Source organism: Mytilus edulis, chromosome 14 (assembly GCF_963676685.1).
Source record: "Mytilus edulis chromosome 14, xbMytEdul2.2, whole genome shotgun sequence".
NCBI lineage: Eukaryota > Metazoa > Mollusca > Bivalvia > Mytilida > Mytilidae > Mytilus > Mytilus edulis.
Window position 1 is genome coordinate 19,076,197 of NC_092357.1, and position 72,089 is coordinate 19,148,285.

The 72,089-nt window shown below is 31.5% G+C and overlaps 1 protein-coding gene across 1 annotated transcript; it reads left to right on the forward strand.

The window, feature by feature from the left end:
* Nucleotides 1-28,220: 28,220 nt before the first annotated feature.
* On the forward strand, nucleotides 28,221-58,036 carry LOC139503665 (neural cell adhesion molecule 1-like). The gene is made up of 13 exons (XM_071293485.1): nucleotides 28,221-28,364; nucleotides 33,496-33,525; nucleotides 35,420-35,734; nucleotides 37,631-37,936; nucleotides 39,115-39,432; nucleotides 45,317-45,616; nucleotides 48,649-48,945; nucleotides 49,609-49,917; nucleotides 52,377-52,475; nucleotides 53,360-53,402; nucleotides 54,404-54,456; nucleotides 56,187-56,214; nucleotides 57,369-58,036. Exons 1-13 carry the CDS (start codon nucleotides 28,319-28,321, stop codon nucleotides 57,511-57,513), a joined length of 2,289 nt encoding a protein of 762 aa, XP_071149586.1. The 5' UTR covers nucleotides 28,221-28,318; the 3' UTR covers nucleotides 57,514-58,036.
* Nucleotides 58,037-72,089: the final 14,053 nt, after the last annotated feature.

Genomic DNA, 72,089 nt, shown 5'->3' on the forward strand with positions numbered 1-72,089 from the left:
AGAAATTGCAATATCATTTCTAAACCAAATTACTGATGGTGGGGGGTTTCCTCCTGTAGAACTGCATGACAGAAATTCAATTGTTGTTATCGAAATTATTGGTGGCCTACTTATTTCAGGTTCACCTGGAGCTGTCCTGATAGATGCTAAAAGAAATCAATAATTTCGGTTAGAACTTTACATCAACGTTGTAGATCTTCCTCCTCCATCATCTTCATCAACATCGTAATTATCATCATTTGAGATTGATAATTGTTGTCATTTTGTTCTTTGTAATTTCAACATTATTTTTATAAATTTTATTAAATGATCAAACAAAAATCTCCTTAATATTAAAAACAAATGTAAATTAAAATATTCACAAAGCAAAGACAATTTGGGATAAGAACACCCCTCCCCTTTTTTATAGGCCTGTTTTCAGGACGTCTTATTGTATATCTTTGTCCTTTTTTCAAAATTACAAATGATGACCATATCGATGAAAATCATAGCTACTATTTCTACTATTAACTAAAAAAAATCATAGCTACATTTCTATTATTGACTAAAAAGATACATATATAGCCTTCGATTATTTGCTAAGTAATAACAATATCATGAACGAAAGCAAAAAACAACTATCATAAAAAATAGAAAAAAGAGGCTAATGGTCGCGTAATAAAGACCCCCCTCATAAAAGGAAAAACGAAAGGTAAGCAGTTATTCATTGAATAATTGCACTCATCTTCAAACAATGTTACATACTAATATCGAAATTCAGAGAAATCTAACTGATTGTTAATGTTACCACTAACAATCGAAGTACTTAGCAAGACTTTAACCCCCTGTCAATCTACCAATTGCTTAACTTTCCGAAACAAATGACTAAACCTTGGAGATGCTCAGGTTTTAGTTTTCTATGAAGTGTTTCGTGTACTTGAGCGGAATATAAAAGTTTAAATGTTTGAATGTCGTCATGGTATCCTACGCCCTTTTTTCACTGCTTTTTAACAAAAGATATTTTCTGTTTAGAAATAGTAGTATAAGGTATTCGTATATAACTCATGTATCAGTATACGATTTTCCAAAGTGCCGTTTTACACGGTGATGTTTTTGTTCCAAAAATGATTTCAGTAAATTTATGAAATGTATATTTTGAAATAAAGGGTCTTAAGAAACATAGAGCGCAATGGTTTGATAAGTAAATAAGCAAGTGAGTATCTGCCATAGCAAGCATACTGTTCAATTGTCATTTTGTCTTTGCATCTACTTTGTTTCTGGTTATAAAAAACAATTCAAGGGAATATCTATTTTATTTGGTCGTTAATTAAAAGGTATTTTCATTAATAAATACACATAAATAAAAATAAACTAGGTATTTCTAATAAATTAATATATTATCTATTTCGTCATAGAATTTAATTTGAAGCATTGTGATAATGCCCTGGGAATTCAAAATAAAATGTGGGAAAAGGAGGCCTATCCTTTAAAACGATATTTCGGAACCTTTAGATATCACTAAAGACCGGATGTGAAATCTGAAATGGATGTACTAACGGCTTTTCCTTCTAGAACTTCAAGTATGACAGGCCCACTCATAAACTGCCGCTCCCCGTTGTTTGCCCGGCATGTATAAATACCCTCATCGTTTTCTGTAATGCTAAATATATTCAAATTGGGGTTTGTAGCAGAAGTCATAATTTGTCTCTTAGCATTGTTTGTCCCCTGAGCTATAATTTCCACACTGCCTCCACCAACTTTCGCTTTTGTCCAGTCCCATATAATAGCTGGTAGTGTGCCGTTTATCGAACACGATAGGGTAACTTTGGAATCGCCTACTATAGCTGAATGCTTTGGCAATGATGCAGTTATATCAAGGAAACATGTAACGAAAGTTGTGTCAAATCTTGCAAACACTTTATTTGCTTGAGGAATCAGACAAAACTTCTAATGATGAGTATCACATTTGCAGACCAAGACAACATCATTTATATTAAATGAAACCACACGAGTGCTGCACGAATAATACTAAGGAGAAATATTTTCATGAGCATTAGTTTCGACCCAACAGTTGTACAAAATTATCAAATTATTCCAAACTTTAATTGTAGTTAGCCAGTCAAACTTTCAGACAATAAAGGCATCATCATTTGCGATCGAATCCAAAATGTTTCGTGAACTATTGTGTTTCGGTTGAACGTTATTATACATATGTGTTACTGATGACAATTGATATGTTTCATTCAATGTAGCAGCTATCCTGTCATTGTCTATACGTTTGTGACTTAACACTGACATAGAAAAATGAATTTGCTAGTAGAAACACGACGGATACCACAAGGGTGGCAGGAACTGTTTATTATTCAGACAAAATCAAGTTCTGTGAAGTGTTTTGTAAACTGTTGGTTTAATGAGTGTGTCTGTGGGGTAAATGTGTTATTGGTCTATCATAAGACATTGAGATTATTGTCCCTTTTGACATTTTACGTTACGATAAACTAAGATAGTGGATGTCACTTCGCAGACAGAATTGTAATTAAAAGAACATCCAATAGTAACCTTGTCTTGTTGATCCGTTTTTCTGGAATTATTTATGTCTCTTCATTTCAGTGTCGGGACATTAAGCAAAAACAAATTAGTGTTTCGATTGGTCTTTTAATGGCAACATCTTCTATAAGAAGTGGTGGATTGATAATTTTCTTCATATCAATGTATTTGTCAATCGTTTGTTGCTGATCATTTTTGCATTTCATAGTTTTTTTGGGTTTTTTTTACATACAAGGTACAAATGCTATAAACTGTTAACACAGAGTTATGTTATATGGATCTTGTCTATATACCAGTTTTGATTATTTGGAATTACTATACATTTTCACTTCTTCGTACTATGATCATCAATATAATTTCATTTCTCCTAAAATACTGTTCTGGCACCTGTACAGGAAGTTTTATCTAGCACTAATTGTATAGTTTTATTGTTGATATTCACCCTATATATACCAAGTGATAGATTAGTTTTATTGATATTAAAGAAATTTCTTGGTATTGATGAACAGAAGATTTTATACATACAGACGAAGACGTATACTGAATGACAAAATTTAATATTTCACAGTGGTTTCTTACTTCAATTTTGTTTAAACCTGTTTATTTACTTTTGACCTTAATTATTTATCCCATATAATTTTAATTAACTATGTATTTGCATTCAGGTATCACAGATCAAATTTATTCGTTCACTGTGTGTTAATTTGCGTTTTTTGAATGAGTTAAGCCTTACAATTGATATTTTATTGTTTGTTTTTCTATGTTGTGATGTTGTTCAATTGTTTCAGAAAAGGGAGAAGGTTTAGTACCATTAAAACGTTTAATCCCGCTGCAAATGTTTGCACCTGTCCTTAGTCAGGAATCTGATGTGCAGTAGTTGTCGTCTGTTTATGTATTTCATACGTGTTTCTCGTTTCTCGTTTTTATATAGATTAGACCGTTAGTTTTCCAGTTTGAATGGTTTTAGTAATTTTTGGGCCCTTTATAGCTTGCTATTCGATGTGAGCCAAGACTCCGTGTTGAAGGCCGTTCCTTGACCTATAATGATTTACTTTTATACATTGATATTTGAATGAAGAGTTGTCTCATTAGCAATCATACCACATCTTCCTATATCTAATAAATCACATTGATATAAAAAGGGTAAGGGGTAAGAGGGTGAGGAATATTATTCCAAACCAACCTTCTCCTTACTATCTTGTAACGAGCGTCGCATTGGCCAAACACACCTCAAATCTTTCTTATATACTGACTGCCAACATCGTCTGTGCAGAAAGGAATATAATGGGTATTACCCCATCTCAATTAAATATAGAAAGACCGTTGTATATAAAACATAGGGCCGTAAAGAAATGTAAATAGCAACACTTTAACATGCTCACTATGCACTACTTGTAAGGTCAAAAACTATGATATTTACAATTTGACCAAACAATTACCATGGAAATGACATGTTTTAACGCTTATTCAACTGTGTAAAAAATATAGATTCACTTTAAGTTGTTCCCATACATGACCTCATCATATACTTTAAAAGATTGTTGACGATGCCGTTTTGAACAGCAAGCCGATACATTTTCGAAGCTAAACAAAATCTAATAAAAAGCAATCATTCAAGGACAATTATTCCTGTTTGGTTTAAATGACGATTTTCATTAATTTTACATATTTAGAGATCTGTCATTTTTTCATTATATTCTTTGTATCTAATTTTTCCTCTCTACCATAGTTTCCAACAAAACAAGAACAAAATATAGGTCAACATGTTCATTCAGGAGAATTATCTCCTACAAGGAGTCAGTTGTCGAATGTCGCCATGTTGATTTAATTGTAAAACTTAGTTTGATGATCTCTCTGACTACAAAAATTTCGACGAAAATACAAAAATGGGTTAACATTGTAATGTAAAGACTGTACAGCCCGGAGGCAAATGTCATTTTGATATCTTCAGATTATCCGTATCTATTAAAATTTAAAAAAAAGCTATAAGTTATATTAAGTTTAACTAAATATGTAAGCCTCATTGATCTAACAATCAAACAGATATACAATTTACAATGATTAAGAAATTAAACAATCGTCTTGGGTTGTAATAGAGGAAATTTTTTATACAAATGGTGTTGCTTTTGTCGACTATCGTCTCGACATCAAATGTCTAGGATCATTGAGTGGGGATTGGGCCCTATATTGTTTTTACCCTCATTTATATATTGGCTCTGTCTAAACATCCGTCTTATTCGTAAGACTGACATGAATATATGTCTTCATTCATATTTACTGCTGATGATAAAATGCTTTTGTGAAAAAAAGGAGATTTACACTTTCACCGCAGGAATAAAATGTAATTGTGATGGTCCTTTTGATTCTGTTGACAGTTTTGACTTTTTAACTCTTAACACTACACTTCTACATAATCGTATCAAACACAAGTTGTCCTATTTAATTAAATGGTATATTGGTAAATCTAAATGCAAATGTATTTGCTGCAATTCATTTAAAGCCTTCTTCTCTAATGAGAAACGGAAACATGCTAGATATACTTACTGAAGGTGTGATGAGATGATTGAAGCTGTTAACTTTCTCCTTGATGATATTAATGTACGTTTCGGCAACAAAGTTTATCGACAGGTTGTATGTATTCAAATGGGCACTTATTGCTCCCCTTTAATAGCAGACTTGTTTTTGTACTTTTACGAATCACAGTTTATGATCATACCCAGTAAAGACCCGTCAAAATTGCATTTGTTTAAGAAATTCAAAAATACTAACCGTTTAATCAAATTTAAACGGTAATAATTGTCCATTCCTTGATTTAGATATTACAGTTTTACACAGGAAACTTCACTCAAAAATTTACGACAAAAGGGACGATTTTGATTTTCCCTTTTTTGATGGTGATGTTCCTTTGGAACCATCTTACGGTGTTTATATTCCCAAACTAGTTCGCTAGGCCCGTGTCTGTTGTGGTGTTTTTTGTTTTTTTTATCTAAACGAACGTAATCTATGTATTCCTAGTAAATTATTAAGCCAGCTTGGATTTCGTTACCACAAACTACTTAAACTTTTACTAAAATCTTCCATTAATATAATGATTTGGTTTTGAAGTTTGGTTGTATCTGTAGAAAACTTATTTTAAACGGGATAGTACATCCTCATTTTTACGGAAATTGTTTACCGTGCCCGGAAATTTATGAACGATCCTGGTAAACTTATCTTCCTGTAAATAAACTTATTCTAAAAGGTTACCTATTCAACACAGTGATTGTAATTAGATCATTGAATATTGTTTCTATTGGTATTAATATTGATTTTGTTATCAGTAAATTAAAAGCAAGCTAAATATTATTGTTATCTTCATATACTCATTCATGGATCCACAATCTGTCTATATCTGAATATTGGCATTGTAATGCCATGTTGTTCTCTAACTGTTTATGACGTCTTTACACTAAATCAATTGGATTTTGGATGTGTACTGATTGATAATTTTGTCTTATATGCATGTTTTTTTATTAGGTGTTATTGGCCTTGAACTAGCTGTCAGTAACTGCGAGTTCTCTCAGATCTGTACTTATTGTCTTTTTGTTGTTGGGTTATACAAGTAACTGACCACGTCAACTCTGTGTATTATTTCTATTTGTATACATCGGATGAGTTAAGCCTTTTTTAACTGATTTTATAGTTCGTTCTTATGTTGAAATTTTACATCACTGTCTCAGGTAAGGGGGAGGGTTGAGATCCCGCTGACATAATTAATCCCGCCACATTCTGTATGCATGTACCTGTTTCAAGTCAGGAGCCCGTAATTCAGTGGTTGTCGCTTGTTGATGTGTAAAATATTTGAATTTCGTTCTTTGTCTATAACTTAGGCCGTTAGTTTTCTCGTTTGAATTGTTTTACATTTGTCATTTCGGGGCCTTATATAGCTGACTATGCGGTATGAGCTTTGCTCACTGTTGAAGGTCGTACGGTGATGTATAGTTGTTAATTTCTTTGTCATTTGGTCCGTTGTGGAGAGTTGTCTAATTGGCAATTATACCATATTTTCTTTTTTTATATTTTTATTTTTATATTCATAATGATATTTTGACCCATTGATATATAATGTAATAAAATTGGGAACCGTTTAGCATATGAATGCTGAAAACTGTATCCATTCATATATTTAATATCCCAAAATAAACGGATATCGGTATATAACTTTTTTATAGGAAGTGATCCCGTTTTTGCAAAAAAAAAAATCATTACGCAGGTTACACATCGTAGATGACGAATATTTAGTTACAGAGCATGTCAAAGAGAATCCTACTTGTAGATAACATTTTAATTTGATTTTCTAAAAAAATAGGTAATTTTACATTAATATTTCAAATTCGTGCGGGGCAAAGGTGAACTGGAACGGAAATGTGGTCATGATACGACGACAGCACAAAATAACCAAATTCAACACGCATACAAGACCTTAATTGATTATATTATATCCAATGCGATGACACCCTTCTATAAAAAATGTCATCTCCGGGTTGTCCCAATTAATATATAAAAAAATTCTGTGCCCACATCATATGTTTCATATCGGTCGTTGCCACTGATGGTGAACGTTTCGCCGAGTAGCCCAGCCCAGTAGTCAGCAATTCAGTGTTGACACAAATATCAATTATATGGTCATTTTTATAAGTTTCCTGTTACAAAACTATAATTCCTTGAAAAACTAGGCTTTTCTTATCCCAGGAATAGATTACCATAGCCGTATTTGGCACAACGTTTTGGAATTTTCGGTTCTCAAAGCTCTTCAACTTTGTAATTAATTGGCTTTATAACAATTTTGATCGGAGCGTCACTAATGAGATTTGTGTAGACGAAACGCGCGTCTGGCGTATTAAATTATAATCCTGGTACATTTAATAACTACTTTCAAACAATCCTGTAACAACTGTTACCATCCGACCAAATTACATCTTTATGCGGGCTTTAACAGAACATGAGTTTGCTCATAGGCCAGGGACTTACGTCCTACTACAGAAAGTCATGTAACACATACATCAATGTACCAAGTATGACGCGGAATCAGGGTCATAAATTTTGAATTAAGCATATGCTAAAATCATTTCAGCATTAGCTTAAATGGATTGAGCATATGCTAAAAGAGATGAATATGACCCTGATTGTGTGCCATAACCAAGGATTTACAGAGGATAATGGTTACTATCCTTTGATGGATAATCCCTTTCCAACTGACGTCGCCGACGATCCTACAATAGGGTGAAAATGAGCTTCTCCTGCTACAAGAGTGGAAAATATACCTGATCCTCGCTTTCCACCATTACGCTGAGGTGAAAAACTAGGAAACATGCCAATTTTTCCATGGAGTCCCTAAAAATATGGCATGGAGGAAAAATATATACAGGACACCGGGACTATTTTGCTTTTATACATCAATAGTTGAAAAACTGTATAACGTTATCATGTATGCAATACACCTGAAATATTCATGTAGAGATAATACAAAAGCTTGCGTAGCTCAAATATACAAAAACGGTGTGTATTTAAAAGCAAAGCATTATGACAATATTTCAATATCAGCATGGTAGGTATAAGAGAGGCTGGAAACAAAAATACCATCAATTAAGTTAAGAAGCTTTACAATTCGTATTAAAAATTTCTATTTACCTTCGTTTTCTGTTCGAACCCTGGATATAGCTAAAATGATATATTATAATTTACCTTATTTTAGTTAATATCAAATGATGTAAACATAGAGTTGACACTCAATTGAAAACCTTAAACATTTACAAGGATTCATCTTATACATGACAGTCCCGAAGGTATCATAAACTTAGTGGCCAGAACCTGCATAAAGATACTGATATATTATGAAATTTTGAAACTCATTATCGAGTACCTCACGAATTCTGAATACCTCTGATTTCTTCTCTGTGTTTTAATTAACATTTTGTCCTTTCTGGTTATCATCTCTTTTATAACATGTATAAGGTTTTAAACTTAAAAAAATGTCCCCGGGCATCACTGAATTATGTACAGTTAATATTATCACGCATTATCGATTATCTTAAGTTTACTTTAATCTGACAAAAAAGAGTTAAGTTGCTTAAAAAACAAAACAAAAACTTTAAAGTTTAAAAATTTCTTCCTTACCGTATGGTTTTGATGCATGAGAGAAGATAAAATTCTAAAACGTTTCAAAGTCACTAATGCGATTAAAGCATATTCAATTTGGCTTTTGACATAATTGAGTTTAGCAGTTTGTGGAAATTTTAACTATAAAAATAGTAGCACAAACAAATATAGGTATCATGTTTCAGTCTTAATTAATACGCTGTATTTAATAGTAAGTTTTTATTTCTTCAAAATAGAATGAAATTTGTTCAAATGATCTTAATTATCATCGTAGTACAAAGTAAAATAACAAATAACAAATATTCCGAACGCCACGGAAGATTCCAGAAGGAAAGTCCGCTATCAAATGGCAAAATTAAAAGTAAAAACCCATCAAACAAATTGTATACAACTTTCATATTCCTGACATGGAATATGCATTTTTTTATGTAGAAAAATAATATATATAACAGTTACCATGGTTACTATTCACTGTGTGGTTAAATCAAAATTTTACCGTTCGTGTATTTATCAAGAAAAAATTAGCCTTGTATAAAAAATATGCAAGAGGTCGCAGAGAGCGTGTTTCGCTCACTTAGTTATAAGTTATAAGTTATATTTTCAACAATGAACACTCTCCGACATTGTAGAAGATGTTATAACTCAAGAGTAATTCCACTTTATTGTTGAGCTTGTTTTTTTATGTTTACGTTTTCTTTCTATCTTCCAGAATTTGACAAAAAAAAACAAGAATGGTAAAAATTATCATTTAAGGACAAACACCACTATCAAAATAAAAGTGACAATTTCATTTATGCATGAGAGCATATTTTATTGAAACTTGGTATCGTCTGGGTTAGTTAAAAGAGTGACCTATCATTCTGAAAGGAAATAACTCCACATACTATTTACATTTTTCCTTATGCCTTTTCAACATTTTGAGGTTGATAACAATCTCTGTATCCATACACTTTAAATTATATGCACAAATATCAACTAACATTTCAGATGTTAAAAATGTGTGGAGATAAAATTTCTTTAAAAAATGTCAAATAACAAAAATCGTCAAAATTACAAATTTATCAATCGTATCAATGTTTTTTTGTCGTTGTGAAAATTGTCACATTCGAATTCCTTAATAACGTCACAGTACATTAGAAGAATTTTGTGAAATTACGTAAACCATATACAGCACCTAATCGGCTAAACGGTACATTGTCAAAATATGGAACATATTGAAGATTTATACCGAGAAGTGAACAAAAGTATTGAGGATGGTGGGAACGCTTTATCGAAATTAAAAAGAAAAAGGTATAGGTACTTGTAGATCTTACGTTACCATAGATAAACTGCAAAGAATTCTGATAGAAGTATAAGCCACCATTACTGATAGAACATTTAACTACATGTCACCGGATAAAGAGGAAAAGGAGCCGTAAACTCCGTCTGTACGAAAGAAGGATAACTTTAGCACCACAACCAGGCCAGAATATTTGTTAAATTGCCGTAAATAGTAGAGGACAAAATCTGTATAAACATTTGAATAAACAGTTGACTTTAAAAGAACACTTTTGGAACCGGTGAAAATCTGAGTTAACAACGACACTCCGAGAATTTTATCACCAATCAGGGAACAAGTTACAAATATTTTCGAATCGGGGATGTGAAGATCATAAATAACCGAAAAACCGGTAAAACATTACTGTTGTTGATGAGTTAATCACTGGAAAGATGTTCTTACACGACCCGCTATAAAACGAACTTATGCCGGACGTAAATCACGTCCTACAGTAAAACTGTACCCGCTCGAAATCCGAACAAACATTAACAACGTAAAGGTCAAACAGTATGATACATCGACAGAGGGATCGACAAGAATGGAGATGAACAAACAATTTTTTTTAGATAACATTCGTTAATCTTTATCTTTTGAAACTCGTGCATTACAGACGGATAGCATACGTAAAATATCTTTATCGATATCATTATAGTAATACTCTTTGATATCAACAAAATTAATGTTTGAAATAAAGAGTTTTGTAAATTCGGAGATGTATGCGTGCATGTTTTCTTGCAATTGTTGAATAATTGACAAACGAGAGATCAATTATTTGGGTTTCGGGAAGTGCTGTATTCAAATAATGCTATCAAAATTCAAAATTTGAGTTTTTAAATTTGTAAAACATATCCCGTCGCAATTTTGATAAACATACATCGCAAACATTTCTGAATTAAAAGTAACCGGTCTTGGTAGTGTGAACGTGTAATGGTTTGCTTTATGCGATGTTCGAATATCGTAAGTAAAAAGTTGGTGACATGGTGTACAAGTCAATGTTAAGAATGCTTCATAAATAAAATTGTATAATTATATTTTTTACTTTTTGTATGCCTCCAACAGGTAAATCTTTTAAAAATGTTTAACAAGATCAAGATTTTTAAAGTGATCAAATATGAAACATTTGGTACATACCATGTATCAATATTATATGAAATACTTCCATCAAAAACAAGAATTCCATTTCTACTCAACAAAACACTAATATTCAAATGGAAGATGTATATTTTGTTAACAAATTCAATGTCAATGTAGATACTGTTTAAACAAAAACTTTAAATAGAGGTCAGAAACGTATACAGTCGCATCAGTAACGTTGACGTAGAAGTATTTGAGAATACAGTAAATTGATATGATCGGGTCGGATTCAGATAAAGATAAACAAAACAAAAAGGAAATACCAGATTTTGTAGCATGCAATCAAACTTTAAATGATGATGAAAGTTCGTGTAGTTTATAGGTATGAAAGGGATGAATATGAAAAAAAAATGTTCTGTCATTTATTTACTATCGTTGGCGCCTGAGATCTAAATTTCTATCTGACGTTGATTTATTTTGTATTTATATTAACTCATTTAAGACAAATATTGCATTTTATTTATTGGACGAAAGCTACAAAAGACACCAGTCAAACATTACTGTAACAAAAACAGAACGGAGTTTGTTATTAAGCAAAGAAATAAATCAAATAAATTTAAAAATAAAAGTTTGAACAAGAATTCCTTTTTCGTTATATATATGTCACAGTAAAACGTTGAAATTAGGTATTACATGAAATTACTAAAACATAAGAATTACATGAAATTCCTCAAACTGCCCAGTGACAACCAGTAATTACAAATTTTCACATGAACTTTTACACCTATTTACAATGCAAATGGTTGAAATAATGTTGTATTATGGTCTACTGATCCGTCAGTGGAGTATTAACACAAAGTCATCACCCTAAACTATACCTCTGTGTTATAAGTCATAAGCTACGAGATATATAAAAATAGAGATGATTTAAAAAAAAATCATCGATGATAGTAAGATAGTGAAATAATGATTAACTTCTACCAGCAAATTTGGTTCAATAGTGTCAAAAAAAGCTAAGAAACATTGCTGATTAGTTATTCACATGCAAGTATATCAATTGCACTTGGACATTATCTGTTTATCATATGTTAATATTAAGTTATATGTCATTTCGATGGTGAACTAGAAAACGTTTAGACAATATTACACACAGAATTTTGATATATATTATGTATAGTCCATGCATTTTAATTTTTGGTTTTAGACTTTTAGTAATTTTGATATAAGTTTTCGTATATCATAAATCAAATATAAGAATATGAGTCAAATCAGTGAATATGAATTTAGCAACTAATGCCCCTTTACACTATCTTTTTCATATTTTCATCGAGAAGGAAAAAACATATATTTCAGAGGAGATTTTCAAATTATACAAGGAAGAATGTGATAATTTCAAAGGAGATGCTAAACACTACAATCAGCAGATTATTCATTTTGTTTGGAAAGGAAAAAAGATTATGTAAAGAATATACATTATTAAGAACATTGTAAACCCATGGGAACGTATTGTGCACCTCTCTTTACTGACCTCTTCCTTTTTCATATGAGTCTGAGTTCCTGATTACACTTCTCAAAAACAAAAATATCAAAGAAGTCAGATCATATAATTTATAATTCAGATAAATTTATGATCTTCTCTTCGTTAACAATCCAAACTTTTTTTGATTTGGTTCCATTAATATTATCCTCCAGAACTAAACATTAAACAACAGACACAGCTTCATTGGTCTCATTTTTTAAATTTAGTTTAAACATCATTTATTGTTCAAAAATGACAAACGTTTTAGACAAGTTTTTCAACTTATTTTACTTTATACTTATTTGTTGACGTACTTCCAAGGTTATGTAACTTATGCCCGTCTTAAGGATGTTTGCTGCTCTACTTTTTGAATTTTTGCCAGATTTTCGGAATCCTCTGGTTTTATCCATGTATTGCCATTCAAAATGTTGCCCATTAACCCCTACTTTTCTATTCATAATTTTGTTACATAAAGTGCAAAAAACCATATTTTAAAATCTTATAACATCCTTTGCAAGTTTCAAGTTTTTATTAAATCAGGAAAATCAATACAAGTATAATGATGTCTTCCCCCCACATTAACATGATATTACATCACATAAATAAATATATATTATGTATGACAAAATATCAAATCAAGGTTAAATGAATAAAATTACAAAGATTCAAAGCATAATTGCATCGTAAATTTAGTATAAATTACATACCTCATAATAGGAAGTTACCAGAATAATCTGCATAACAAAATGTAACTAGCATGGATAGCATCAACATTAGATGCCTCAATAAAAGACAAAGCAATAAATTAAATGTGAATGAAACTAAAATTAAATTAAATTAAACATCATAATTCGTTATATAGACATATAATAAACATAAACAAATAAAATCGATTGAATGTATTAAAATTAGATATCAAGTAATCATGTGTATAATGAATTAACTCAATAATCTGACCTTTTAAAAATCAATATATAAATCCTTGAAGATAGCCTTACAATATTTGTGATGAGAGTGCAAGAGCAGTTAATTTATATGTAGTGTAATAAATTTAGATATGCGCGTCTGCTTTGACCTGCTGATGAACTATTGCTTATCTTCCTCTGATAACGCGATTTAATGGTCAAGCCCTTTAAATCGGATTATTTTTTTATGGTTTTTATGACTTATATCTCGAAAACAAGCACATTTTTTTTTCTGCTTTTATTTTTTCTTTATTTATATACTATCAATTCATAACAGTCTTTTAAAAAGCTTGTTATTTTTAAACAGGGTAGCAAACATCCTTAAGTTATGTTTTGGTACCCTTTTGTACTTAGGTAAGTTATTCTTTCATTATAGGGTGTTTGCTACTCATGTTCAAGACAGTTACAAATTCCTAGTATATACGTATATACGTAACGAAAATCAGGAAATCATCAAAAACATGTTTAGACAAATTGAATTCATATTGTAGAAAAGATATTCTCAAAGCTTTCCAAAATAAAAGATTGATCAAATAGGTTTCTTGAAAAGAGCTTTCAAGTTATTCAAATGCAATAACCCTAGAAAACTGTTAGACTGTATTGAATGTGAATCGCTATATGTTTATTATTGGATGTTCCTATATTACATATTCAATATAATGAATTCGATGAAGAGTACTGAATTAGTTAACTTAAAGTTATATAGACAAAACGAATGTTTACATTATACAACAACCTTCCATGATTATAATGCTTTAAGAGAAATGGACAAATAAACTAAGTTACTGCTTAATCAAAGTTGAATATATTTTTCAATGATAAAACAAAATTACGTAATTTGTCCGTATTTGATGTTTACATGAGAAAAACAAACATTGTTAAGGTCACATTTACTTGCTTTTATGTTTTTTACCACACAGAAAATGACATTTATAAACATCTTTAATAGAATAGGATCTTGATCGCTCTGCTATCATATGTGTTCTAAAATGTTTACCACGTAAACATACGCATTTTACTATTTAAAGCATTACACAGATGCTCAATTTGAAAGAACTATTTAAGAAAATTCGACAACGTAACTCACAAAATAGAAACCATTGTATAAAATATAACTATAACAGCTTTTCAAGACTACACATGTTACATATTTCTAATAATTGCCTCAACATTTTTTTTAATCCTAATTCAAAACGTTTGGAAAATCATTGAATGTTATAATATACGTCATGTTTTTTATATTCTGAAAATTTTACAGGGGTGTATAAAAGGTACCAACATAATCGCTTATAAAATTATAGGGTTTAATTTATCTTTAAGATTGCCACTCGTCCGATTTACGTTTACATTTATCATTGTCTGCCTGGTGAAAGTGCTATGGCCAAATATCTAATGAATTATCTAATATTCAATTGTTAAAAGGGATCAGGGTATATATCTTGTATATTGATATGATTTTCAGATAGATCCAATGTCCTAATTTCATATTGCCGTTTATGATTTAATTTGTTCTTTAGTTTTAGATTAAAGTTTCAATAATTGCTATAAACAAAAATAGAATGTATATATCTCGGATTTCCCCCGAGTCATTAATATAGCCGAATCGACAGTTTTGACCTTAAGTAAATTTGCGTGATTCAAAAAATAAAACTTGTTCTTTAAATTGTTCAACCTAGATTTATTCAATGTGCATGTACCATTACTTGGTTCAAGGTACTTGTATTATTATTCATGATTGCGAATCATGTTTCTTTTGTGTACTTGAGATGATTTAAGTACACCATTACTGAAATGATAGGTAAATTTAAAAAAGGTGAAATTCATAAAAATGACAAAACCAAACGGTCTATTAAACAACTTGGAAAACCGATGTCTCATTTCAGATTAGTATCTTTATTGACATTATAGTTGTATTACTTCTTGATAACACCAGAATTCGTGTTTGAAATAAATAGTCCTGTATATTCAATAATGTTTCCGTGCATTAATGCCTTTGATTACTGACAAATTGACAAATGCATGATCAATTATGTCAATTTCAGAAAATCCTACATACAGAAAATGCTATCAAAATTTAAAATGCGAGTTTTTGTTTTCGTGAAACCTATCCCGTCGCACTTTTCGAAATAAAAAAAATTTCGTAAACATAGATTAATTTACAGTAACGTAATGTACTGTTTCTCCTGTATTGCTATGCACAACTATTATGTAGAAAGTCATGGGCATGTTAAACAATTTAATGAAAATTAGTTTACTACAATAATGTTTTCTCTATTTGTATGCAATTGAAATATTTTGTACGAGGTATTTTTTTTCAGGCCAAACTGTGTTTTTTTTTTAAAGAACAGTATACAAATAAGAAACTAACTTTTATATATTAATTGATATCATTGTTAAACGGCGAAAGAAAAAAGTGTATGTTGTAAATAGATGACCCTAACAACATTTTTATTTAATATTCTGAAAGACTTCTCCTTGTGGACAGACTTCTATTAACATTTTTAGAATGGACAGTGTTTATACTGTTCTGACAGAAATTTGTCTTGCAGTTAGAGCAATTTTTATTTGTAACTAAGTACATACCATGGATCAAGATGATGTGAAATAAATCAATCAAAAACAAGAATTCCATTTTATCTTTATCAAGAAGTACATTCACCAAAACACTTTTCAACAATATTCAAATCAATGATGCATTATGGATAACCAAATGAATGACAGTCGTGATCGGATCACATTCATATAAGGAAATAGACTACACAAAAAGAAAAAAAAACAGATTTTGTCATGAATTGTGACTTTTAATGATTATAGTTTGCACAGTTAAACGGCATGACGGGAATGAATACTGAAATTTATATTGTGTTATTTTTTGGCTAACGTGCTCGGAAAAACTATGTGATAAATATACATATATATATGATGTTTTTAATTTTGTATTCATATTTATTCATTGTAGACAGTGTTTGAAATGTCCTCAGCAATTTTATTTATGATAACTATGAAAATGTATCGTATGCCTACCGGTTTTATGTAAGTACTAGTATGTACCATACATGCCATACATGAACCATGAATGATTGATTGGTTGTTGGTTGCTTAAAGTTTAGTTGCTCTTCAATTTCGTACTTTATTTGGTATTTTTAACTTTTTGGGATTCGGGCATCGCTGGTGGGTCTTTTGTGGATGAGGCGCGCGTCTGAAGTATATACTAAATTTAGTCCTGGTTTATTTGCAAATTTTTTAGACATGTTCAAGACGAGAACAAATAAACAATTGTGATTGCATTTGTATTTCCCAATTCCCTTACCATGCATGTCCTTCATAAATGATCAAGGTCGAAATATTAACCTTCGTTTTACATACATCTATAACATGTATAATACAGCATTTGACAGTATATACCATTGTTCATGTAGCATGTAGATAAACTCGTCATTGAAACCAGGATTGAAATTGTATATTAAAGCCAGACTTTTCGTCTACAAAATACTTATCAGTGACGCTCGAATAAAAAAATGTTAAAAAAGCCAAATAAAGTAAGAAGTTAAAGAGCATAAACATCTTCTAATATATTCTATTTTGCAAAAAAGATATTATGACGATGTGGATCCAAAAAGAAAGGAGACGCATGTATATACCCCGACACAAGGTAAATTTTATGACGTTGTGGATACAAAAAGAAAGGAGACGCATGTTTAAAACACGACAACAGGCACATCATGCACATATTATGACGATTTGGATCCAAATAGAAAGGAGACGCATGTTTTTACCCCGACACAAGGTAAATATTATGAGGATTGGGACCCAAATAGAAAGGACATGTATGTTCATACCCAAACACAAGGCAATGATTTTGACGATTGGGACCCAAAAAGAACGGGGATGTATGTTTATAACACGTAACAGGGCAAATATTAGGACGCTTTGAACCAAAATAAAAAGGAGAAACATGCTTATACAACTACACAGGGCACATATTAAGAAGATTTGAACCCAATTAAGGAGATGCATGTTTATAACACGACACAGGGCAACACTTATAGTCATTATATGACGATACCTGCAGACAATTCTAATTTCAACTAATGCAGTAGGTTCGTCAATTTCCGTTCGATGTGGCTCGGTACTTATGCATTTCGTTAATGTTTTTGTATCATCTCTTATTTTTGCTGGTGTATTTTGTATATGCGACTTTTTGTCTTTCCTTGGTTCTTATAACATGACTCTGTACTTTAAAAAGTAAAATCACAAAAATACTGAACTTAGAGGAAGATAATTGGGAAAGTCCATAATCACATGGCAAAATCAAATAACAAAACGCATCAAAAACGAATGGACAAAAACTAAAATATCCCGTCATTATGTTATTGTTCTATTATATTTTATTATGTTATTGTTCTATTATATTTTATTATGTTATTGTTCTATTATAAATTGGAAAATACTTTGAACGACAAACGATAAAACTATTGTACTCGTGTACAAGTATTACCCATATGTGGATTTTAAAATATTCAAAAGAAGGTATTGACAATTTTAATCTCAGTCTATTCCTGAAATTAATTTTCACATAACTTTGAATTTTTAACCCTGTATACCACCATTCTCCCGTTGAAATTATAATTGATTTGAATTAACATTCAGCGACAAAATTCCTTCCTATTTGACGTTTACATTTTCTTACGTCTGACACGCACAGTAGTGAATGTGTTTTTTAATTTGATAGATGCGTTTGTGATTTTTTTGTAAATGATTGTTTGATTTTACAGTATTTATAAACATATTGATAAAAGCTTCAATCAAACTCAATAATTCACAGAGTATCATTTCTAATTCTACAATTCGATCTCTGTACTACATAAATGCAAGTCATTAGTAAACATATTATAACTATTCCCACAGAACAGTCAGTCGATTGTATTGTAAGACTATAGCACACAATTAGAGCCAATTCTCTCCCGTATCTTTAAGTACGTCCTTTTATTTTAGCTCGTTAAAACGCAACTTATCTTTGATAGAGGAAGGTTTTTACAATAGTTGTGCAGTCAGGCTTCATTTTCCTTTTCTGCAACTTCTATATGGGAATTGATTCATAAGGAATAGAAGAGGGTATCGACAAGGGTTTCTTCATTTCGATCTTTACTCTTTAATGTTGTGGATAATTTTTCTTTATTCTGTATCACTTCAGCACACAATTATTCTTCATTCTATATTTTTTACCGTATATTTTTCTGTATTTTTGATTTGTTTTTGCCCTTTATTTTGACCATTATTCCCTACTCTCTCGACCTCAAAATATTGCGCATTTCATATTCTATTCCTTATCAACGTATAACGTTTATTTCAATCCGAGACATATGTTGATGATGCGTATTTCCACTAATAAGTGACAAACTGACCTCAGTCTCATTTACACCCCCCTCCCCCCGCTTCGCCGAGAAGCATAACAATCAATTGACAAGGAATTATCATGTGATTCAAAATCTATAAATTCGATAGATTGTCTATCAAATGAAGTAATTTTGTATATAACAATCTTCGTGGGATATTAAACAAACACTAATCAATCACAGAATGAAATGTCGATCCAATTCGATCAATGATATGAACCGTGTGTTGGATGAGGAATACAAATAAATCAACATGCTATATATTTCAGGAAAACAGATCTTGTTGGAAAGTTGATGAATCTAAATATTAATGGAATTCCAATATCAAAGAGTTTCAAGGATAAAATTTCCAATATGAAAGAGTTTCAATGAAACACTAATAAATATGCAACATTTTACATTGTATCCTTCAAACCAAACTGTTGTTCAGCCCTGTACATTATTCATGTTATTGTTAATAAAGTCAATGTTGATAAGGTGTCCTAATTTCACATTGAAAACACTAAGCAGTGACGACAATGCCAGGGAATACATCTTTTATTTGGGTACTTTCCCCTTTATTTTAAAACGTCCTTTCTATTCGTTCTGTCTTTGAGATGCATACTCCAAATTTTCGAAATTTATAGATCTATATCATTAGTTTCGGGACATCTGATTTAAGTTGGTTCCCTGTCCTTTTACGGTTTGGCTCTGAGATACCCGTATGTTGCAAGGGAGAGTAAAAGCTGAGATATGTGTTTAACTTCACGGTATGGCAAAAGTCGTTTGATTTTCACAAGAAATTCAAATGAGTTTCACGTGAGTATCATGTTAATTTAAGTTCACGTGAAATTCATGAGAGGGAAATTTCCCTGTGTACCACTTAGTCTTAATAACCTAATTACTGAGATGTATGTAGTTCTTCAGTCAACTGTATGTATTGCCTTATAAACTAATTATAAGAACACTAATAACACAATTTACTTGAAACCAAAAAAAGATGAACAGATTTTTACAGTTTGTTCTGTATTGTGCTGTTACAGAAAAACTGTTACACCATTGACAAAGGCTGAGCTCACAAATATTTTTCATCGGCATATGTCGAAAACCCGAAAATTTCTCTCTTTTGAATTATTTTAGTACATTCTTTCATGCAGGTGTCGTTTATAGTTTACATAATGATTGTTGAAGGACGTACGGTGATCTATTGCTACAGTAAATCAATGCAGTAATTTGAGAATTTACAGTAAACATTCATTTTGTATTGATTCGAGAATGTACAATACGCTATTATTGTTCATGGCCTACTATTTTTAAACTATCTTGTTTGTTGAAAGCTAATTCTAGATCTCTAACAATAAAGCTCTGTAACTATTTGAAGAGTGCATGGAAAGCTAGATCTGATATTATTGGTTAGCTACAACATATATGTTATTATTGTATTGTTCTCTGTTACCAGTCTTTTGTCACATTATGTATATATTATGTATTGCCATAGCATCATGTTATATATGCTTTTGAAAATAAAATATTCATTCATTCATTTAATACATATTTCATTGATTGGATAATGTACAGTGGAGATCACTTCTAACCTCTCATTAGAACTGTCAGAATATTCTGTCATAGAACTGTTCTAACCTGTCCTAGAACAGTTCTAGCTAGAACAGTTCTACCCTAGAACTGTTCTAGGTAGAACTGTCAGGATCAGTTCTAGGTAGAACTGACTAAATCAGTTCTAGGTAGAACTGTCAGGATCAGTTCTAGGGTAGAACTGTCTAAAACTGTTCTAGGTAGAACTGACCAAATCAGTTCTAACCGTAGAACTGTCAGCAGAACTGACTAAATCAGTCAGGACTGTAGAACAGTTCTAAATGACTTCACTGCAGAAAGGGCTATTTAGAATTTAGAAGAAAAAATCAGTTCCAATTACTTTACTATATATAATAGCAGATGTTTCTATATTTTTTACTGATCAAAAGTTACATGTACAAATATCGAAGTGGATAGGAGGTTATCCAACTCATCGGAGAAATATTTTTATGAGATTGCAAATGAAACATCATTGTTTACGTTTCTTCGTTCCCCGTTCTTAACAGTCTCTTCGTAAATATAACTCTGCATTTAATTCAAGTAAATTTAATCTTAATTTACCTTGTTTGCCTTGGATTTACATTCATGATTTAAGATTCTGTTTTGACAAATGTTCAAACGAAAATTGTACAGTGGATGAATTATGGGATATCAAAGTAATGAACACAGTGTTGTTAAACGCAAGAAAACTATGTACATTTGCACTGAGCTCTCAGATTTGCATTATCTCGTTGCTAAACTTATCCATAACGATAATGAATAATATCTGGGAGTCTGGAACGTCAGAAAAATATACTCGATCTGAACATGAATCAGTGAAATATTTGCCACTGGACGTAAGGCTACAAACAAAACCAATCATTTTCCTTCTTCAAATTATATTAATAGTATAGTCAGTATACCTTTCCAAGAAGAGAACTTCTCATACATGTACTTTACATTTTAAAATAAAGTATATGAATCAGTGATGTGAGTGTTGGATGATGCCGTTAAATAGTTTTGTTTAAAAAAACCCCATCATGAACTACTGACTTAAAAAGTCACTTTTTGTAACGGTTCATTATTTAATAATTTAAGTTTGGATGTAACAGGTCTTCTGTCGTTATTGTGTTATCAACGCCCATAGACATAAGTTAGTCATGTGACCGTAATGTCATCAACGTTTTTTCATGGTTTGAAAGGTTTAAAATGGAATTTAGAATTAAATTATATGAAATGACTTATCATTTTTTTTCTGTCTATTCGAAATAACATAAAAGATGTGGTGCAAACTATTAAAAAACCCGCTTCACGCATTTTTACATTAAAAAAAAGCAAAATGATCAGTTATATATGGTCAGATTTGGTTGATGCTGTCAAATACAATGTATGGTCAGTTTTGATTGATGCAGACACATATTTTTGTTACATGAGTCAGTCTGAGGTATGAAAACTACTAATGTTTGTTCAATTTCCAATATTGCAGTTATTTATATATACTACAATAAAAAAAAAATATAACTGAAGTACTGTGCAACTATATAGACTCACATGAAAAAAAGCAAATATGGTCAGTTTTGGTTGATGCGGTCAAAAGATTTTATTATACAACTCAATCTGAAGTATGAAAACTACTGATATTTGTTTACGATTCAATACTTTGAATAAAAAGAGAATATACTGGCACCATAAATTCATGCGAACAAAATTTTTAGGTCATTGTTTTCCAATGTTGCTGTAACTTGTATATTACAGTCCCTCTTGACCTAAAATTATAACTGAATTGCTGTACAGCTATATAGATTTGCAGAAAGAAAGAGCAAATAAGGTCAGTTTAGATTGATGCGGTCAAAAGATTTTATTACACGACTCAGTCTGAAGTATGCAAACTACTGATATTTGTTTACGATTCAATACTTTGAATAAAAAGAGGACATGCTGGCACTATAAATTCATACAAAATTTTGAGGTCATTGTTATCCAATATTGCTATAACTTGTATATATTACAGTCCCTCTTGACCTAAAATTATAACTGAATTACTGTACAGCTATCAATATTTGCAGAAAGAAAGAGCAAATAAGGTCAGTTTAGATTGATGCGGTCAAAAGATTTTATTACACGACTCAGTCTGAAGTATGAAAACTACAAAATTTTGAGGTCATTGTTTTCCAATATTGCTATAACTTGTATATATTACAGTCCCTCTTGACCTAAAAAAATTATAACTGAATTGCTGTACAGCACCCTTTTTATGGACGATCAATGCATTTGAATGAGGACAATAAATTTTAGTTAGACCCCCCTTTTTTTTAAACTGCTGGAGCCGTCCCTGGTGGTTTGGGCCGGAATAACGTATTACATTAAGGTCAGATAATTTTGTTATGTAAAACGAGTCATCCTGACTCCCCGAATGACAAATGTAAAACAAATGAAATAATAATGCCCCCCCTCCCCAATATTAACGGCTTCATTTATGTCCAAAAAATGAAAGAAAAACAAATAATTTATGTAACACATCAACAAAAGAAAATCACTGAATAACAGGCTCCTGACTTGGAACAGTCACATACATGCAGAATATGGCGGGGTTAAAACCGGCAAAATAGCAAAACTCTTTATAATATTAATCGCTATTTTGCCGAAGCCTTTATATTTAGACAAAGAGTTCTTAAATTTAAACTAAATCAATTCTAGCCGTAAAATTTATAAATCAATTTTAGCTGTAGGATTTATAAATCAATTCTAGCCGTAGAATTTATAAATCAATTCTAGCCGTAGAATTTATAAATCAATTCTGGCCGTAGAATTTGTTATCAATTCTAACCGCAGAACTGTTCTTGAAGTAGAACTGACCAAAGATTTGGTCAGTTCTAGGTAGAACTGTCTAAAACTGTTCTAGGGTAGAACTGTCAGGATCAGTTCTAGGTAGAACTGTCCAAATCAGTTCTAGGTAGAACTGACCAAATCAGTTCTAGGTAGAACTGACCAAATCAGTTCTAGGTAGAACTGACCAAATCAGTTCTAGGTAGAACTGACCAAATCAGTTCTAGCTAGAACAGTTCTAATCTAGAACTGACTAAAAGGTGTCAGGCTGACAGTTCTACGTACTGTCCTAGAACAGTTCTCCTGACAGGTTCTGACAGATTTAATGAGAGGTTAGAAGTGATCTCCACTGTACAATAAACATTTCATTGATTGGATAATGTACAATAAACATTTTATTGATTGGATAACGTACAGTAAACATTTCATTGATTGAAGAATGTACAGTAAACATTCATTGTGTATTGATTCGAGAATGTACAGTAAACATTTCATTGATTCGAGAATGTACAGTAAACATTTCATTGATTCGAGAATGTACAGTTAACATTTCATTGATTCGAAAATGTACAGTACACATTTCATTGATTCGAGAATGTACAGTTAACATTTCATTGATTTGAGAATGTACAGTTAACATTTCATTGATTGGAGAATGTACAGTTAACATTCATTTGCATTGATTTGAGAATGCACAGTAAACATTTTATTGATTCGAGAATGTACAGTAAACATTTCATTGATTCGAAAATGTACAGTAAACATTTCTTTGATTTGACAATGTACAGTAAACATTATTGCATTGATTTAAGAATGAACTGTTCACATTGCATTGATTTGAAAATGTAAAGTAATCATTGCATTGATTTGAAAATGTACAGTAAACATTGCATTCAGGACTTCTTATCTGTTATATTTACCTTTAAAATGTTTACTGACGCTTTCATGACTAATTGAAGAGAAAATGTGTCATGCGGTATGTTTTTCTATACCTGATTTTGTTTCAACGATACTTCCCTCAGTATGTCAGAACTTCGGCACACTAGACTACTGGCAAACAAATACAGACATCGTCTAGATACAATTTGCTGTTTCTTTATTTTGGAAATCATTTTAAATTACGAAATTATATCTCCCTTCTGCAAAGATCTAACTCCTTCTCCTGGTTATGTTTACGTACTTTACGTTTGATCAGATATGGATTATTTTGTATGTTTTAGCCTCGAGGATCACCGATGAGATATTAATTGTCAAAATGCGCAGCCATTGGGTGCAGTGAAATTGGTGCCGTTATTGCTATTCCAATTGATTCACGGGAAAATATCCAAAATCTTCAAGAACGTTTTCTCTTTGATTGACATGTACTATGCATATAAAGCAGTGTTCCAGCAGAGGCTAACATGCAGTTATCTATTAAGTGGATATATTAAAAGCAATTGACATATTGCTTCTCTATCTATTCTATAATTATTTTCCCTTCTGTACATGAATTGTAAAACTTCCAACCTTGTAACCATGTGCATCAATGCAATGGAATTGTACAGAACTGCAGAAAATGGAAGAAACAGAGCAATCAAAGAAGGTCATTGAACTCATTCACTTAACTTAACTGTTGGTACGTTATTTAATTGTCTGTTATTAGAATCACGTTCTTTGGTTTTCATCGATCTCTGATTGATTAATGGTAAAACATGCATAATAGATATCCGGAGAACAGGAAGTGTTATTGTGTAAACATTCCGGATACTCCGCCTGACCACAAATGTGTTTTAGAAAGACTGTATTTTTAAAATGGATTATTGCTTATCGCTTGCTTTTCCATAGGTTCTCGCGTTTCGGCCCTTTTTTCGGTAATTTGTATATGAAAAGATGTATATGTAAATGAACGATTACAAAACAACAATTAATCATCAAATTAAACTGTCCTGTCGAGTTCCTACTGCTTCGCGACACGGATCGTCCTTCTCGGGTTACATTAATGCCAACTCCACTTCTTGCCATCTTCATCCAGCTTTTTAATTTTCTGCTTGATTGACAGGACGTAGGACGGCCGCTTCATTATGTTATGGTGACCAGCCTCGAGCTGACTTCTACCCCAGTTATTTTAAGACCCCCTCCTGCTTCATAACGTTAATACCTGATTTGAAATACTGACATTTAATTCTCAAAGAGTGAGAACATTCTTTCTTTTTATGGTTTATAACATAATTTTCTATTGTTTAGAACTTTTATTATTAACAAAATTATGTCTCAGATAGAGCAGATTATAATACTGAAATGATAATGGCGGGTTGCAGTGCTGATTATAATTACCATGCCTACAAGTGTAACATATACACCCTCTTGTCTGCACGTATACAATCAGAATAAAAGAATTCTAATATTATTGTAAATTACTACAGATGATTTATCAATTACCTTTTCAAGATAACGCTGTCATCACGCGCTCACGAAATGCACAGCAATAACTTATATTTTGTAATACAGAAGAGTTCGAAAATGCTAGTTAAGATACCTTGAACTTTTCTATCTAGTTTCTTGTATTTTTATGTTAACAAAATACACGATGGTGAACCATCGAGATAAACGAACTGAAAGTGCATTTTCGCGTGTATCGCTTATATTAGAAAGAAGTGCACTCTTTTACAACTTTAGCTGTTTTAAGAACCTTTCAAAACAGATCAACATTCGTCTTTGATTTTCAGTGTATTTGGATGTTCCGAAATCAATCAAAGTATAACTCATGTCAAAGTATTTGTATGCAATTATTTTACTTTAAGATGCAATGAGATACACGCAGAGTCAGATTGCTTGTTTCCTTTTTTGGACACTTTTACATTTGAAAAGGGTAAGCCGGACGAACTTTGTTTAAATGGTTATTTGACTAAGCATTTAACGAACGACCATTATGGTGTGATATATCTGTTATTTAGCAAATCCGTTACAAATCCCGTTTGGAAACAAATATTTGTCACCAAAAACGATTGGTCGTCAATATTTTGCTTTTCATGAGCCATGTGAGCATCACCGTGCGCATCACCGCAGGTACAGCTATTAGAACAGGAACTGTTTACCCTTCCGCGGATCAACTGAGTTCAACTATTTAGTTCCTTTTGCACTATTTTTCTAGAGCTTTTTTCTGCCTCTTAGTTCGAATTAAATATTGACCTCATTTTCTTGTCTCATTTTGTTGTTTCGATTTCTTTGTTCTTATTTTTTTCATAATAGTCACGACAAAATCTTGAATGAATCGAGATTTTATTTGGCAGCATCTATGTTAAAAGGGAAATAACTCGATCGGTCTAAATGATGGACAAGAAGATTGAACTTAACTATCGATTTTACTTAGATGTATATATACAAAACTCACCTTCACAAAGTTCCACTTCCTAGTGTCATTGGAAAAAATAACACCGCTAAATCCTCCAGAATTTCTGGACGAAGGCTTAGTAAACAAATCGTCTGTTTAAAAAAAACTCTTCCTAAAATTAATGTCCGAAGGTTTCAATTTCACCATCTGATCAATATCGATTATAAAGAAACAAGTAGCATCACAAATCAACAACAACTTTGATTAGCAAGTGTACATCCCGTATAAATAAACAATCAAACACCTTATTTCTAGACAAGTTCAGAAAGCGTATGATAAGCTTCATGTACATGCATAATATTATATTACGAAATAATACAGAGGTTTAAATTAACCATTATCATTAGAAAATGTGTAGATACTGATAATAGATGTTAAATTTGGCGTTCGTCAAGTTGAAGAATATTTGAGGAAATTTTGGAAATCGAAGGTTTTCACTCTGATGCGACCGGACAATCACTCCGAATACCGACATCAAATTAATAAGACAAATGATCTGATTGCCTATTCGAATTAAAACCAGAATATATTTTTAGTGATTTATGCAACTTTAAGATTATACCTCTCAATCTACTCTCTACGAACACAAATTACTATTTAAACAGATTCCATCATTTTTTAACATCCCTTTTGTGAGTGGGATTCTTGTTGGTCCGTATTTAGTTTTCTATTAACTGTTTTATGGACTGCTGTTAACTTTTGTCTGTACATCGTTATCTCCCGCACCTCTTTTTTTTCACGAAAAATGCTCTATTCTTATACCGAGTTTTAAATATATTACTAAGTAAGTATTTCTATTAGATTCCAAATGATTTCCTTGCGGCATAAGATATTGAGTAATGACATATAGATAGTCTGTTTACTAGCCACCCCTCAAAAACACCAACAAACCAACAAACGCCTCCCACAAAAAAAAAGTAAAAAAAAGTTAGAAAAAACCTTTTAAATACACAGTAACAACAAAGAAACAAAAACTAATAATTATTAGATGATACATAAATTGTTACTGACATGCCAGCTCCAGATCTCAATTAAACTGATTGAAAGATTATGTCTTCGTCATATGAAATCAAGCGCTATCCTTCCCTTTAGGTGTTTAGTATCATACCATTATAAAATATATGAGAAGAACATAACCCGTACCATGTCAACAACTAGTTTTAGAATATTTCAGATGCAAAGACCATGTTTTATACTTTAGCAGAAGACGAACAGAATTTTTATTCTAATCCTGTTTGTAATATTTTTAGCAAATCCAATTTGCATTACACAATTCAGTATACTAGTACATACGATCGACTATAATCAAGTTTTTTTTTTAAATCATCCCAGGTCCGAAAAGTTATCACTCATTGTTTTAGCTGCTAATCAAAGATGGAGTCGTACTGTTAGTTGTACTTGAGACAAAAGCGTCGCGGAAATATTGAAAAGACGAACGGACGGACGGTTGATAAGATGAACGCCTGTTTGCATAATAACGTTAAATATTCAATAGTATTATTGTGTTGCGAAAGAGTGGTATTTAACATTTTTGTTCAAATTGGATCGAACTGTCATTGAAATGGTTAACTTGCTACGCATCATCGACTAGAATTTTTAAAGCGTTTTGAGGAATATACTTCCTTATGCAGTAAAATGGAATTCTTGGTTTCGATAGCATTATTCTTGATTTTGATACATGGTTTGTATTTATTTACAAATTATAATTGCATACACCGAATATAAACAATTACATTCTTTCGACCAATTCAGTATTAATGCAATTCTTTCCAAGATGTTCGTGCATCCCATCATAATCTCAGACTGTCGAATATTAAAGGAATTTGTTGCTCTGATTATATTTTAACGTTCTGCAATTTAGAGTATTCTGCGTTACAACAATGATATTATGTAGGAATATTAATCTGTTCTTTAATTCTGCTAGCTATTCCTGTCCATTCTTGACCTTTGCGCTTTACATATGCATGACCAAATATTTTTTTCGGAGTAGTCTTTATACGTTTGTAATCGATGCTTAGTTCTTCCGTATGCATTTTGATAGCTTGATCGAATTTTCCCTGTGTCTATGTTTGAGGCCCTTTTAACTATCAATGTCTTTTTTCTCTTTTGTTAAAGGGGCACTAGCTGTCAAATTCATTGTCACCGATTTGACTCAAACTCTCATATTTGATTTATAGCAATGTAAAACATTTATCCAAACTATCAAAAGTCTAAAATAAACAGGTTACAGAGCATGGGGTAGATAATATATAGGTTCGTTTCGTGTGTATTTTAGTCCAGATGCCATCTAATTACCTATCGATTTGACCTCAGATGACCATATATTAAGCGATGTAAACATAAATAAAGGTATGAATAGATTAAACCAACATGTGCTGTTGGATTTTTATAGGTCTGTTTGATTTTATTTCATAGTTTAAAAATATATGGTTCTCATTGTTTTTAACCGTATAAGAATGATTTTATGTGCATCGAATTAGTAATCAAATGATTTACCGTAGTTTCACTTTCATTGTTGACATTCTTTTTCTTTAAATAACCGGTACACTTACAATGCATGCGTTGTCAATCTCTAGCTAGGGGTTAAATTGAAGTTCACATGAATACGGATTTAAAGAGGTCGACTCATTCACTTGCAAGTGAATTACTAATTATCAATGTTTCTTAGCGTAATTTGACAAAATTGAACCTTTTTGGCTGCAAAAAACAAATTGTTATTTCACTATTTTACTTTCATCATTGATTGAACAGGAAAAAATCAAACTTTAGATTTTTTATATATCTCGTAGCTAGTGCCCCTTTAACATTTTGTTCGTGTAGACTTTTATTTTTGATTAATTTTACCGTCTAATGGCGGTGAATATATTGATGGATATACAAACGTATATGTCTTTGTTGGCTAATTTTAATCGGTACTCAATTGTCTATGGTGTTTTAAATAACGTTTTGAACGCTTGTCACATGACTCCAACAGTTCTATGATGTTAAAGTTGCATTGAAATTGGTCAAGTTTTCTTTTATCTTCTGTATTTCTGCTCTCTTCCATGTCGTTGGTTAAATGGTTTGTATGCCAATCTGATAGGACGATATCATGGTCAATGTTTCATATTAATTCAATAGTTTGACGACTTATCACCCTAAATAACACATACAAAAATATTATTTTTGCAAGTTGTGCACTTTTCAGATCGACTTGTTAAGTTTGTCGTCAAAAACGTTTAGTAACAAATTGCAAGTGTAACACACCTACTCGTAACTCATTAAAAATGTATTTTACTTTAGCCACATGAGTTTATTTTTAGCTTTGTGAATTCTTGTTGGTATTAGATTTATATCTCCTAAACATAAAAAAAAACAAGATTAGAATCTGAAGCGAGGTGATGTATCAAATATTTTTGCTTTATACGTTCAAAACAAAATAGTCAACTCAAACATACCTAAACATAAACAAGTGTAATCTACTTTCTCTTGTCGATGAAAATATAGCTCATTTTAAAAGTTGTTTCCCAAAATCAAATAAATGATTTCGAAAAATCAATATTTATTCGTTCTAAGGATTTTTTTTCGGCGAAATTGATACTTATGCACAAAAAAATCCACTTGTGTTTGTACCTGTCACAATTGACTGTTTTGTGAAAACGTCTTTAATTTTCAAGTTTACAGATAGTATTATATAAATCATTAGAGTTGATAAAATTGCGACAAGATAGATGTCACTAGAATTAAAATTACGCATCTCAAGCATACATTGCATTATTTGTGTGTGTATATATATAAGCAACATTTTGAAATCTTAATAACAATCTTGCATTTTTGTCCAGTGTGCAACACTCTCTTAAAGAGAAATTATTGGTGTAAATGGATAAAATATCTATTCTATCGGTTTTTAATGCACAATAGATATTATACTATAAGCTCACAATCTTACATATACTATCATTTGAAAGCTACCTGCTCCCTAAGTATGAATGTATAGACTCTAACGAAGAACCTATAAACATAGGCTATACAATAAACTTCTGCTGTGCGCTCCAACAAAAATTGGGATCTTCAACAGGAAGATCTGGTGGTGTAGGAGGTGGGTTAAATGCGCCAATCATCGAGTGTCCAATTATGTTCCTACAGGGAATATATTTTTATTAACTTTGTATATAGATTTCGGTAATCAAAACTATACATGAATGTCAACTGTAAATTTATTTTTCTATATACAAAATCATTTATGGCTCAAAATACAAGGTCTTTCTACAAGCTAGTTTAAATTTGATGCATGTCGAAGTGTATCTTGTGGGCATTTAACTGTATGGTATACATATGTTCACATACTGAAATTATTTGACGTACATATTGAAACATATTATGATTTAGAATCACGAAATTAACTTTACCTTGAACGTCGGAGAATACATATACAAATTGAAATAACTCATATTTTCGTCAAATAATTACTTTGACCTGACTATATCATGTGTTGATTTTTACCTTTACGTATTCTTCAAACAAATTTTAAAATTCTCAATACAATTGGTATATTTAAAATGACAACTTGGTATTGTTAGAATTGATGAATGGGTGATCGTTCATGCATTTATAGTTTACATTGATTCTGTCCTTTTATTTCACCCGATCTTTAATACTGAGGTGCATATTTCAAAACTTATCTTGCTACAGAGAGAGAGAGGTTCATATGAAATGAATATGCATCTATTTACAAAACATATGTATACAATACACATGATACAGTGGTTTCAAAACAATATAAATTTTTGCCAGGATAACTCAAATGTTTATTTACCCACTTTAGGAACTTTCGTTATCTTTTTAGCTCTGACTTTTTGTTTAATTTGCTCAACAGTTTTCTAAACTTTGGTGTATTAGCATGATTAACATGATTCTAATAGTATTTTTGCAAGGTATAATCTTCTACTGGCGTTAAAAGTGGACATTCTAGAAGATAATCGAATTCGTTTCCAATGCTACCAATATAACAAAGACGACTTATTCTATCATTTCTTTTCACATTAATCCACCCCTGTCTCTATTGGGAGTCTGGTTTGTGGTTCTATATCTACATTAAATGATACTTCCGTTTGGTTCGAGGATACCAAAATATTTTTCAAAATTTAAATTCTAAATGTCCTAATTGTATTGTCAATACCCATGCTACATCATTCTGTAAACACCACATGTTTCTAAACCTCCATGACAAATATGTTGTTTTCCCTCAGATGTGCTTTTTTGAATTTCAAACAAAGATGAAGAACTTGATCTGTATTAGATATCTGAACTACATGAGTGTCCTTACGAACAACGTCATATTGCTGGGTCTTCCAAGTACTTCACGAAACCTTCTAAATCATTATCATCAATTTTATCAGCTATCAAAGCCAGGCATCAAAATTATTGTGCAAATGCCTATCCTAGAAGTGGCGTGAATCATATGTGGATAAAAAATATTCCAACGGTCTTTTAGAGTACTAACAATCTAAATAAACTAATCATAGATACCTAGATTGAAATATTGTATTTGCGCCAGACGCATGTTTCGTCTCATCTAAGACTCTTTCATCTTGCAATAGTATTCAAACATTTGACCTTTTCTACACTTTACACAAGTACTCCACACTCAAAGCTTTAATACAAATTGAAAGAATTGGTATCGCTCTTGATAGCACAAAAAAGAATGGCGAACGTAGCTACAAGTATCTCGTCTTAAGGCAGGATAAATCCTACTCTGATTCAAACAAAAATTCTTTGACACTGACATTATCCAGATGCTTGATTTATTGATTGACAACACGTTTGGCGGACGTGTTTTTCAACAAACTATCAGCATTCCCATAGGAACCATCTGTGTTTCTAGTCTTGCCAACTTGTTCCTTTATTCTTTTGAAGATGACGTCATACAGGAACACGTTAGAAAGGGGAAAAGAAGTTATCAGTACCCTTTAACTTTTACTTTCCGCTATAGAGATGATGTTCTCTCACTAAATAATTCAAAATTAAAACTTTACAACAAAAAGAGATTATTTCAGCTTCCCCATGTTAACTTTATACTTTTTTAGCAACATTCCCGCAACGCCTGCTTATGGAGTGAATTCATCTCCTAATTGATATGATATTCCCGGGCTTGTATTTTCTATTACGATTTCTTAACTGAGGGTTGCTGCTCAAAAGAACACTATTAAACCATTAATTCCAAATAGTGAAGTTGAAGTCATCCCTTCGTAAAGTTTAGGGACGCAATCACAAGTAGGTTGACCGTAATAGATTACTAGTATCCGTTTCACAAAAGATACCGGATATGTTCCTAATGTCGTTAACACAATCCCGTCCACTTTCCACGAATATGACCTACCGAACTAGACTTAGTACCGTTTTATTTTTATCATGGGTAACATGACGGGTGTCCATTTGGAACAAGATATGTTTACATTTACTTGAGCATTTGAGAACTACCCAAGTTTTTTGTAGGGTTCTAGTTGCTAAGTCTTTAGTTTTCTATGTTGTGTTTTGTGTACTATTGTTTGTCTGTTTGTCTTTGTCTTTCAAATGAATCTTCTGATGTTGAACTAGTGAAAAAAAACTAAAACATAATTGTTATTTCGTTGTAACATAATATTCATTCATTCTTGCACATCTACTAGTGTGAAAAATATGCTTTGATTTATGCAGGGCTTTTGAAGTACATGTATGTATTATCATTATGTTTTACATGTATTTTGTAATTTAGAGAGTCAACACCATATGTACATAATCTCTTGTTGTATTGAAAGAATGTTCATATAATTATTCATTATTGAATATTTTAGCTATACCAAAGGTCCAAACACAAGACGGAGGTAAGAGCTCAATTTATATACAGGTAGTGAAAAGTAAAACAAAAATCCTTAATTCGATTAATGCTTTTTTGTGCTACTGTTTAACCTATCATACTGATATTGTTTTAATACAATCTTTACTTAGACTTAGCCTTTTTATAGACAGCCTTTATGTATAAGATATACACCTCTGATATATGAGGGGCCTTATCCCCGAAACATCTCATTTTCATAGAAATAAAAAAATGATATTCACCTTTTCCCTCGATCTAAAAGACAATTAGTTTTGCTAAATTTAAAACAGAAAACGGTTTATTATTTCAAATATTTAAGATGCAGCAACACCTTCTGAAGATGTTTTGTAGTTTTGGATTTGGATAGAGATCTTAATTGTGTCTATTTTTCTGTAATAAAATTGATAGTTTATCACAGCTTATATATGGCAATATGAATTCCTGTAGTATCTTCTCTTTGTCTGGTTTAATTGAAACAAATCTGATCTTTTCGCTGATAAATGATAACATTTCTGGTACCTTTTGTTAGCTATAATTCGTGTGTTTCTCTGTCCTTAATTACTCCCATTTATTTGAATTGTAGTCCTGTCATGTAAAGTTGTCATTTTAATGTTACGTTTAACATTGCCATTAAAGCGGAAGGTTTGGCATGCCACAACACCAGGTTGAACCCACCATTTTTTTCTTAACATGTCTTGTACAAAGTCAGGAAAACTTCCATTGTTATATTATAGTTCGTTTATGTGTGTGTTACATTTTAATATTGTGTTGCTGTTGTGTCATAGTTCTCCTCTAATATTTGATGCGTTTCCCTCAGTTTTAGTTTGTAACCCGGATTTGTTTTTTTCTCAATAGATTTATGAATTTCGAACAGTGGTATACTTTATCTATGTAAATTGTCATATACATTTTAGCTTTATGTTAGTTATACTACTTGTAAAATTATCCATTAATCACAAAGTGCTCTAGAAACGTCTTAGCTGCTTAATATTTAATGAGTATGATATCACAGGAGGATGGTATATAGTACATGTGCATAATTAGGATGAATTACGAATGTTTTTTGTATTTCATTTTGTTTATTGAAAATGTATTGAGGACCAAATTTGTAAGGGCCTCAAAAACATCATATCATGTGTAAATTTTGAATGCTCGTGTATGATCCAAACGGGTAAATATGAATGATGTAATGGTATATGGTGAAATTGTGTATGAGTGTACGGTCTATATGGCGTGTTGAGGTTTACATCATTCAAGGAATTTAAAACATGGTTGTTGTTTGCTTTGATTTCTCGTTTAGATTGAATTAGAAACGAATATAACCTCTTTCGCCTGATGATGAAATAAGTATGTCTATATATTTTATATTACATTTTCCTTTTACAGAACTGGGTCTATTCTCTGTTGTATTGATTTGATATCGTGTATCATTTAACCAATTGAAACCTAAATAAGAGTATCCAAAAATAAAGTAAAATAATTAAATTAACAAATACTTCTGAAAAATAAATAAATAAAATCTTACAATAATTAATGAAAATGCGAGCTTTCGATACCGTTTCAGAAAATATGAAATTGAGTTTTCTTCTTCAATGTGATACGCCGTGTTTCACATTTGAAGAAGAATAGCTCTTATCAACTGACACATCTGATTGCTATCCAAATTATAATCCGAAGACATATTGTTCAAAGTTTTATTTTTTAAAAGTTTCCTCTTGTCATATTCAATTAATTTAGATTGCTCATTCGCATCTCTTTAGTTTCGCGATTGTTTGGATTTAAACTTTTTGTTCTCCCTTGACCCAGTACAAATCAATTTATAATCCTGTCTGACAATGTATCCCTTTATAAACAGTTATAAAGTGCTAATTTCAATTTTAAGTGTCGCGTTTATTTTGTAGATCAGGTATCAATCAGAGTAGATCCCTTAAATGGAACTGCTATTTACGGAGATCTTCATTACAGTATTTCATGTTTTATAACTGGATCTTCTGCCAAATTTTCGTTTTGGTCAAAGAGTTCGACCAATGGTGATACAACAACATCAACAAAATTACTTTTAGGAAACAAATACACCGTTTTTACATCTTTTAATGGTGCTGTGACATTAACTATCACCAACATTGTGGAAGAGGATGAGCAGGACTACTTCTGTAATGCAAACATTGGTGTAGGGTTAACATTACAGACACCATCAAGGCTAATTGTCAATGGAGGTACGTTTTGAGTATGTGTAGAATATGGAGTATATGAGATTTATCTTAAAGTTGGTGTAGTAAAACTTATCTGATAATTCAATATGTAAAGAGATAATGAATAAAGATAAGAAAGGCTTTCTATTGAGAGATTTACTTAGCTTAAAACCAAGTCTTATCCCCCATTTGGTACCTAGGAAAATGCCTCTACGAAGTTAGGAATATGACAGTTCTTATTCATTCGGTCGATGTGTTTGAACTTTTGATTTTTACATTTGCTAAAGAACTTCCAGTTTAGAATTTGCCTGAAGTTCGGTATTATTGTTATTTTATTTTTTACAAATGTGTCCAACCTTATCATTCATGATAAGATACATGTCAAATTGGAAGTCAGTGACGCAGTTTCGTGCATATATGCTGTTATGAATAAAGTAGACATATGTTTACCGCATTTTTTTATTTTTGAAATTGTATTTGTATGACCATAATTCTTTTGTGTCCTTTTGAGATATTTTTCCTTATGACCAAAACAAACGCATTCATTCTTGTTCAGTACCGAATTTATTAAGCCAGATGTCATATTTGGAGCAAACTTTGTTAAACCATCCTATATATCACCTGAAATCACCACGGTGTTTAGTGCAGGTCTTTTTGTGGATTTTTCAGTTATCTGTCTGCTTTTAAGCTAAACTGGTGAAATAGACCAATTGAGCTGTTTTTATCACTTGGCGTCTGTCGTCCGTCGTCATCTGTCATTCGTATCTTTGTTTTCAGTCGTCGTACATCATCCGTCGACGTCATCGTCCGTTAACCTTTACAAACCTTTTCCTCTTCAATTAAGGTTTCTAATCGAAATGCAGTCGACTGCTTATAAGAGTTAATGTTCTTTGATGATGATGTTGAATATTTGTCCGTTGCTGCCTCATATCTTAAAAATTATAATATGTAGATAGAACCTTTTATTTGATAGGCAAAATGACCAGCAAGACAATATCTACAATTCAGACAACATAGAGAAAATCAGTATATATCTAAGAGTTATAAACCTTAAATTTATATTTTGACTATTTTGTTTTCTGTTTTGCCTAACTTATATGATAAAAGATATAAAAGATAAATACACTTTTAATTGACACATTCACATTTGCATTATCAATTTTACTTTTAATCGCAAAAAAAAAAACCAATCAGCAAAGCAAGATAAACTAACAAGTCTAATTTTGCCGATATAATAAGTATACTCTCAGTATTTGTGTAAGAGAGTGCTTTTAGATGAGGATTTGGTTTACCCCCTTTTATGCTTTGGGCAAAACTTAAGAAACTAAAGAAAGTTAAAATTATCAGCAAAATAAGAGATCAACAAAGCAGAGATTTTTGCTATCCTGGATTTACTCCTTCATTTTTGATCAAATATATAAATTCATTGAGAGAATAGATTTTATGCCAGATTAAACTATTATTATGTGCTTTTTTTCTTGGGGATATATTAATCAGAGAATCCATTATCCTTGGACCTTATAACTTACTGGGAACAATATCATCTGCAAGAGATATATTCAATGATTGATGTTATAACTATAGTTATAGTAGTGGCAAGTCTTCTGTTGACTCGTTTGATTATCAAAATGGGAAAAAAACTTGAAAAGTCACTCTAAGTGTCTTGGATCAATAGACAGTACATGCAACTTTCGATTTTTGATAGCATATTTGACTGTTAATAACGTTTTTTTTTGTAAAATAAACGTTTTATAAAATTGTGTGGATTTTTACGCATTTCGCACATGTTATGCATTTATTCTAAATGGAAAAATCTTATTTTCGGAGATTTCAGTTTGATGAACTGTATGTATAATTTCCTTGTTTTTGGTTATACCTTTATTACTAACAGGACTGACATGGTGCATACTGTCTTTTCAGGTCTATCAACTGTTGTTATTTCTCCATCCGATGCTGATGTCCTCCAGGGACAATCTCAATTTATCACATGTATTGTAACTGGACAACCAGCAGCTACAGCAATAAGATGGTATTTTACACCAACTGGTTCTGTGCTACAAAACACATTAAACATGGGAAATACTGCCAAATACTCTGGTGGTAACACTCAGACTCCTTCGTTAACAGTACTGAACTTCCAATTATCTGATAGTGGATACTATGCGTGTTCTGCTACAAATGCTGTTGGAACAAGTATCAGTACAAATTGTTCTCTTAGATTCATTAGTAAGTATATATCTATTGACGTTTTCTATTACTTTAATTCAAATATTGATTGCAGTACAAAAAGAAATATTGAGAGTGCTACATGGCAGATTAAAAATTTAGAATATGTTTCCAAGATTCAAAAACAGAATATATATCATTTTTTACATGACTAATGTTTAATAGCTATATCAAGTATCTAGGAATGCATAAAACCATTTTCTAACATCACAGACAAAATTAAATCGTGCAAAATGGCCACACAAAATTATTGTCAACTTTAAATGAGGGACTTGATTTCTTAGCAATGCCAAAACCTTATCTCAATAGTGAATTATAGTGATATATGAAATGAACTAACCATAGATATTTAACATTCTATATTTGCAAAGAGATCTATTAAGTAGATACCAAAAGGTATAATCTAAATGTCTAAAAGACCATTAATACATTTACCACACATATTCAACTATTTAAATAACAGCTAACAAATTACTCCAAAGAAACTTGTACTAAAGAAATACGCACCCAGCCAACTTGATAGTTCGTGAATGATAAACAGTTCCTATTACTTTTGTGGTACCCGTCGTGTTGCTACTAGCAAATTATATTTACTATGTCTGTGATTAATCACTAACGTATAGTCAATGACAGGATAGCTGCTACATTGAATGAAACATATCAGTTGTCATCAGTAACACATATGTATAATAACGTTCAACCGAAACACAAAAATTTACGAAACATTTTGGATTCGATCGCAATTGATGACGTCTTTGTTGTCTGAAAGTGCGACTGGCTAACTACCATTAAAGTTTGGAATATCTTGATAATTTTGTACAACTGTTGGGTCGAAACTAATGCGCATGAACATTTTTCTCTTTAGTATTATTCGTCCAGCACTCGTGTGGTGTCATTAGATATAATTTATGTCGCCTTGGTCTGCAAATTGATACCCATTATTATAAGTTTTGTCTATCCTCAAGAAGATATAGCGTTCGCAAGATCCGACATTCGTAAATTTTTGTATATTTTGTTTTTGTTGGAATTGGAATTTCAACATTGTTGACTGCAGAACCATTTATGAGCGTTTCTTAGAAAACAAGATTGATACTGGGAATTTGCTGTTGAACTCAGGAATTTTAAATAATTATCTTATACATGAGAATTGTAACCAAATCTTTTTTGAAAAAAAACAGGTGTCCTTGATATAACTGCATCATTGCCAAAGCATTCAGCTATAGCAGGCGATTCTAAAGTTACCCTATCCTGTACGATAAACGGCACACTACCAGCTGTTGAATGGGACTGGACAAAAGCGAAAGTAGATGGAGGCAATGTTGAAATAATAGCTCAGGGGACAAACAATGCTAAGAGACAAATTATGACTTCTGCTACAAATCCTAATTTAAATATATTTAGCATTACAGAAAACGATGAGGGTATTTATACATGCCGAGCAAACAACGGGAAGCGGCAGTTTATGAGTCGACCTGTCATACTAGAAGTTCTAGAAGGTAAAGTCGTTAGTACATCCATTTCAGATTTCACATCCGGTCTCTAGTGATAAATAAAGGTTCCGAAATATCATTGTAAAGGATATGCATCCTTTTATCACAATTTATTTGAATCAGGAATTGGGTATACATTTACAATTAATTCTCCATAGGCGGTAATGGTAACGTTTTCCTCCGTTGCTCAGTCCATATCGTTTACTTGAACATGTATGATGGCTCATATCGAAGCTGATACATTTATACATGTCTGGTTAAATTTTCGGGGTGGCAAGTGAGATTACTTTTTTCGCAAATTGATGGACCCCGGAAGATGGTGAAAAATGTCACTCTCCTCATGAAATAATCCCAAAATTCTGATCATAAAATTCAATAAAAAAATTGTCCTTTCTAATAATTTATTTCAGGTCAAATCTACATCTTTCTTTTCTCATCACACCAGCTCTATAAAACAGTTCTTATTGTTCATTTATGTCCATTTTTAAAATCACAGCATCCACAATTGTATGGCGGACTAATATTTTTTTTAATTACGTCATCTGAGTTCCTCATCTCAAGGTCTATTAGGGATCCTGACCCATATTGAAATTCATACTTCTGATTTTTCCAAATATTTTTATGTGATCTTCATCGGTATAACATTCTGAATAAATCTGTGTATTTTTGTCCAATTTCTGAAAAAAAATAAAGTTGTTTTAGCACTATACGGCAATGACACTTTCGTCGCTATATTCATTTATTTTGAATACAATGTGTTTGTATAATTAATTTCTTCCAGAATACCTTCACTAGTCAAAACAAGGACAAAACTTCTGATTACAACCTTTAATTACAATACACAGACCCTGTTAAAGCATTCTATAAAATTTTCTTGTGCCTTAAAGTGCATTTTGACAGAGAAATTATGCAAAAATGAAGATTTTATAAAAAAAACCAACACCAAAATAATTATTCTTACTAGTGGAAATCTGGTATTTAAAACTGTGGAAAGCACTCTTAACTACTTGGAAAGTCATCCTTATCATATAATTAGAGTGCAATATAGTGCAAATTTTCAAAACTTGTCCTTTCACATAATTCTATTTGAGAAAAAATGTTTTTAACATGTATTTCAGTGAAAACCTTTTATTAGTGAGAAATCCACATGAGGTTTTAAAGGAAACATTGTGACATCACATGTATTATGGCGTCATTAAATAACGACAGATCAAAATAGAGCTAAATATAGTTTGCAGTGTTACGTGAGAAACAGTTGCCGCAAGATTTAACTCGAAATATTGAGTCGAAACGATCTGTAACTAAGCCTTTTCATTTAATACCAAGACCATAGCAACAGTTTTCATATTTGCATATTTTTAACATACCGACTGTAATTTCAATTGCATAAATACCATAAATAAACAATTTAGAGCTTGCCTAATAAAGCAAAATGCTTACCAGTTATTCAGGACTTTTTAAAACCTCTAGTTTGCCATCTCAGGTTAAAAAGTAATGATATGTCTGGAACTGAAATAAGACAAAAAAATTACTCAGGCTGTGTTATCATTTGATTTAAATACAGAAGTTACTATTGAGAGAGAAAAATCTAATTCTTGAAAGTTTAATCACAAAGAAAGACAAATGCTTCTCCCTTGTGGCTTAGTCACCTTCATTTGAAGCAGTTACACTAAAGACCTGAAAGTGGACCTGAAAAGACCTGAAAATATACGACTGAAATTATTCAAATTGCAATTACTTTTTTATTATTGGATGGAATTTCTTCAAGTTGGAATTTTATTAATTGTAAATATCCTTATTTCATTAAAATTAAAATGTTTTAAATTAAAAACAAGTTTTTGATGCCAAAAGTTGGACCTGAACGGAGAAATGAAAAGACCTGAAGGGACCTGAAAATCTATGGTCGGACTAATTCTAACTTCAATAACTTTTTTAATATTCAGTGGATATCTTTCAACTTTTGATTTTGTGAAACAAAAAGTTCAATATAATGATAATATAAAAAAAAATTATATAAAAAAAATCGTTGGGGTGTCAAACATGTCAAAACTCGGACCTGAACGGAAAATTAAAAATCTGAATGAGCCAAAAATTCCGCTAATATTTTTTAAAATAGAAAATAATAAACATAGAAGAAAAATATGGTTGTTTACTTTTCATGTTCGATGTCATTTGGTCTCTTTTTGAGATCTGTCTCATTTGGATCACACCACATCTTTTTTCTATTTTTTTTTATTGACGGGTACCAAAGATGATAATCAAAACTTGCATGCCAAAACTTATAAGTCAAAGAGACATAATATACCATAGAAATAAATAATTCAGAAAAAGGTTTGGTGCCTTTTAACTATGATAACCCCGTCACATTCTTTATACGTGTCCCAAGTCTAGAACCTGCACTTTGTGACAAACGTCGGACCTGATGAATTAAAAATGAAGTCCTGAATGAACCTGGATATATAATAGTTAATACAACATAGCTTATAAATCATTTGCATTTATTTTCATTCAAGAAGAGTCCAAACCAACTTGTGAAAAAAAATTTATTTAAGTTTAACGATTAGCATGAAAAATTTATAGTTGAATTTGTTTAGTTACTGCGTCTGAGTTTGATTAATAAAGTTTGAAGTTTTGTTACAAGATATAGTGATAATCCAATTAAAAGATTAAAGTGAAATGTTTATTTAGACTAATGATCCAATTATCACCTTATATCAATACAAGGTGTGAATTACAACCAGCACACGTTCATGTAGTTAAAACATTCCAATCGCCGGACGAACACGCGTCTTTAAATTACATATGATTTATGGGGAAGCAATACTATCATTTTCATTTTATAAATAAAACAGTTTAAGACCTGCTTTAATATTTATTAATAGAGATTAAGCAAGTTGAATAGTTTGTATAAATTTAACGGGGATCTTCTTTTTTTCAAGTCTCTTTAGGTCCAGGATTCATCATCAACAAGGTATTTTGTATTCAAATATGTTCCTGTATAAATATAAAGTCATACGTTCTCTTCAATAGACGCTTGTCTAAAATAAAAACAAATAGAAAAAAAAAACCAATGTTGTGAGAGTTTGAATACATCTACCCCTATAATTCATGTCTTTTATTTCCCTGACAAGGTCCGAATTTTCTAACTCACCCATTATATTTTCGATAAAAATCTTTATCATTTCAATGATCTATTATACCTTTCCTATAACAAAATTCATATTTCAAGGAGATTGATTGAAAAAAGTTAAAGAACTTAAATAAATCTGACCGCAGTCTTTTCAAGCTTTATATTATTTAATTTTCCGTTCAGGTCTGAGTTTTCACACCCCAACGATATTTTTCATATATTTTTTTATCATTATATTGAAATTTTTGTTTCACAAAATCAAAAGTTGAAAGATATCCACTGAATATTAAAAAAGTTATTGAAGTTAGAATTAGTCCGACCATAGATTTTCAGGTCCCTTCAGGTCTTTTCATTTCTCCGTTCAGGTCCAACTTTTGGCATCAAAAACTTGTTTTTAATTTAAAACATTTTAATTTTAATGAAATATGGATATTTACAATTAATAAAATTCCAACTTGAAGAAATTCCATCCAATAATAAAAAAGTTATTGCAATTTGAATAATTTCAGTCGTATATTTTCAGGTCTTTTCAGGTCTTTTCAGGTCCACTTTCAGGTCTTTAGTGTAACCCCATAACAAAGACTATATTGTGTCATGTTTACTTACAATTTAATAATATTTAAAAGTTGTTTCTTGCCTTTTTCAATATAGTAAACAAATTCCTTTCGGATCTCTCGGAAGTAAACAAAGTTATGATTGTGCCTAAAAAAAGTGTTCAGCCCCGTGCCAGTAATGCATTTTAAAAGCAAAGTTTCATTGAGTTTTTGCTGATCTTTATCAATAATATTTATCTTAAACCATTTATAATAACTAGGTATAAATAAAAAACTACTAACCATCATTTTTGGTGGTGAACAAGGTGAAATCATCCATAAATCAGCCTGAAAACTTCTGGAATTAAGCTTCTAAATTGGGTATACATTTACAATTAATTCTCCATAGGCGGTAATGGTAACGTTTTCCTCCGTTGCTCAGTCCATATCGTTTACTTGAACATGTATGATGGCTCATATCGAAGCTGATACATTTATACATGTCTGGTTAAATTTTCGGGGTGGCAAGTGAGATTACTTTTTTCGCAAATTGATGGACCCCGGAAGATGGTGAAAAATGTCACTCTCCTCATGAAATAATCCCAAAATTCTGATCATACAATTCAATAAAAAAATTGTCCTTTCTAATAATTTATTTCAGGTCAAATCTACATCTTTCTTTTCTCATCCCACCAGCTCTATAAAACAGTTCTTATTGTTCATTTATGTCCATTTTTAAAATCACAGCATCCACAATTGTATGGCGGACTAATATTTTTTTTAATTACGTCATCTGAGTTCCTCATCTCAAGGTCTATTAGGGATCCTGACCCAATTCACAGGGCATTATCAAAATGCTTCAAATTAAATTATATGAAGAAATTGAATATACATATATTTTTATTAAAAATACATAGTTTATTTTTATTTATGTGTATTTATTAATGAACATACCTTTGAATTAACGAATAAATAAAATAGATATCCCCTGCAATCTGTTTTTTTTTATCAAACACAAAGAAGATGAGAAGACAAAATTATAATTGAACAGTATGCTTGTTATGGCAGATATAGTATCTTACTTGTTTATTTATCTTTAATATCAAATCATTGCGCTCTATGTTTCAAAATATACATTTCATAATTTCACTGAAATTACTTTTAGAATTAAAACATCATCGTGTAAAAAGACAATTTTGAAACTCGTATACTGATACATGAGTTATACTGTAAATTCTGAAATTATTGCAAGGTTTTTATTATTGCGAAAAATACGACAGAGTTGTAAACACAATATTTTACACTCGTATTTGGAAATATTTTACATGAATTTAACATGAATTTGATGAAAATCGTAAAAAAATAATATCGCATTTAAGTCTAAAATAAAATCGCAATAATAAATGCACGCAATAATTTCTGATTTTACAGTATACGAATACGTTATACAACTATTTCGTACCAGTAGATCTTTTTTTGTTAAAAGCAGTGAAAATAAAGCGTAGGATACAATGAATACATTCAAACATATAAACTTTTAGAAAAACAATCAAGTACACAAAACATTCATAGAAAACAACTTAAAACAAAGCATCTCCAACCCTACCTTTGAACCGTGGCTTATTTATTTGTTTCAGAAGGTTAAGCAATTGGTAGATTGATAGGGCGTTTTAGTTCTTGCTAAGTACTTTGATTGTTAGTGGTTACATATATACAATCAGATTGATTTCTCCGAATTTCGATATGTATCATATTTTGAAAATGACTGCAACTATTCAATGAAGAACTGTTTACCTTTTTTTTTTGCTTTTATCAGGGGTATCTTTGTTACGCGACCGTTAGCCTCTTTTTTTATTATATTTGTTTGCTTTTTTATGATATTGTAATTACTTGGCAAAGCCTCGAAGGCTAAATATAAAATTAGAATGGAAATGGGGAATGTTTCAAAGAGACAACAACCCGACCATAGAACAGACAACAGCAGAACATCACCGACAGGTCTTCAATGCAGCGAGATATACCATATGTATCTTTTTAGTCAATAGTGGAAATGTAAACTAGAGGCTATGTTTTCATCGATATGGTCATCATATGTAATTGTAAAATCAGTTAGAAAAACAAAATAATGTTGATTATGATGATGAAGATGATTGAGGAGGAGGAGGAGGAGGAGGAGGATCTACAACGTTGATTTAAAGTTCTAACAGAAATCATTGATTTCTTTTAGCATCTATCAGGACAGCTTCAGGTGAACCTGAAATAAGTAGGCCATCAATAATTACGATACCAACAATTGCATATCTGTCATGCAGTTCTACAGGAGGAAATCCACCACCATCTGTAATTTGGTTTAGAGATGATATTGCAATTTCTTCTGGTACTAATACATCTACTAGTGGTAATACTACAACAACATCATTAATTCTTAAAAGATTTGATGAGGATGATTTTGAGGTATATGAATGTCAGGCAGCAAATGGCTTCCTCCAGAGACCACTTGTAAAGACAACATATCTTACGTTTAACAGTATGTATTGTCATTAACTTGAACAAGGTATGTTTTTATTTTAAAATTGGGGTCATTTGTATGCTTCTGAGACAAGCGTGTCGCCCCGCACTAGTATTATTGCACAGTACCATAATGACGGGATGTATACGTATAGAGCCACGTCATATGTATCAAATAAACATAAAAAGGCATATAAAAAAAGCACATTAGCAAAAATGAAAGACAAGAATACAAAAAAAGATGTAGAAAAATAACAAAATGAGGGATTAATGAGTACAAAGTCACGTCTAATAGATATCACTAAAACAGACTAAACAGTAAAAGTAATATACATAAAGACAAATAAAAGAATAATATAACACGTTATTAAGACGACGAACAACGTTCGTACCCAGAATCTATATTTCAAGAACATCAATAAGAAACTCCAGTATACTGATAACTTGTTCCCCTGTGTAGCATGTCTTACCTGTTTATTCACTTTTCATAAAATATAAAGTATGGTATTCTAAAGTTCTAAAGTAATAAATTTAAAGCGTATACTACCTTTTTTTATGTTGAAAAGCATTATGGATTATTTCTGTTAGCCGATACTTCAATTTCACATAGAAAATGGTGGTATACAGGGTCGAAAAATCAAAAGTTTTGAATTTCAGGCAAAGACCGAGATTTAAAATTATTCAGAAGTTCTTTAGAGTTTTATTTAGAATCCGCTTATGGTTTACACCACTACGCAAGTAAACAGTGTCACAGTATTTCTGAAGACTATCTATTTTTGTGAAGCTTATGTATCTAATACAAACGAGGTAAGCCCTCCGATTTGTTGTTTAATGTAATGATCATTGAAGCCACGAAGGACTTATGAATCGCCAAAATCTCTTCCTTCTCAAATGATATGTTTGTGTATGTGGGATAACACGAGTGCTAATTTATTCCTAATTTTATCCTGGAAATTGGCAGTTGAGGTCTCTTATGTCTTAATCAATTTTCTGTGGAATGGAATTTAAACTTATCTTAAGTATTTTTTTCTAAACGTAAGATAATTTAAAACTGCATTGTTGATGTAGCTAAAATGTACTGAACACGTCTAAATTTATGTATATCTGATCTAAAATGATCATATCGAGCATAGTTTATTGTAAAATTTATACACATGCACTTCCGTGGAAAATACACTATGTATCAAAACATCTATTTGGAATGAAAAGATAAAAAAAAATAGGCTATTTCAAAAGTGCTATTTTGCTGAAAAAAAGACGTTTTAATCCTTATTGCCAATATCTTTAATAAAACTCAATAATATAAATAATGATGCTTAACAGAAGAATGTCTTCCGTGCATCTGATTGATGTTATGTGTTAGAATTATTATACATTTTGATTTCGGAATTCAAGGGCCAAATGGGTGACAAAACATTGCTCGTGTCATTGTTCAACACATTCGTCTCGAATGTTCCACTTTTATAAATCGTATATATTCGACGTCATTTTAACTGTATGGCATCATTATTGTCTTACTGTCAATAATGACGCAGGTAGACAGCAGGTAGATCTGTGTCTCTTTGTTGTTGGGATATACAAGTACCCCCATTCTGTGTGTATCCATCTGATGAGTTAAGCCTTTTTCAACTGATTTTTATAGTTCGTTCTTATGTTGTACTGTTACACCACTGTCTTAGGTTATGTGGAAGGTTTGAATCCCGTTAACATGTTTAACCCCCGCACCATTCTGTATGTATGTGCCTGTCCCAAGTCAGGAGCCTGTAATTTAGTGGTTGTCGTTAGTTTTTTTGATTTTCGTTCATTTTTTGTACATAAAATAGGCCATTAGTTTTTATGGCCCCGCAACAAAGTTTTTTTTTACCCTTGTCCGTCATTCCGCCATTCCGTCATTCCGTCATTCTGTCATTCCGTCTTTCCGTCATTTCGCAACAAACCATTATACGGACTTTTTACTAAACGGTTTCAGATTTTGGGCTGATTTTTGGTATGTGAGTTAAGCATGATGAGTTACAGATCAAGTTTAAGTTTCGTTCTGCTCCGCTACTTTTTGCCGAAATTACGGGCTTTGAACTTTGATAAATTCTTGAAAATCACAGTTATACGGTCCTTTTTTTCTAAACCCCTACATATATTAGACTGGTTTTTGATATGTGATTTACCATGATGAGTTACAGATTAAGTTTAAGTCTCATTCCGCGCTGCTAATTTTTGCCGAAATACCCCCCCCCCCCCCCCCGACTTTGATAAATTCTTGAAAAACACAGTTATACGGTCTTTTTTTCTGAAACCCTTCATATATTGGGCTGGTTTTTGGTATGTGAGTTAACCATTATGAGTTACAGATCAAGTTTAAGTTTTGTTCCGCTCTGCTTATTTTTGCCTAAATTGCAGGCTTTGGACTATGATGAATTGTTGAAAATCACATTTATACAGACTTTTTTTCTAAACACCTTCAAATATTGGGCTGATTTTGATATGTCAGTTAACCATGATGAGTTACAGATCAAGTTAAATGTTTGTTCCGCTCCGCTTGTTTTTGCCAAAATTAAGGGTTTATTACTTGGAAATTGTTGAAAATCACAATTATACCACTTTTTTTAATTTACGCTTCAGATTTTGAGCTGATTTTTGAAATGTGAGACTACCATCATGTTTGTGTCCACATGTGTTGTTGAAATTGCAGATTTTCCAACTTTTTGAGAGGGGGCCATTCGTGTCGCTTCGACACATCTAGTTCTCGTTTAAATTGTTTTACATTGTCATTTCGGGCCCTTTATAGCTGTCGTTACGATATGGACTTTGCTAATTGTTGAAGGGCGTACTATGATTTATAATTGTTAATTTCTGTGTCATTTGGTCTCTTGTGTAGAGTTGTATCATTGGCAATCATACCATATCTTCTTTGTTTTGTAATCAATCATTAATGAAACATGTAGTTAGACTAGAAAACCCAGCAGTTCGATAACATAGTATTGTAAACATATCAATTTTAACTTTTAAGATTCTTATCAAATGTACATCGGTTTTACAACTACTTTTCTTAAATAGAATTAGGCTACCCTCCGGATCAACCCATTATCGCAGGATCACACCTCTATGATTTAGGAGATATTATAACATTAGTATGTAGTACTACAGGAGGAACTCCTAAACCAACAGTAAATTGGCTGAGAGATGACAATATCATCACAAATGGTATAATGAGATCTGAACCCGGCGGAGTGATAACAACAAGTCTGAGATTTACTGCTGGTTTGGAAGACCACCTTGAAGTGTTTGAATGTCAAGCTAATAACGGCGTATTAAAGAGGCCTCTTTCATCGACAACATACATTGAATTATATTGTACGTATAAATTTGATCTGTTCATACGATGCTAATAAACATATATTATTTGAAAACACCAATTGTGTTGTACCAACTAACACTGTAATTATTTCAAATAGTAATACCGCCGCAGGTTCATTGTTGGTCCCATTTAACAAAGTGATATTAAACTTAGAAAATGTTGGTATTTGATTTTACTTCTAAAATAGTTATCAAAGGTACCAGGATTATATTTTAGTACGCCAGACGCGCGTTTCGTCTACAGTAAACATGAGTCAATACGACATGTTGTAGAATTCTTACATTTTTAGGAGCCAGAATAATCCTTAAGTATGTTATCACTTCGAATGTGTTTTATTCCTGATTGTAACATTTTAAGTAAATATGGATTTCATAGCAAATGATACATGATGCATAGCAGTACGGATATACTTTGTAGATAAACACTGCTCTTTTGATGTCTTGTGTGATAAAATGAATTGTCTTCCTACTACATCTTTGAGACCTGAATATCGATTGACTATTGCTTAATTTCTCAATTCTTCTGTAAGATCGGGTTATTGTGACTTTTACTTGAACAGATAACTATTTAAAAATTCATTTTATAAAATAGTTGGTAATATTGTGTATGTATTGAGATAATATATGTTTCATGTGTCACAGACTGTCTTGTCATTTTAGTTGCACCAAAAGTGCCGATCCTTAATGGACCTACCAACCTAATCGCTGGAACCTCGGGAAAATGGACTTGCTCTTCAATGAATGGGTATCCTGCTCCAACCATTTCCATGAGGATCCAAGACCGTCATTACACAAACGATCTTATCATTCTGCAGTCTTATGATGTTATTGATAGAAGTTATACAGTAACGGGAACATTAGAATTGGTTCCATCGTCTGACAAAAATGGACAAAATCTGTGTTGTGATGTTACTCATCTTTTCAATAAGAAACTACCCCAATCAGTGTGTATACAGTTGACAATTAACGGTATGTTGTTTAAATCAATTAGAAATAAGCATAAAAAAAATAATGAAAACTTTTGGTAACATTTACTAAATACATTTAATTCATGATTACGTTTGTTTCAAGACTCATGTTTATTTACAGCGGTTTTCAACTTTAACTCTTTTATTATTTTGTATTTTTAAAACAAAACTTTATGTATCAAGATCATGTGAATGTTGAAAACAAATATCTGCATTTGAAATTAGAAAATTTGGCCATTTTAAGACAAACATAAAGACATTTTTGCTGATTTTATGTTTTTTTTTATTAGAATGTGTCCACCTAGTATATGCAATAATACAATGATTTAAATATTTGATAAGAAAATCGATTTTCAGTTTTAGTTCAGGAAACCGAAGTTATATGCAACATTATATCAAAATTAGTGACATAGTCAATTTAGTTTAACTTTACCTTTATTAAACATGATATTTTTTTCCTGGTGTCTACAGGTTCTAAATTTTCTTTAACATTACAATTATAATCAATATATCAATTGCTTTAACTTTTTTTTTTTAAATTTTTCTTGTGAAATTTTTAATCATTGCCTTGGAAAAGTTTCTTTTAATTTGCAAAATTCTGACATGCTTTTATTTTTTTTATTTTGATTTATTGTAAAATATTTTTGTTTTTATAGTACCATTTTAATCAATAAAGTCATTTACATAAATATAATTTCTATTTATCTAGGTTGGAAAAAAGGCATTTGTTAATATGAATTTGTTGACATGAATATCAATTATATGGTCATTTTATAAATTTTCTGTTTACAAAACTTTGAAGTTTTCGAAAAACTAAGGATTTTCTTACCCCAGGAGTAGATTACCTTAGCTGTATTTGGCACAACTTTTTGGAATTTTGGGTCCTCAATGCTCTTCCAACTTTGTATTTGTTTGGCTTTTTAACTATTTTGATCTGAGCGTCACTGATGAGTCTTTATGCAGACGAAACGCGCGTCTGGCGTATAAAATTATAATCCTGGTACTTTTGATAACTATTTACACCACTGGGTCGATGCCACTGCTGGTGGACGTTTCGTCCCCGAGGGTATCACCAGCCCAGTAGTCAGCACTTCGGTGTTGACATGAATATCAATTATATGGTCATTTTATAAATTTTCTGTTTACAAAACTTTGAAGTTTTCGAAAAACTAAGGATTTTCTTACCCCAGGAGTAGATTACCTTAGCTGTATTTGGCACAACTTTTTGGAATTTTGGGTCCTCAATGCTCTTCCAACTTTGTATTTGTTTGGCTTTTTAACTATTTTGATCTGAGCGTCACTGATGAGTCTTTATGCAGACGAAACGCGCGTCTGGCGTATAAAATTATAATCCTGGTACTTTTGATAACTATTTACACCACTGGGTCGATGCCACTGCTGGTGGACGTTTCGTCCCCGAGGGTATCACCAGCCCAGTAGTCAGCACTTCGGTGTTGACATGAATATCAATTATATGGTCATTTTATAAATTTTCTGTTTACAAAACTTTGAAGTTTTCGAAAAACTAAGGATTTTCTTACCCCAGGAGTAGATTACCTTAGCTGTATTTGGCACAACTTTTTGGAATTTTGGGTCCTCAATGCTCTTCCAACTTTGTATTTGTTTGGCTTTTCAACTATTTTGATCTGAGCGTCACTGATGAGTCTTTATGCAGACGAAACGCGCGTCTGGCGTATAAAATTATAATCCTGGTACTTTTGATAACTATTTACACCACTGGGTCGATGCCACTGCTGGTGGACGTTTCGTCCCCGAGGGTATCACCAGCCCAGTAGTCAGCACTTCGGTGTTGACATGAATATCAATTGTATGGTCATTTTATAAATTTTCTGTTTACAAAACTTTGAAGTTTTCGAAAAACTAAGGATTTTCTTACCCCAGGAGTAGATTACCTTAGCTGTATTTGGCACAACTTTTTGGAATTTTGGGTCCTCAATGCTCTTCCAACTTTGTATTTGTTTGGCTTTTTAACTATTTTGATCTGAGCGTCACTGATGAGTCTTTATGCAGACGAAACGCGCGTCTGGCGTATAAAATTATAATCCTGGTACTTTTGATAACTATTAATATATCTTAATGAAATGGTTCCCCAAAATAATTTATCGACGAATAGATTTAAAGTTTTGTTTGGATGCTGACCTTTTTATCAATATTCAAATAAAATTCAGACAGTTTCTTTAAATCTGGAATATAATCGATGTTATCAATTTTCATATAAAAGATACAGAAATCTTTACCAAACTTGAAATAAAAAATAGTATAATTTTCCGTTGTTTAGATCTCCAGTAATTAATCTTTTGATCCACCCAATTTTGATAGATTTTATGTATTTACTTGTGTTAATTATTTTTAAATTGCAATCGTGTTGTTCAAAGCTGTTGCACTATTACATGTATCGAAACTGTGAAGATCTTATAACAACTTATAACTTTCTTTCAGATAAGGAAGAACAGAACATCATTGTGTACGTGGTTATAGGACTTGTAGCGTTATTGCTGTTCTTCGTATTAATCATTGCAATAGTTTGTTACAGAAATGGTAAGGTTAAGCTAACAAGAAAAATAATCCCCAAGCGCTAAACATGCTGATGACTTTATAATTTTAAGTATCTACAAAATTTTCTGATAGGATTTTTCGCACATATTTGTTTGTACATATTACATCAATTATTTGATTGTTTTATAATTAAATCAAAGGCACAGTTTTCTTTTCTCTCCAAACATTATGAAGTATTATGGGACAGTGATTTTGAATGAATGATAACGGACATTTCACTTGTTACTGTTCATGTTTCCGCATGTCCTTTCGTCACACTTTGTTTTTTGAATTGAGACTCTTCAAACAGTAATTTCCCACCAACTACAGGCAATAAATCGTTTTTACAACATTTGGTAATTTCAAATGATACTATTATAAAGAAAGAGGAGCGAAAGATACCAGAGGGACAGTCAAACTCGTAAATAAAAAATATAATTACATTGCTATGGTTAAAAAAAAAAGACAAATAGATAAATAATAGTACACAAGACACTACATAAAAAACCTAAAGACTAAGGAACACGAACCCCAACAAAATATCCTCAAATATCCTCAAGGACTACATAAATACACACACTACTATTTAAAATAAGTGAAGATAGATAATAATTTCAGCCAAAAACTAGTGGAGAATGTGCAGACGAGGTATATACTAAAAAAAGACTGATTCTCGATTCTTTTAAGTTTAATTTCCCTTACGTTTATACATATATGTATATATACATATATTGATTCGATTTTACTGTTTTAAAAGCAGTAGTACATCTTACTAATGTATTTTTAATGTAATATATATAAAAACTAATCAAATTCTCAAAAAAGATTAATCAGTATTAGCAAATATATGTTTATGTTTAATAAAGGTTTGTTTTATTTTATTCTAGGATGTACAATAGGTCGAAGCAAAAAGGCAGGAAAACATGTAAAGTGAGTACAGACATTGAAAAGCTATATGTTAAACTGTTAAGAACTTTATTTCATTGCTTTTACAAATTCTTCGATTCAGTATCTTGTTGTTAAAAGCGACCCTATATAGAACGACTTCTTAATAGAGGTCTATCCCTGTATGTTGGTCGTCAAATGATACAGGGATTGACCTGACTACATTGTGCTCTTCTTTGTTAGAGTTATACATTGAGTTATAACATTTGCCATAACCTTGCGGATACCTGTTTTTTTTTCTGTTGACTGTTTGTTATTTACAATAATTCATTTACAAACTTACACGTGTTACTTTCCTATTCAACTCATTTTTTTTATAATATAATTGATTGATATACATTATAAAATATGCTGTTGAACAGTGTGGCAAATGATGAGGACTTGGGTGTCTTATTTTAGAAAAAAACCAATTTTACGCCTCAAATATTTTTCTTGTATGTTCTTTAAAGGTTAAACTGTACAACTATTATGCCTGTTTAAAAAAGAATACTAGCAATAGAAGACTATATGACATACAAGTTAATAAACAATTTTAACACAAATTAGGCTGTCGATACCAAACGGACATTCAAAACTCACAAGTCAAAGATAACTGACTTCTCAATAGCGAAATATGTAATACGACGAAAAGACTGAAAAAAACACTACACAAAAAATAGCATCTGACTTGTTGTTGGAACTTTAAAAGTCGAGGCCCTCTAATTTAATTTTTAGTGTACCGTCATTTTTTTAGAGCACATATGATGACAAACCTGACTATATGATACACATAGTATATATGTCAAAAAAGGAAACGTGCTTCAGTGAGGATGTTTAATTGGTTGGCTATAATTGATTAGCCTTTATATTTGAATCTTTAATCCTCGACATATATTTACATGAAGGTCCACCTGAATTGTTTAAATTAGCATTTAGTGGAGTACAATTGGTATCGTCAATTTTATGCATTAATACTCAGTTGTACGTATTTTACTATTCTATTTTAGCAGAAAGTACGAATCACAACAGACAACGATTTCTAACCAGTATGAATCTACAGGTAAACCAATTTCATAAATGATACAATCTTTTTATTATAATAAGAACTATAATAAAATCAACGGTACCAATTTTGTTGCACCAGATGCGCATTTCGACAATACATGTCTCTTCAGTGATGCTCGGAGCCAAAATATTTGAAATCCAAAGCTTATATAAAAGGTGAAGAGCTATAATCCAAAAGATCCAAAAAGTATAGCCAAATTCGTGAAGGAATCAGAGCTTTGCACGAGGGAGACACATTCCTTAATTTATAATAATTTTTAATATTTTGTAACAGCAAATTTTAATAACACAAAAAATCCGTATTTTCATGCCAGTACCTAAGTACTGGCTACTGGGCTGGTGATACCCTCGGGGACTAATAGTCCACCAGAAGAGGCATCGACCCAGTGTTAGTAATAAAATCAACGGTACCAATTTTGTTGCACCAGATGCGCATTTCGACAATACATGTCTCTTCAGTGATGCTCGGAGCCAAAATATTTGAAATCCAAAGCTTATATAAAAGGTGAAGAGCTATAATCCAAAAGGTCCAAAAAGTATAGCCAAATTCGTGAAGGAATCAGAGCTTTGCACGAGGGAGATACATTCCTTAATTTATAATAATTTTTAATATTTTGTAACAGCAAATTTTAATAACACAAAAAATCCGTATTTTCATGCCAGTACCTAAGTACTGGCTACTGGGCTGGTGATACCATCGGGGACTTATAGTCCACCAGCAGAGGCATCGACCCAGTGTTAGTAATAAAATCAACGGTACCAATTTTGTTGCACCAGATGCGCATTTCGACAATACATGTCTCTTCAGTGATGGTCGGAGCCAAAATATTTGAAATCCAAAGCTTATATAAAAGGTGAAGAGCTATAATCCAAAAGGTCCAAAAAGTATAGCCAAATTCGTGAAGGAATCAGAGCTTTGCACGAGGGAGATACATTCCTTAATTTATAATAATTTTTAATATTTTGTAACAGCAAATTTTAATAACACAAAAAATCCGTATTTTTATGCCAGTACCTAAGTACTGGCTATAAAGTAGACATATTATTTTTAGTTCTATGAAAAGTAAAATGGTGGCAACAGTAGTCCTTTCTTTGCATCTAGTTATACAGTATATGTCTTTTAAACAGACGAAATACACCAATGAAACATTTTAAATAATTTAGTAAAAGAGAAACTGACAAATAAACTCATCATAGATACCAGGATTGAAATTTCATCATTTGCCCAAGACGCGAGTTTCGTCTACAAACACTCATCAGTGACGCTCGAAAAAAAAATGTTAAAGGCCAAATAAGTTACGAAGTTGAAAAGCATTGAGGACCAAACATTTCTTAAAGTGTTGCCAAATTACAGCGAATGTTTTCTATTCCTGAGGCAGAAAAACATTAATATTTCAAAAATTCAAACTGTTGTTCACAATTAATTTATAATTATGACCATATCAATGATAGCTCATGTCAACACAGATGTGTTAACTACTGGGCTGGCTAACACAAAATGCAAAGACAACACGCGGTACCGTTTCTCTGTTAAAACAGTTTTGCTGTAAACTTTAATTTCAGATATATTTAACAAACGTTCACTATTCAGTTTTAATTACACCATAAAGATGTATTCTTTTGTCCTCCTTTATTAAAGTATATAAAAACAAGATACATAAAAGTTCAACGTAATAAGAGTTTCTGTGCAATAGAATACACACACGTATACATGTTTTGTTTCAGGTAATCGTGAACAGGGGAATCGTGACAGGTAGGTTGTTAAGATAAATGAAAGACACAGCTAGAATGTATGAATGTTTAAATATTTAATCAATTGTTGGCCGAACGACAAGGTAAAAACGTAAAAGCAAGGTTTCCAAAAATCCAGGCCTTATAAATACTGACAATTGCAGTAAGTCATACTTTGAAAATGCAGGTTTTACTTGGTTTTACCGGGTAATACTTGACAAAGCTTTACAATATGAAAAATGGCTTAAATATAATTCAGTGATCAGTTAAAAATACAATACTAATAAAAGCCATAAAATCGGGAAGCTTGGCTAGCCACAAAACCAGGTTCAACCCACCATTTTTTTTTAAATGTCCTGTACCAATTATAGAATGACAATAAACAGAACCGTTAAATGCCTTACGGTGGCTAATAATTCCTTATAGATCTACGTCATTTTGGTATCTGGTGGATAGTTGTATCATTATCAATTCTGTCCCATTTTACAATTTCATAAAGTATACAAATTGCGCTAAACTTGTAATTTCCTTATATTAATTTTTGGCGAAATGATTCTTTATATTTTTTTTTATAAACCGTACATATTTAGCAAATTTTATTAAACGTATACCATGATAGAGCTCCTAACTGTTGTACCAATATTCCCGAACTAAATTTTTCATCGGTTTTGTACTTACACGAGGTACATCATAGGTTACATATAAGAAGCAGGATATGCTTACTCTTCTTGAGAACATGAGATCACGTCCGCTATATAAATCGTAAAAAAACCCAGCCCAACAATGGTATATCTATAAATCTTTGCAAGCAATTTTTTGTTCTTCATTTATCGGGATTCGAACTCATGCTACTGATATATCGCACCAAAATCGCCGTGCACTATGCCCGGCGCATTAGACCAATCGACCACGTAGGCTTGAAAGAATTCCAGATTTCGGTGGTTTAGTAATACCTTTGCTCGTCACTTTTTATCTTGCAAGGTAACACAAAAGGATATATCAAAGTTTTAAATTTAAGCAACAATTGAACGTCGTAAAAACAATTCGCTTGTAAAAAATATTTGGTTGACAGTACTATATTTCTATTTAGCTTTTAGTAAAAGAATACAAATAAAAAAATCGACATAAAAAATGCATATCCAGTAAATGATATTGATGATGTTGTTGATTATTCAGAGTTTATTATGGATTGGATCCAAATCAAAAAGAGGAGATGCGTGTTTATAACATACCACGAGAAGACGACGATTACAATCATTATATGACGATACCTGGGGATCTACATCATACTTACTTTCAACCTATTAGCGAAAGCTCGTAGTAGGCACCTATTAGCGAAAGCTCGTAGTAGGCATAATGTTCTAAATGACAACACATGAGATTTCAAGATATTCGCTAGATGTATACTTGGTATTTTGTAATACACGGACGAAATAAATTTTGAGCTATGTGTTTTTATTCATACTTAATGAGATTCAACTTTGCAAGAGCTGCAAGTTAACATGATGTTTATATTTATATATTTATATATCTTGGTCCATAAAATACATATCATTCTTTGTTCTTATACAGTTCTAATGTAGGCGACTGATACATGACATTCACGTACATTGTTGTTCAATTCGTGTCAAAATTTATGTTAAAACATTGCACATGTTGCAATGGAGCTAATTAAGTGATGTTTTGTAAATAAAATGTTACATTTCCTCCATACTTTAATGTCTGTGCATACATATTTTTGAAATAGAATCGCCGTTTGAAATGATGATTTTTTTTCAGTCTTCTTTAAAAGTATTGTCAAAGCATAGAACAGACATACTATCAAAATAAAACTGATGTTTCCAGCTTTCGTTCTTCATTAGTGTATCATGTCCATCCTTATCAAGTTTTATAAGTTTGAAAAATGTCATGAAACATATAAAAATGCATTTATCTGAAATAAAAATACAATGAGTGCATCTTCTTTCAAATTCACAGTATGATATATATTGTATATTTCAAGTATAATAACTCTATCAATTTTACTTTTTTTAGATTTCGAAATAAAATTTTTACTAGAAAACTAAAGAACAACCATTTTACACAAACTTACCACTATGTATTTTTAACACTTACTTAAGTTTGACGTTATCATTTCATTTTTACGGAGCCCCGCAATAATATATTGTGCTTACAACTTAAATATATATTAAATTATATATATTAAAGCTGACGCACAACTGAAACATATTGTGCGCAAAGATTAAATATATTGTGCACTCAAATTCATTGAGCTTACACATGGTACGGGGCTTTAATGTCTTTTTGAAAGTGAGATAATGGAGAAATTCTAAAGGGTGTCTTTTGAAATGGGAATAGATTACATGGAAATACTCACACTTTTAACAAAATAAATCATCACTCAAGTCTGCATTGTTTCTTATCGACACATGAAACGAATATACTGAAGAAGTACATTTATTTCGCCTGAAACTGGGTTAACCAACATATGCGTTTGAAGCTGTCGCTTTGTATCAGTGTTTATTGGAACGATTTGTAACAGACGTGGCATAAGAGCTAGGTCACTATCGACATATGTAGACTTTGATATTATGGTTTTACCTATTTTCTTGTAGCAATTTTAAAACTACAATTTGTATACTTTATGTCTGCAAATATCAAGATTCTATTTATGTTGATTGACTTAAGACAGACATACTGCGCAATTCACGACTTCGGTGTTGTTATGCCCCGTCGACGATATAAGATGGTCATTATATTTAAGAGTCTTGGTGTCTGTGTCTTGTAGTGTCACCAACTTATAAAGTATGTGGTTTCTCTGAGAATATCATTGTAAAAGTGTAAAGTTAGTTAAATCAACTTAAATTAAGTACACACGTGTACACATCTTTTATTAAAGATTACTTTAAAAAAAGAAGATGTGGTATGATTGCCAATACGACAACTCGCCACATGACACCATACTGAAACAGATATTAACAACTATATGTGACTGTACGGCCGTCAACAATCAGCAAAGCCGATAACGCATAGTTTGCTATAAAAGGCCCCCAAATGACAATGTAAAACAATTTAAACGAGAAAACTAACTGACTAATTTATGTACAAAAACAATGAACGAAAAACAAATATGTAACACATAAACAAAGGACGACCACTCAATTACAGACTCCTAACTTGGGACAGGCACATTTATGGAGAATTTGGCGGGTTTAAACATGTTAGTGGGATCCCAACCTTCCCCTAACCTGGGACAGTGGTACAACCATCATAAGAACGAATGTTTGATCAAGATTAAGTATAGTTTTTACTGTTAGATCGTTATTGAAAAGTGACGGTGTGATCAGTCTATGTAGTTGTGAACAAATAAAGATAAAACTGAGTACATATATGAATGAGAAGATGTGATGAATACAAAAGAGATAGCTCTCGGTCCAAGGCATCAGGAATTAAAAGTTAACAAATATAGTTTAAAGTACGGTAACCATCACGGAGCGTTGGTCCAAACCAAACTGCAAACTATCAAAGCCCCCAAAATGTGACTACTAGTATAACAAAACAATTTAAACACCTAGTACACCACACCAACAAACGAGAACCACTAAACAACATTCTCCTAACAAAGAACAGTTTGCTGATATGATATGAACTTTTTAAGAGTTGTGTAAAAATGTTTCAGGTCAACTTTTAGTTTCATTCTGATAAATAGAAGAGAGGACAATAGGTTACAAGTATCTATTTTTGATGAATTTCATTATAACATTTTACAGAATATTGTGAGTATACATAATGAAACTCATATGTTAAAAAGCAATTTTTGAATAGTCAAGGAAAATGTATAAATCAGTGGAACATTTTGGAAATAACGAAACCATTTAGGCATTAAAAGATTTATTTTTCCAAATATGGTCCATTTTAGTGCATCATTTATTCAAATACTTAAGTTATGGCTCGATGATCGCTATTGGTGCGATTGCCAATGAGACAGCCGCATTTAGACCATAGCTTAACATTGCCAATAACAATTCCCTACGAAATCCCTACGAAATTTGTTATCCAAATGTCAGAAATATCGTGAGCCTAAATCCATCAATTGGAATTACAACTTCAAAATACTGATGGATTCAGTCGTTGATTATTTCCGAATGGATTAAGGCTGTGAGGTCGTTGATACAAATCCGAATTAAGAAACTAAATGGTCTATCAATACTCACGCAACGTCAATTTTTCAAGACCCAAATGTTGCAAACCACTTGTCCTGCCTCCATGACAAATATGTTGTCCCCGCAGATAAAGCCCCAAACAACATCGTGTTTGTGTGTAAGTATCATTACATAACTGCTTGATAAATGAATTAGTTATTGACAATTCACTTGGAAACTCAACATATACCCTCACAACACTTACCAAAGAGGAAATCCTTGATAAGCATAGGTCTGTTCTATGTTCGAATAGAATTTCAACCAAGGATGAAGAACTGGATCTTTCATCACTGTTTTGAATACCTAAACTACATATTAAGTGACCTTACAAACAACGGTAAATCGCTGGGTCTTCCAAGTGTTCCACGAAACCTCTTTCTAAATTAGTATTAACATCTATTTTATCAGCAATTAAAGCCGGGCTCCAAACTTATTGTGAAACTGCATATTCTACACGTGGCGTGAATCAGATGTGGATACTAAAAACTTTCAAAGATCTTTTAGAATACATACAATCTAAGAATCTCTCATCTTGCAATAGTATTAAAACATTTGACTTTTCAACACTTTACACAAGTATTCCCCATTCCAAACTAAAAGACAAATTAAAAGAGCTGGTATTACCATGTTTCATTAAAACGAACGTCGAACGCAGATACAAGTATCTTGTCTTTGGGAGGAATAAATACTACTTTGTAAAGAATCACTCTGATACAGACAAAAAGTTCTCTGAAACTGACATCAATATAATTTTTACTGATGAGACCCTGATGTTGAACTAGTGACCCAAAGATCAACAGAGGTATTCCTCTTCCAATTATACATTTAAATTTAAATGATTATTTGTGAGCACTTGTGGTCTGGAGGTATCATGCATAGACTGAAGACTGTAATGATTTGAGATTAAAATACGCTTAAGTTCGAACCCTTAATATTACACTTGATTTTGAGAGGACAAAAGACCGTTATATCATAAGTTTAATTAAATTAACAAAGTGGCCAGAGGTTTCTTAAAAATTATCTACAGTTAGGACAATAAACTGCCGTCAGAGAAAAGGGTTAACTATTGGCAAATTATTTACATTTTACATCAATATGTTTAGTCTCATCTCCATTACTCAAATGTCTTAACATTTAAACCTGGCCATTTTTATAATATAGTGAAAAAAAACAATTAAAAATAATGTAACTACCCTAACAATGACATTTATTAAGATTTTAAAACAAAATTCAGATGATTTAACATTTTGACATACATGTACTTCAATAACATGGAACTATTTCATGAATGGTTCTAATTTACGAGAATATAAAACAATTCAAGCAATTAAATATTATAAAATGTTAGTTATCAGAAAAGACTAGTCTCCATTACCTTCCCACTTAAAAACATCCTCAACAGCATTTTTGAAATCCGTCCATCATATACTAAAATTACATCTGCAGTCTCTATCTGATAAAAATCATATATTTAATTGCTGTCCTTGGAAAAGTATTGCAGTATTAAAGAAATACGATTACGCAAGCCTAAATCTCGTCAATTAGATCCGTATAGCTCCGTATAGGCAAAACAAAAATCTATGGAGCATGTCAAATTCCGTTTATCGATATATTCCGTTTCGTTGTTATAAAGCAATTTCCCCACTATGCCGGTTTCCCCAGGAAAAAAATGGCAGGATTCAATTTTCCTACGGGTAAATTTAAATCATTGACTTTCCTTGCCCGCGGAAAATTGACAATACGTATTCATATAGCCACTGTTTTTCCATGCTCATATTTTCCACACTTTATAGTTAAAAAAATTGCACGGCATTTATTGCATATACTTTCCGTATTTTCTAAGAAAATGGATATCTCTGAAATGTAAAAAATAATCTGTTTTTCTGATTGGGTTGTAACAGAAGAAATTGTGTTGGTTTTGTCGACAAGCGTCGCAACTTCAAATGTGTAGGTTCATTGAGTGAGATTTGGTTCCTATATTTTTTTACCCTCATATTGGCTCTGTCTAAACATCCGTCTTATTCGTAAGACTGACATAAGTATATGTCTTTATTCATATTTACTACTGATGATAAAATACTATTGTGAAAAAAGGAGATTAACACTTTCATCGTAGAGTCAAAATGTATTGTTGATGGTCCTTTTGATTCTGTTGACAGTTTTAATTTTTTTACTCCTTACACTACACTTCTACATAATCTTATCATATTTTAATAAATGGTAAATCTGAATGCAATGATATTTGCTGCAATTCATTAAAAGCCTTCTTCTCTAATGAGAAAGGGAAATATGCTAGATATACTTACTGGAAATGTGATGAGATGATTGAATCTGTTAACTTTCTCTTTGATAATATTAATGTACGTTTCGGCAACAAAGCTTATTGACAGGTTGTGTGTATTCAAATGGACAGGTATTGGTCCTATTAATTAGCAGACCTTTTTTAGTACTGTTACGAATCACAGTTTATGACCAAACTCAGTAAACACCCGTCAAAATTGTAATTGATTGAAAAATTCAACAATACTAACCGTTTAATCAAATTTAAACGGTAATATATGTCCTTTCCTTGATTTAGAAATTTCAATTTTACACGGGAAACTCCACACAAAAATTTACGACAAAAGGGACGATTTCAGTTTTCTGTTTTGAATGGTGATGTTCTTTTGGCACTACCGTACGGTGTGTATTTCCCAAACTAGTTCGCTAGGACCGTGTTTGTTGTGGTGTCGTTTTTATTTTATTTTAGCGAACGTAATCTATGTATTCCTAGTAAATTATCAAGCCAGGGATTTCGTTACCACAAATTACTTAAACCTTTATTAAAATCTTCCATAAATATAAAGATTTGGTTTTGAAGTTTGATTGTTCCTGTAAAAAACTTATTTTAAACGGGATAGCACATCCTCATTTATACGGAAATTGTTAACCTTGCCCGGAAATTTAGAAACGATCCTGGTAAACTTAACATGCCTTTAAATAAACTTAGTCTTAAAGGTTACCTATTCAACACAGTGATTGTAATTAGATCATTGAATATTTCTTTATTGGTATTAATATTGATTCAGTTATTAGTATATTAAAAGCAAACTAAATATTGTTTTTATATTCATATACACATTCATGGATCCACAATCTGTCGATATCTGTATCTTGGCATTGCATGGCCATGTTGTTCTCTAACTGTTATTGACGTCTTTACACTAAATCAATTGGATTTTGGATGTGTACTGATTGATAATTTTGTCTTAGATGCATGATTTTTTTATTAGTTTTTATTGGCCTTGAACTATCTGTCAGTAACTGCGAGTTCTCTCAGATCTGTACTTATTGTCTTTTTGTTGATGGGATATACAAGTTACTGGCCACGTCAACTCTGTGATGTATTTCTATTTGTATCCATCGGATGAGTTAAGCCTATTCAAACTGATTTTATGGTTCGTTCTTATGTTGAAATGTTGCACCACTGTCTCAGTAAGGGTAGGGTTGAGATCCCGTTAGCATGTTTAATCCCGCCACATTCTCTGTGCATGTGCCTATCCTAAGTCAGGAGCCCATAATTCATTGGTTGTCCTTGTTGATGTGTAACATACTTGAATTTCTTTCTTTGTACATAAATAATTAGGCCGTTACTATTCGTTTGAAATGTTTTACATTTGTCATTTCGGGGCCCTATATAGCTGACTATGTGGTATGGGCTTTGCTCACTGTTGAAGGCCGTACGGTGATCTATAATTAATTTCTTTGTTCTTTGGTCTCATGTGGAGAGTTGTTTCATTTGCAATATACCACATTTTCTTTTTTTATATTTAATATTCATAATGACATTTTGATCCATTGATATATAGCTTGATAACATTGCGAACCCTTTTGGCATATGATAGGCTGAAAAATGTATCCATTCAGATATTTAACATTATAAAAACATGGACATCGGTATATAACTCATTTATAGGAAGTGATCCCGTGTTTGCAAAAAAAACCAACTCATTACGTAGGGTACATATTGTAGACGACGAATATTTAGTTACAAATTATTATTTAGCATGTCAAAAGAAATCCTACTCAAATTTTCTTCAATTAAAAGGTAATTTCGCATTTATATTTCCAATTCTTGTGGGTCAAATGGGTTATGGAACGGATATGTGGTCATGATACGACGACAGCACAAAATTACCAAATGCAACACGCAGATAAGAACTTAATCGATTTTTCAAATCCAATGCGATGGCACCCTTTTATGAAAAAAAAGTCATTTCCGGGTTGTCCCGAACAATATATAAAGAAATTCTGTGCCCACATCATATGTTTCATATCGGTTGATTCCACTGCTGATGGACGTTTCGTCCCCGAGGATATCATCAACCAAGTAGTCAGCACTTCGGTGTTGACACATATTTCAATTATATGGTCATTTGTATAAATTTCCTGTTACAAAACTTTGATTTTTTTGAAAAACTAAGGATTTTCTTATCCCAGGAATAAATTATCTTAGCCGTATTTGGCACAACTTTTTGGAATTTTCGGTCTTTAAACCCCTTCAACTTTGTACTTATTTCGCTTTATAACAATTTTGATTTGAGCGTCACGGGTGAGTTTAATGTAGACGAAACGCGCGTCTGCCGTATTAAATTATAATCCTGGTACATTTGACAACTACTTTCAAACAATCCTGTAACAACTGTTACCATCCGACCAAATTACATCTTTATGTGGGCTTCAACAGAACATGAGTTTGACCATAGGGACTTACGTCCTACTACAGAAAGGCATGTAACACATACCACAATGTACCAAGTATGACGCGGAATCAGGGTCATAAATTTCGAATTAAGCATATGCTAAAATCATTTCAGCATTAGCCTAAATGGATTGAGCATATGCTAAAAGAGATGATTATGACCCTGATTGTGTGCCATAACCAAGGATTTACAAAGGATAATGGTTACTATCCTTTGATGGATAATCCCTTTCCAACTGACGTCGCCGACGATCCTATAATAGGGTGAAAATGAGCTTCTCCTGCTACAAGAGTGTAAAATATACCTGATCCTAGCTTTCCACCATTACGCTGAGGTGAAAAACTGGTATCATGCCAAATTTTCCATGGAGCCTCTAAAAAAATGGCATGGAGGAAAAATGTATATAGGACACCGGGACTATTTTGCTTTTCTACATCAATTGTTGAAAAACTGTAGAACGTTACCATGTATGCAATACACCTGAAATATTCATGCAGAGATAAAACAAAAGCTTGCGTAGCTCAAATATACAAAATCTCTGTGTATTTAAAAGCAAAGCATTATGACAATATTTCAATATCAGCATGGTAGGTATAAGAGAGGCTGGAAACAAAAATACCATCAATTGAGTTAAGAAGCTTTACAATTCGTATCAAAAATTACTATTTACCTTCGTTTTCTGTTCGAACCCTGGATATAGCTAAAATAACATATTATAATTTACCTTATTTTAGTTAATATCAAATGATGTAAACATAGAGTTGACACTCAATTCAAAACCTTAAACATTTACAAGGATTCATCTAATACATGACAGTCCCCGAAGGTATCATAAACTTAGTGGCCAGAACCTGCATGAAAATACTGATATATTATGAAATTTTGAAATTCATTATCGAGTACCTCACGAATTCTAAATACCTCTGATTCCTTCTCTGTGTTTTAATAAACATTTTGTCCTTTTCTGGTTATCATCTCTTTTATAAGGTTTTGAACTTAAATAATTGTCCCCGGGCATCACTGAATTATGTACCGTTTATATTATCACGCATTATCGATTATCTTAAGTTTACTTTAATCTGACTAAAAAGAGTACGTTGCTTAAAACACAAAACAAAAACTTCAAAGTTTAAAAATCTCTTCCTTACCGTATGGTTTTGATGCATGAGAGATAACATTCTAAAACGTTTCGAAGTCACTAATGCGTTTAAAGCATATTGGCTTTTGATATAATTGATTTTGGCAGTTTGTGGAAATTTTAACTATAAAAATAGTAGCACAAACAAATATAGGTATCATGTTTCAGTCTTAATTGATACGCTGTATTTAATAGTAAGTTTTTATTTCTTCAAAGTAGAATGAAATTTGTCCAAATGATCTTAATTATCATCGTAGTACAAAGTAAAATAACAAATAACAAATATTCCGAACGCCACATAAAATTCCAGAAGGAAAGTCCGCTATCAAATGGCAAAATTAAAAGTAAAAACCCATCAAACAAATTGTATACAACTTTCATATTCCTGACATGGTATATGCATTTCTTTAAGTAGAAAAATAATATATATAACAGTTACTTATCCATGTCTGGTTATATCAAAATTTTACCGTTCGTGTATTAATCATGAAACAATGAACCTTGTATAAAAAAATATACAAGAGGTCGCAGAGAGCGTGTGTCGCTTACTTAGTTATAAGATATAAGTTATATTTTTAACAATGAACACTCTCCGACATTGTAGAACATGTTATAATTCAAAAGTAATTTCACTTTATTGTTGATCTTGGTTTTTTATGTTTACGTTTTCTTTCTATCTTCCAGAATTTGACGAAAAAATACCAAGAATGGTAAAAATTATCATTTAAGGACAAAAACCACTATCAAAATAAAAGTGACAATTTAATTTATGCTGACCTACTTGTATGTTTTATCTTGCTGAACGTTTTTCTCTTTAAAGTATCTCCCTATTATATGTTTTTATATAATAGACAAACTCTAAAAACACAGTGATAACAAGTCACGGTATAAGTAATTTTTACAACAGCTTTAAACGAACGGGTGCTTTTGGTTTTTCCCTTGTGTTATGACATTTTTACCGCAGAAAAGCTTTCTTTTTAACAACTTTAAAACAATATTTTAGAATATTTTTTTCTGTCTGGCAAACTATTTTCTTCAAATAATAAAAATAAGAATATTTAGTAGTGTACAATGAATATAAATATAAAAATAATTACGTACTGACACAGAGATAGCACTAAATTCAAATATGTTATGTAATAGGAATTAAAAATGTAGAATATGCGTTAACGACATTTTCTTGTATTTCACTCTTATAACTAGAGGAAAGGATTGTTTCTGCCTAAACTATTTGAAAAACTATTTAAAAGAAAAAAATGGAAACAGTACAACGTTATTAATTAATGAACTGAAAGTTTTAACAAACTGAAGTTTGCATTTTTAACATAGTAAATAATGACCCTACACAGTTTACGCCTGAGAGCATATTTTATTGAAACTTGGTATCGTCTGGGTTAGTTAAAAGAGTGACCTATCGTTCTGAAAGGAAATAACTCCACATATCTATTTACATTTTTCCTATGCCTTTTCAACATTTTAAGGTTGATTACAATCTATTTATTTATAAATTTTATGCACAAATATCAACTAACATTTCAGATGTTAAAAATGTGTGGAGATAAAATGTATTTCTTTAAAAAATGTCAAATAACAAAAATCGTCAAAATTACAAATTTATCAATCGTATCAATTTTTTTGTCGTTGTTAAAATTGTCATATTCGAATTCCTTAATAACGTCACAGTACATTAGAAGAATTTTGCGAAATTCCGTAAACCATATACAGCACCTGATCGGCTAAACGGTACATTGTCAAAATATGGAACATATTGAAGATTTATACCGGGAAGTGAACAAAAGTATGGAGGATGGTGGGAACGCTTTTTGGAATTAAAAAAACAATGTATGAGGAAAACATTAGGTATATGTAGATCTTACCTTGCAATTTATAAACTGCAAATAATATTGATAGAAATATAAGCCATCATTACTGATAGAACATTTAACTACATGTCACCGGATAAAGACGAGAAGGAGCCTAAACTCCGTCTGTACGAAAGAAGGATAACTTTATCACCACTACCAGGACAGAATATTTGTTAAATTGTCGTAAATAGTAGAAGACAAGATCTGTATAAACATTCGAATAAACAGTTGACTTTAATAGAACACTTTTGGAACCGGTGAAAATCCGAGTTAACAACGACACTCCGAGAATTTTATCACCAATCAGGGAACAAGTTACAAATATTTTAGAATTGGAGATGTGAAAATGATAAATTACCGAAAAACCGGTAAAAATTACTGTTGTTGATTAGTTATTTACTGGAAAGATGTTCTTACACGACCCGCTATAAAACGAACTTGTGCCGGACGTACATCACGTCCTACAGTAAAACTGTACCCGCTCGAAATCCGAACAAACATTAACAACTTAAAGGTAAAACATTATGATACATCGACAGAGAGATCGACAAGAATGGAGATGAAGAAAAAAAATATTTTTAGATAACATTCGTTAAACTTTATCTTTTGAAACTCGTGCTTTACAGACGGATAGCATACGTAAAATATCTTTATCGATATCATTATAGTAATACTCTTTAATATCAACAAAAGTAATGTTTGAAATAAAGAGTTTTGTAAATTCGGAGATGTATGCGTGCATGTTTTCTTGCAATTGTTGAATAATTGACAAACGAGATATCAATTATTTGGGATGTCGAGAAGTGTTGTATTCAAATAATGCTTTCAAAATTCAAAATTTGAGTTTTTAAATTTGTAAAACATCCCGTCGCAATTTTCATAAACATACATCGCAAACATTTCTGAATTAAAAGTAAACCGGTCTTGGTAGTGTCAACGTGTAATGGTTTGCTTTATGCGATGTAAAAAAGTAAAAAGTAAAAAGTTGGTGACATGGTATACAAGTCAATGTTAAACATGCTTCATAAATAAATTAATATAATAATATTTTTTACTTTTTGTATGCCTCCAACAGGTAAATCTTTAAAACAAATGTTTGACGAGATCAAGATTTTAAAAGTGATCAAATATGAAACATTTGGTACATACCATGTATCAAGATTATATGAAATACTTCCATCAAAAACAAGAATTCCATTTCTACTCAAAAAAACACTAATATTCAAATGGAAGATGTATATTTTGTTAACAAATTCAATGTCAATGTAGATACTGTTTGAACAAAAACTTTAAATAGAGGTCAGAAACGTATACAGTCGCATCAGTAACGTTGACGTAGAAGTATTTGAGAATACAGTAAATTGATATGATCGGGTCGGATTCAGATAAAGATAAACAAAACAAAAAGGAAATACCAGATTTTGTAGCATACAATAAAACTTTAAATGAAGATATGGAAAGTTGGTGTAGGTATGAAAGTGATAAATAAGAAAAAAAATGTTCCGTCATTTATTTACTATCGTTGGCGCATAGAGATCTAAATTTCTATCTGACGCTGATTTATTTTGTATTTATATTAATGCATTTAAGACAAATATTGCATTTTATTTATTGGACGAAATCTACAAAAGACACCAGTCAAACATTACTGTAACAAAAACAGAACGGAGTTTGTTATTAAGCAAAGAAATAAATCAAATAAATTTAAAAATAAAAGTTTGAACAAGAATTCCTTTTTCGTTATATATATGTCACAGTAAAACGTTGAAATTAGGTATTACATGAAATTACTAAAACATAAGAATTACATGAAATTCCTCAACCTGCCCAGTGACAACCAGTAATTACAAATTTTCACATGAACTTTTACACCTATTTACAAATGGTTAAAATAATGTTGTATTATGGTCTACTGATCCGTCAGTGGAGTATTAACACAAAGTCATCATCCTAAACTATACCTCTTTGTTATAAAACATAAGCTACGAGATATATAAAAATAGAGATGATTTAAAAAAAAATCATCGATGATAGTAAGATAGTGAAATAATGATTAACTTCTACCAGCAAATTTGGTTCAATAATGTCAAAAAAAGCTAAGAAACATTGCTGATTAGTTATTCACATGCAAGTATATCAATTGCACTTGGACATTATCTGTTTATCATATGTTAATATTAAGTTATATGTCATTTCGATGGTGAACTAGAAAACGTTTAGACAATATTACACACAGAATTTTGATATATATTATGTATAGTCCATGCATTTTAATTTTTGTTTTTAGACTTTTAGTAATTTTGATATAAGTTTTAGTATATCATAAATCAAATATAAGAATATGAGTCAAATCAGTGAATATGAATTTAGCAACTAATGCCCCTTTACACTATCTTTTTCATATTTTCATCGAGAAGGAAAAAACATATATTTCAGAGGAGATTTTCAAATTATACAAGGAAGAATGTGATAATTTCAAAGGAGATGCTAAACACTACAATCAGCAGATTATTCATTTTGTTTGGAAAGGAAAAAAGATTATGTAAAGAATATACATTATTAAGAACATTGTAAACCCATGGGAACGTATTGTGCACCTCTCTTTACTGACCTCTTCCTTTTTCATATGAGTCTGAGTTCCTGATTACACTTCTCAAAAACAAAAATATCAAAGAAGTCAGATCATATAATTTATAATTCAGATAAATTTATGATCTTCTCTTCGTTAACAATCCAAACTTTTTTTGATTTGGTTCCATTAATATTATCCTCCAGAACTAAACATTAAACAACAGACACAGCTTCATTGGTCTCATTTTTTTAATTTAGTTTAAACATCATTTATTGTTCAAAAATGACACACGTTTTAGACAAGTTTTTCAACTTATTTTACTTTATACTTATTTGTTGACGTACTTCCAAGGTTATGTAACTTATGCCCGTCTTAAGGATGTTTGCTGCTCTACTTTTTGAATTTTTGCCAGATTTTCGGAATCCTCTGGTTTTATCCATGTATTGCCATTCAAAATGTTGCCCATTAACCCCTACTTTTCTATTCATAATTTTGTTACATAAAGTGCAAAAAACCATATTTTAAAATCTTATAACATCCTTTGCAAGTTTCAAGTTTTTATTAAATCAGGAAAATCAATACAAGTATAATAATGTCTTCCCCCCACATTAACATGATATTACATCACATAAATAAATATATATTTTGTATGACAAAATATCAAATCAAGGTTAAATGAATAAAATTACAAAGATTCAAAGCATAATTGCATCGTAAATTTAGTATAAATTACATACCTCATAATAGGAAGTTACCAGAATAATCTGCATAACAAAATGTAACTAGCATGGATAGCATCAACATTAGATGCCTCAATAAAAGACAAAGCAATAAATTAAATGTGAATGAAACTAAAATTAAATTAAATTAAACATCATAATTCGTTATATAGACATATAATAAACATAAACAAATAAAATCGATTGAATGTATTAAAATTAGATATCAAGTAATCATGTGTATAATGAATTAACTCAATAATCTGACCTTAAATCAATTATAAATCCTTGAAGATAGCCTTACAATATTTGTGATGAGAGTGCAAGAGCAGTTAATTTATATGTAGGGTAATAAATTTAGATATGCGCGTCTGCTTTGACCTGCTGATGAACTATTGCTGATCTTCCTCTGATAACGCGATTTAATGGTCAAGCCCTTTAAATCGGATTATTTTTTTTTATGGTTTTTATGACTTATATCTCGAAAACAAGCACATTTTTTTTTCTGCTTTTATTTTTTCTATATTTATATACTATCAATTCATAACAGTCTTTTAAAAAGCTTGTTATTCTTAAACAGGGTAGCAAACATCCTTAAGTTATGTTTTGGTACCCTTTTTTACTTAGGTAAGTTATTCTTTCATTATAGGGTGTTTGCT

Coding starts and splice junctions, on each gene's coding strand:
- LOC139503665 (XM_071293485.1), top strand. CDS start 28,319: ATGGAATTCTTGGTTTCGATAGCATTATTCTTGATTTTGATACATG. Junction 28,365..33,495: donor ATTCTTGATTTTGATACATG/GTTTGTATTTAT, acceptor TGAATATTTTAG/CTATACCAAAGGTCCAAACA. Junction 33,526..35,419: donor GGTCCAAACACAAGACGGAG/GTAAGAGCTCAA, acceptor TTTATTTTGTAG/ATCAGGTATCAATCAGAGTA.